At 43.8% G+C, this 72,089-nt stretch overlaps 2 protein-coding genes across 4 annotated transcripts; both read right to left on the bottom strand.

Moving 5' to 3' along the window:
* Positions 1–11,835: 11,835 nt before the first annotated feature.
* On the bottom strand, positions 11,836–38,681 carry tspan17 (tetraspanin 17). The gene is made up of 8 exons (XM_036548016.1): positions 38,118–38,681; positions 22,326–22,376; positions 20,151–20,297; positions 18,844–19,014; positions 16,214–16,339; positions 16,043–16,090; positions 13,469–13,585; positions 11,836–12,051 (listed from the first exon to the last, which is right to left on the bottom strand). The coding sequence occupies exons 1-8, from the start codon at positions 38,202–38,204 to the stop codon at positions 11,986–11,988; spliced, it is 813 nt and encodes a 270-aa protein (XP_036403909.1). The 5' UTR covers positions 38,205–38,681; the 3' UTR covers positions 11,836–11,985.
* Positions 38,682–42,845: 4,164 nt separating this feature from the next.
* On the bottom strand, positions 42,846–70,690 carry LOC118790922 (synaptopodin). Of its 3 annotated transcripts, none has more exons than XM_036548063.1 (4): positions 70,557–70,690; positions 60,818–62,450; positions 47,257–49,388; positions 42,846–43,897 (listed from the first exon to the last, which is right to left on the bottom strand). In XM_036548063.1, exons 2-4 carry the CDS (start codon positions 61,209–61,211, stop codon positions 43,280–43,282), a joined length of 3,144 nt encoding a protein of 1,047 aa, XP_036403956.1. In that variant the 5' UTR covers positions 61,212–62,450; positions 70,557–70,690; the 3' UTR covers positions 42,846–43,279. The 3 variants fall into 3 exon arrangements, 2 of the variants coding, with proteins under 2 accessions (XP_036403956.1, XP_036403957.1); XM_036548064.1 differs by having other exon boundaries at positions 70,561–70,690; XR_005005530.1 differs by lacking the exons at positions 42,846–43,897; positions 60,818–62,450; positions 70,557–70,690 and adding an exon at positions 56,338–56,411 and having other exon boundaries at positions 49,312–49,388.
* Positions 70,691–72,089: the final 1,399 nt, after the last annotated feature.

Here is a 72,089-nt window from a genome sequence, read left to right as displayed (position 1 = left end):
CACATGTGGTGTAAGCTCAGAACCTTGCCTTAAGACTGTAAAAAGAAAAAAACTAAATAAAATATTAAAATCATCATGTTAAAATCATTCATCTCCAGTCACACCTGTCATTAAATGTCATTCATGCTATGGGTATGGAACATAGCTCATTTCAGTGTTGCACACAGTAATAATTGTATGTTGGACTGCATTTTAAGAGAAACAGCAACAACTTGTTTACTGTCTTGTTTACTGTGTCTGAAGGGGAGGGTGCTTATTTGTGGATTTTACGTGTCTATCAATGGCTTGGCTTTTGCATTTGTCTGCCATCAAGTTTTACCCTCACCCCATGAATCTCCTCTTTCTGACTGAAGTGAAGACTGTAACGAAACGAACAAAAAGGAACTAGTCTGAGCCAAGTCGATCACATAAACCAATCTTCCCATTAATTGAATAGCACCCTGATTCAATTTATTAACGCTTCCTGGCATGGGCCTATAGAGCAAACTCAATTAGGCGATCATCTAATCAATCGATTAAGATCAACAAATGCCATGAACTCTGTCTTTCATGGTGCCATTTCTCCCCCACTGTTATTTATACACTAAACCCCATGGGTCAAGGCATGGACGGGACAGCTGGCGGGGTGCAGGGCTGAAACAAAAGCATTGGCTTCAACTCCAGCCCTCTTGCTCGGTATGAACCCTCTCGTCGGCACACAATATATTTCGGGATTGCAGAAAACCAGCAGCAAATTTTGCGGAGTGCCCATGTCGGCCACGTAATCTCAAGATCCGAAATCCGAGGGCTTCATTTCCTCCTGCGAGAGGTCGTGAGCAATCTCCGCAAACAGCCTCAGAGCTGACCTCTTCACAGCTGGGATATAAAGGCAGACTTTTTTATGTTCTGTTGTAGATGATTAGCTGGAGGCCGTCACATGCTCAGAGTCGCTCACGCTGCTCTGGAAAAACCATTTTGCCAGTCAATAGAAGCTTTACATTAGGAAAAAAAAATATGAAAATGACTTTGTATACGGTCTACCCTCCTCCTACACACGCACGCACACACACACACACACACACACACACACACGCACTCCGACCCTGCCCCCTGCACTCCTCATCTGTCATCGCTTGCCTTTGGACGCCCCGAATCAGAATTCTGTTGACTGCCCACATGAAAAAGGCGAAGGGCCAAGCCGCGTCACATGGCGGCTCATCTCCCTCTCCCGCTTGGATGACGTGGGACCGACGCCACATGCCACCCTGAATGGGAGCCTTTGAGAGTCTCCGGCGATGACGGCTGCAGTGGGACAAAAATAAAAATCTATTGTTTTCCCCGCATCCTTTCAAGAGCCGCTGAATCGTTCCCTCTGTCCACGGCAGGAAAACATCCTTTAAGCTCGTGTGCGAGTCCATTAGGTCAGGGGCCTTTCACTCCCATCACACGATGAGCCCCCCCCGAGGTGCACCCTCCTATGATTTCAGGCAGACGGAGAGTAAATGTTTATTTTCATTTAATCGCTGTTGAACCTTTAGGCTCAACTGAGAACTCAGTTACCAATTACAGTGATGGCCTGGAGAAGTGGGTAAGAAGTACCAGGGATTGTACAGCAAATCAGCTGTAGAGGGCATGATTAGGCAGGCAGATTTAGAGGGTTAGTTTGGGGAATTTGACCAGGACTCGTTTAGCCTGCCTGTTGGCCAGAGGGTGGCATTTCTTAGGGATCTGGGTAGGCAGCCAGGTACAATGCTTGAGCCACCAGCTCAGACAGTCTTCCCTGTCCTCCCAGGTAGACAGATAGCAGGAACATGCATTGCCAGGTGGCTCGCTCAGTTGTTGGTCTCTCAACTACTGTGAGAAACAATAAGAAATACCCAAGGGAGGAGACCCCGCATCAGCAACACACAAAAAAAAATAAAAATTCATCCCCAGTCAAGGTGTTATGCTTGCATTTGTTGCCATATGTGGCAGGGTATGACAAAGCTGGCCAATACTTCCCACAAAACAAAACAAAAAATGCTTTTTAATGCAACACAAAGAAACTCAGCCTTGGACACAAGTACCACAAGCTGCTTGCAAAAATGTCTTAGCAGTAGTGATGTTACATTCTCGACCGATTCGAGTCTTTTGAACGGCTCTTTGGTACGAAGGGATCCGAGTCGTACTTGAGAGCCGTTCTTTTTATCGTTGCGCCCAAATTTCACTGCCTACCCTACATTTGCTTGTGTGGCATAGTGATTAAGGAGCAGGAGTAGTAACCAAAGGGTTGCTGGTTTGATCCCGAGAGAGAGGGAGAGAGAGAAATATCCCCCCCCAATTGTTTCACGTTGTTTTACGTCCTAAAGCACAAATTCACAATGACATTAGGTCTGGCAATACGAGTAATTTCTGATCCATACCATATCATTATATGATATGATTATTTCACAGATAAACCTAGTAACCCCCCCCCCCAAAAAAAAAGAAAAAAGAACAATGAGCTGTTCTTTTGAACAGCTCTCAGAAAGGAATGGAGCCATAAGGTCCAGCTCCCTTCAAAGAACCATTATTCCCATCACTACTTAGCAGCACCCACACACGTGTATTTAATATGCCTCTGATTGGGCAGGTGTGGTCCATTAACCAATGGCTGACTTCACATGCACGTCAGATGACTGTAATGACAAACAGGCAAACAATTAACTATTAGCAGGTTTGGATGCAACTTGTGAAATGATCTCCTATTGGCAGGTTTGAATTAGATTGAAGACAAAGGGACCTTGAACATTTCACATTTTGTCAATTAACACAAACTGACATTAACAAACATTCAGGTTCTAGGGGACAGGTGAGTGGCCTCAATGCCAGGTGATGATCAGAGAACACAGCAACAGATGATGGCAATTTCAGATCTGTCTGTCAAATGAAAGATCACTTCAACTGGGTAAGTGAATTCCTCCCTCGCTACCTTAGAGCAGCGTTTCCCAAACCTCTCCTGGAGTACCCCCTGCCCTGCATGTTTTAGATCTCTCCCTGCTCCAACACAGCTGATTTAAATGATCAGTTTGTTATTAAGCAGCTTCAGGAGTTCATAACGAGTTGATCATTTGCATTAGCTGTGCTGGAGCAGGGAGAGATTTAAAACATGCAGAACAAGGGGTCCTCCAGGAGAGGTTTGGGAAACGCTGCCTTAGAGAACATGTGGTTAGAATTCTAATGCAAAATCAGCATCACCCAAGTGGGTGCTATGCATTGGCAAGTCCCATCCCATCCTCCATCTTCACCTTTCATTTGAGACCCCCAAAGGAGTATGTGAATGCCATCCATTATGGTGATGAAGGTTTTACTATTAGTATGAATAGTATTGTTGTTGTCAAGAGCAGTGTAAAAAAAAGCCATTAACTCTCTGCAATTGTAAGGCATCGGAAACTCAGAGATGAATTTTCTCTGTTAATGCCTCCCCTTATTCCCACGCGCACCACATGGCTCTTTGGGAACTCGTACCCTCTCCTTTCTATTGAGAAGGATGTTTGTTATGAAGACCTCTGCATGTATCAAGGTCAAGTCAAGACAAGCTGGAAATTCTATGAGAGTAAAAGGTCTGCGTTATTACTACTGCTTCACTACAAGCAGGGACAGTGAAGAGCTATGCAGAAAGCAATTCTGTCACACTAAAAAACATAGACAAAGAACTCACACACCTTCAATTTCAAATGCCCCGGAATACATGAATTTGAGTTTAAGATTCAAAGCTCCCATCTGTATTTATTTTAGTCTTCTTTAAAAAAATATTTCTCCCCTTTCATGTGGAAAAGCTCATGCTTCTATATATCTGTTCTGGTTTTCTATCCAAACGCTAACTCTTTGAGTGACTCTTTCCATTTTGCTTTACGGTTTAGAGTGCAATATATACCCATTCTGAACTTAACTGAAATGTCAGGTCTCAGCTATGAGCCCAGAGGTAAGTGTATGGAGGATTATCCACACGGTCAGAAGGCAGAGGGTACATCCATTTTGAAAAGTACTGTTCTCTTGGTGCTCCAGGGGTTTGTTACTGCGCAAGAACAGGAGGGTAGCTTTCATTTCCAGACACATTTATCTGATGAACCAGTTCTTGAAATATCGTCATGACTAGCAACAGGAATTACAAGGGGATCGACAACAAATTTAAAAGTTTATTTGTATTGCTTATGTATTGTTTCCTTTTTCCTCATATCCTCCCGCTCCTGCACCCACACCTTGTGTATGTTGGTATGTTGTAATAAGATTAACAATCATGCCAATTTGTTACATTACATCCATTACATACATTATGCTAAATGAATGTAGAAATGAAAATGAATGTAAAAAAAAAAAAAAGAAAAATGAATGTAATGTAATTTTTGTAAGGATCACCCATCAGCAGCTGATACACCTTTAAGTACCTTTGTGTACTTAAGAGCTAGGAGTGGTAATTTTAACAAAGTGATCGAGTCACATCAGATTGTTTCAACCGTAATGATGAGGCCAGTTTTAATAAAGAATGACTTGTTTCTTCAATGTAATTAAAACTATTTTGTGTGAGGCACTCAAAGGGAAGGGTATCACGGACGTAAAAATGAAGTAGTTGCTAATGAGTGAACCTAATTTAAAGTGGGGTATTCGTAAACTGGGAAAAAAGTTACCAAAGAAAGAGTCATTCTCTTCAGCTTCAGTGTGTAGTTCACCAGTCATCACTATCTTCTTGATTATGGCAAACCTATTTAAAGATATAAATTGACTGAATTAATAGTTGCAATTCAGATGTAACATGGAGATTCAATTCTTGATATCTTGATATTGATTCAGTTTTCATTAGTACAAATGATAACGCATGATTTTAAGAATTCAGTTTTCTTATGTTGCATCACAACTTGTTGTTATATTGAGAACTGCTCTGATTCTGTTCTTACTTGTCAATGGTCATTTCTTGATCTTGATCAATATTTAACTATAAGCTCATCAGTAGTTTACATTACATACTCATCAGGAGTACTCATCAGGAGTTTACATACTAATCAGTATTGCATCATCATTGTGTGGTCAACATTTTTACCACCTATGTTAAGTAGCTGTAGCTGAAACTAAGTTGTTGATATCATTAATTCAGTTTTCATTTGTTGGATTTTTTTTTTACTAAAGTAATTACATAAGTTACATTGTGTCCTTCCTTGTTACAACTCCTTGTTACTATTTGATATCAAAACATGTACCCTCTCTGTAGCAGTGTTTCCTTGTGCATCAAGGATCAGCCTCATCAGTCATTTTAGAATACATAAATGTTATTTCCAAAGACAGATAATTTTACAGCAATGAGTGATCACTGATTACACCGCTCTACTTGAAATTTTAATTCTTGACATCAAGAAATTAGCTTTAAAATGTTGAAAATTAAGAATGATGTGGTAATAAGTATCATATTAATATGAAAACTGAATTGTTGATGTCAAGACTGCCAGAAGCCCAGTATTAGATAACTTATGAAAATCCAGACCCGGTACCATAGACCCCCTGAAGGAAATTATGACTGAGCTGTGTTAATATGTAGACATGTGAAGTCCCTCAGCTAAATTCCCTTTCCCAGAACAATTATTATTTCTTCTTCAAAATCAGCTGAATTGTCGTGATATTCAGCACACTATTTATGGAACATATTGTTCTTCCAAAGTCTATTACTTTGCCCTTAAAAATCAAAGGTTCCAGTTAAAATGCATATTTTGATAATGCAGATCATCAGATTTTTTTTTTTTTTTTGCCATTGTGATAAAAATGTCAAATAAAAAGAGCGTAATCAAACAAGCTGACACATTGTTTCAGACCACATGCTTTGAATAAATTTAATCAAGCATGAAGCGTCCAGTCAGCTGGTAATGGACATCTTTCTGAATAGGTTGTTTTGATAGATTCGGTGCTGCAAGGTTTAGTTTACAATGTATTTGATATAAGAATGGGAGCTACTGAATGGTATGCTGTCCCTTGACATTTCTCTAACCATCTGGGCTGCAAAGGCAACACAACAGGGAAAGCTAATATGAAAACTTTGAAAATAGCTCAATTCAAAGTTAAATGGTAAATTCTAATGACTTCAGAGGAGAAGAAATTGTTGTGAATTGGGAACCATGTGCTCAAAAACAAAAAGCTAACAACAACTTCAGCATAAATTATCTTAACTCCCAAATAAAAAATATTATCATATTTTTTGAAATAATCCATTCATTCATTTCAAATTTAAAATGAAATGAATGAATGAAAAATAAATCAGTTCACAGATGTCAGAGCTTTGTTTTCTGCAACAATTTTAAGTAATTAAGATTTTACATAGAATTTAAAACATCATAAAGGTGTGGTTGCGTGATAAATGTATTTGCAAGTGTTGTGTATCTGAAAAGAAAAGAAATTGGGCACATGATCTGAAACTGTTACCTTACAGTTTTTCATTTTTTGTCTGCAATACTCCTCATTTATCACAGGCTCTTGTGACTTCTTTAGAATTAGATGCTTATGCCAGTCAAATTGATTTGCCAGAGATCAAAAAAGGAGTTTTTGGCCTTGATTGAAATGTCAACTAGCCTAGCTGAAATCCTACTAACCCAGAGTTCTTCTCCAGTGCCATGGTAAAAGTTGGTCACTTCACAAAAACTTCAACAAATATTAATTATAGAAATAATTATAGATAATTATAGAAAACTTAGTATCTGTGCAAACAAGTACCGTGCTCATGCTTGCACACAGAACATATCTGTCTGGTCGTGCTGCTTCGTGATGCCTCCGAGTAAACCACGCCTACTAATGCGACACTGCGATACTGAGCAACTATTTAGAATATTTACCTCAGCTTGGTTATTCTATCACCTTCAAAAAGCTCTACAGGTCTGCGCCATCAGCTCCCTCTATCCATTGACACTACTAGTTTTGAGTACACCTTGAACATGGTCATTTGATGGTCTTTCTGCCCACACTACCCTTATTTAACATTTTATTTATATATTTGTTTATTTAACCTCCCCACAGGATGAAGTAATGAGAGATTTTGAATGTGGACATCCTCCATTTCTTTTGTTTCTCGTTACTTTGTCTGTGAATTTTCAAAAAGCAAGAAATATTTGACAGGACCTATGCACATGCACCGAGGGGTTGGGAGGCGTCTAGGGGGGCTCTAACCCCTGCCCTTTTGATCCTTAAGTCTAAAGTCGATAGTGTTCTTTCCTGCTAGATCAACAGATTGACCATTGCTAAGCCATGCCCTATTATTTTTTTCTTTTTAATAATTTCAACCCATATCCTCTGGAAAGTCTGTTCAGGGACCTGGACAGCACCATATCTTTGGTCGTTGAATTTCATTTAATGATATACAGGTGTATTGGTGTGTGTAAACACACACACACAAACTTCAATCGATATTCACATGACAGCAGCAGGATGTTGGGAGTCTCAGTCAAACCTGGGTATTTGTCGTCACCATGTGCTCCATTTTAGGCATTACATGGCGAGGGCTAAAGTTTGCTTGATAATAGCGCCCTCTTGTGCTCAGACTCAAACGTAAACAAACACAAGCAGTAAAAGAGCAGTGTCTAAAATGTTCTGTGAAGAAAAATTTTTGAGAGGATTTAGCCCATTCATATACTGTTTTAAGATAAGTCTTTGCCGCAAATTGCAATGTTCAGAAACAGTCAAGTGTATTTTTAATGCACCAAATTCTATTATGGCTGTAGAACTTTTAGCTAAGGGGGAACCGATGGATTTGACTGATGCTTGTCTCCAGCTATGGATGGTAAGGAGAGGGATATGGAGAAAGGAGAGCTGCCACATATTTCTCATAAATCAATTTAATCAATATGAAAAAAGAAGTATATTTATAAGACATTGTACAGTGTAACAGACCATGTCCAACAATTAAAGTCATGTTTCTCTCTTTTCTCCACAAAGCAACTCAATTCAAACACGTTTTAGGAATTCCACATTTTATGGAAAGGACACAAATTACTTGGAGGGCGATTTATTTTCTAAACCAGTTCTCATTCCTTTCTTATCACAATGTGTCAAAGAATAAGCCCATCATGTTGGCTGTTTGAAAAGGGTTTAAAAATAAGACACAAAAAAGAAAAGAAGTCAACTGAAAAAAGAACAATTTAAAACACAATATGCAACTCAGAACATACTTCAGTAATGTATGATAACTCGGACTCAGTCACCCTAAAATGAGAGAATTTTTCATGCAGGAATGGTATGGCTGAGGAAACAGCATCCTATCAATCCAGACAAATACATGTGACGCTCATCGCATAGTAAAACAATGCTGTGCTGTTCGGAACATTTAGTGGTTATCCGGGACTTATGTAATGCATGGCATTTAAGGAGAAACCCATCTGTGAGTGAAATAGAGGACAGGCTCAGGTTCCATAGGAGATCAAATAAACATGCAAATGCAAATGAAACCCAGATCATACACCATGAGCCTGACTTTAACCACATTAAAATGTGTAGCTGCATGGGCTTACCTTTTTTAAGTACCCGTACAAACAGGGTCTAACCAGGACAAGCGAACTGGAATAGTTTTAATGACTAACAAAATTCAAACCAAACAGAACTGGCACTACCATCCTGGAGCCCAAAGCTACTATAGCTACTCTCCATACCATCACCTGACTGATGCATTGAATTGCAGCGTTGGGGGGTTGAGGCACCATTACTGATCTGCAGAAGAAATTTATTTCTGTGATTGAAATCATAGAATTACCTCGGGCACGTTTGCCATGTAGACTCTGTAACAGAAAGCTTGGCGTGCTTTCACATTATCTGAACACATCAATCTGCATACATTTAAGTCTTGGGAAATTTCGGCTTGGGTTTTTTTTTTTTTTTTGCTTGTTTGTTTCACAGTAACTTTGATGCTTTCCCACTACAAACTGTGAATAAAAGCGATGTAGATTATGCGGGTGGACGCCTCTGCGGTGTTTAACAGCGTAACAGACCGTAGACTGAGTTGAGGAAGCCATCCTACTGCAATACATTCATGTACAGAGACCATAATCTAATCCAACAGGTGCCTTTAAAACTGATTTCCGAACGGAACATTAAGTAAAGTCAATGACAGAAACAGATGGTAGAGGAAACATACATGTATATGACTATTCAGGTCCCACTGCATGACACTTAAACGGATGAGGTAGTTATTTTGCTTGTTTTTTCCCCCATGGGCGAGGGCATAGAGCTTGTGATGAAGAGTGTCAACAGGCTGTTCGCAGGTTTCTGTGTAACAGTTTGGTTTATTGGTTTGTTTCTCTCATCTATCACCTAGAACTAAACATTCTTAAACATCTGACGAAGGCTTTTTCTTCCCAACGTAGTGAAGTATAGGTAGCGCTGTTAAGACACATGTTTTACATTATGCATCTGTATTGCTGTAATCCTCACCCCAGACTCACATTCAACATTTTAAGGAGCTGGACGTTTTCAGAGGCTGTTCAGATTAGGTACCTCAAGCGTACAATGGCTTTGACACCCAGGACTTGAGCCTGCGACCTCCCAGAACCACGAAGTGGAAACAGCGTTCCATCTGTCACGTGAACCTTAACCTGGGCCTCCTTTGTGTGGCCTGTAAATGTGGTCTTTACTGGTGTAAGCTGCCAAGCACGTCTGTGTGCAGATCTGAATGCTGACAGATTGATTTCGATTAAAAAATGACAATGGAATGATTCAAAATGCAGAATTTGAAAAGGAGTATCTTTTAAAAAAATAATAAATTGTCAACATTTTAGTCACAGCTATACTGATAGGGGTTGCACATCCACAATACGAGGGCCTGCGTTTCTAAGGAATGTTACCATGTCTTGCAGGATGAAACAGAAACCCCACAAGTCAGTGTGTCACAAACCAGTGGCGATCAAGAGTAGACAATCCATTCACCAGCCAAAGGACAACACATCTGAGCAACAATTACTCAGATTCAGACGCCTGCAGTTTGAGTGAATCTGGGCCCAGGAGTCTGAAGGGGAAAACACTGACATAAATTTGTCTTTTTTAATTTTAACAACTTAATTTTATTTGCTACATTTTAAGGTTAACTTTTGACCATCTTTCTTTCCTGTGGATAACAACAGCTTTGCCACGTGCTTAAATATACAGCCTTTAGGTTGCATGGAGTTGAGCGCTGAGGAAATCACAGAGCAGGTTACTACAGATGAGGCTACACTTCGCAGCACAGTGAAAGATTCAAGAGGACCGATCCAACCCGCTAACAGGCAGCTACATACAATCTTAATGAGGCCGTGTGCTTTTCGCTTCATCGGGTCCGACACAGATGAGGCTAACATGCAAAGCGCTCGGCCAAGTCACGGCAGGCTCCCGCTCGCCAGCAATTCCACAACGCTTTTAACATGTTCTACACGAACCGCGCTGTCAAACAGAGGGGGCATGTATTTGCCTATCTGAAGTGACATAAGGCCTAAACTATGTATATAAAGGGAGACGTCTACAGGAGGCACAGAGGCCCTAATGGGGATATGTTCAAAGAGCGTTCATGTTTCGCATGCATGTTGGTCCTACAGCATGCGCGCTGCCCTGAATCGCCCTCGGCCCGTTTCCTCTCGAACCCGTGCGGCGACGGGCAGAGCAGAAAGAGGATTCACCCGTCAGCAGAGGGAGCCGCTCCGCCAGCTCACCTGGTGATATGCAGAATCCCGAAACCGTTTAAAAAACATAGACCATCACAAATCCGCAGTCCAGCGAGCCGACACCACAGAGCAGACATGACCGATATTGATCGTTTAAGGTTTCATACATTGCACTTTTACAGAAATACAATCTGAGAAGGCATGACAGAGCGATACTAACTGAGCACATCAGTCTCCAATCAAGTGGTTCTATACAAAAGTGCCTGGACATTGAATTCGTCTCCCGGTTTCCAAGGAGAGAGAGTCTGGTTCCTATGGCAATGTGAGATCACCACACGAGGAGCATCAATAATCCGAGTTTATCGTTCGTTGCAGCATATTCTTTTGTTTTCTCCAAGGACGCGTTTTAAATGCAGGGACTTCCCACACGCGTCAAGAAAACATTCCAACACCAGTTCTCCGATCGGCTTTATCCATTAAACAAAAAAAGAATAAAAGGGACAAATAAAAACACGAGACACAATTTAATTCCAATCCTAACAATTGCAGCATCCTTCTGACTTTTGTGTTACCAAACGTTAGTGTTAAAAAAAAAAAAAAAAATTAAAAACGCATTAAAAACCTCTGTCCGTAAACAAGTCTAAGGTCTCTGGCTCACAGTCCCTGTGCGACTGAGGGGGTCCTTTTGGGAGGAGGGAGCGGTTCACACCCCTGCCCATGGGGGCATGCCTCACAGGGGGTTGCAGGGGAGGGGTACAATATGTTTAGATACAGCTGAAGATCTAGGCAGCCCGGCCTAGGGTTGACTGTATTTTAATGATGAACACAAGCAAGGCTTCAAAAAAAAAAAAAAAAAAAAACACAGTCCCGCACCGGCCAATCCTGTGAGAGAGGAGGGATTTCATTGGTTTCACGGAGTCAGTGGGGCCTGCAGGCCTGCAGTGATTCCTGCCGCTGCGTGACTGTAATCAAGATCTCTTTACAAGACAACAACAGAGGGGACATTTCACATGACCCCCCAGGAACCACAGTGACCCCCCCCCCCCCACAAACACACACAGACACACACAGACACACACGCACACACACAGGCACATACTCTCAGCTGTGAATCTCTTCACCTTCCCCTGACAGAGCGCTGTGGTGATGGACTAACAGGACCTCCCCCATACTGCAGGGACAGAGGAAGAGAGACATCTATAGAAACTTCTAGAGGCAGCTAACAGAGCAATCCACAGGAGTCCACATGTAAGCACCCCCCCCTCCTTAAATCCAGCGTCAAAAACACGGCGCTCCATGCATCAGTCCGGCGTTCAGTCACTGAGGAGACGGAGGGGGCGGGTGGGGGGTGGGGTGTGGAGCCGGACTTTGGGTGGCCCTCGGCAGCTGGACGTCACCAGTTGGCTTTCACCGCTTTGATGTCACTGACCAGGTTCTGAGCCAGACAGATCCCAAATATCTGCAGAGGGAGATGGCACTTATCAATGCGGAGAGAGGACAGTCCCTAAAATATGCACCGTATTAACAACTAGGCATGAGACAATACATTCAGCTCACTGCATGATACATTTCAAGAAGTGGAGTTCACTAGACAAAATTATTTTGAAACAATATTCTCCCAAGAAATAATTCAGAGAAAGAAAATATATAATGATTGGACAAGTTCTCTTCTCTTTTTCTTTTCTTTTTTTAAAATATCAAACCCCTAGCCATGCCAACATGACAGTTGTTCCACTGGTTTAGTGTTACATCGCTTTTATAGAATAACCATAATTGGCTGATCTCTACTTAGCAACAGTCTAAATAAAGGAAGAATAAAGTCTGAAATGAACATGTTTGTATTGACTATATGAAACCACCAATGAAAGCAGTACCTAGCTTGTTACAATACTTACAGTAGCTTTCCTAACATTATCTAAATGGAGCTGCTGGATTTGCTAACTAGCCAGTGAATGAGCAAGCCAATAAGTTTTTTCAGCCATCTTTGTTTCTTTCATACACTATAGCAGACTTAACTGTAGACAGTAGAGTCTAGTTACTGGCTTACTAGAAGGATTACTTACTTCTCGAAAGAATGTTTCCATCTTTGGTAATTTGGCTCTTAGTGAACAGTTACAATATTTATGTCTGTCAATGAGCAACTGTATTAAAACGATGCAGGAACATTCCATTTACTCATACTATATCAGTGAATACTGTCACAACTGGAATGCAGACTGACCAATAAGAATAAAGGATTGGAACTAATCCTTTAATAAAGGACTTCTTCATAGAACAGCTGAGGTCTAATGTACAGAATGAGTAAAGCACGTAAAAATTCCACTGACACGATATTTTAGGGGCAAAAAATAAAATTACATTTTAACCTGTTTCAATCTAAGTCATTTGGTAATTTTATTTTACTCTATGTTCACAGAGCCATGAATCATTTCATCACTTTCTGATTTCACAAAAATTCAAAATTACGATATTTCATCTCATGCCTATTACCATGACACGTAGAGTAAGTCATTTATCATTACTACTGTCATTCGACAAGAGACTCAAGGCCGAAGTTCAATCATTGATCTTTTTCATGGAATCAAGAACAGGGATATGTTGCAATGTTTGTAGGCTCTGCTGGCTTATTTTGGCAGCTAAAGATAACAGCAAATAAAACTGATGCACTGATTCACCGATTATAAAAATAAAGTCTAGGATGGACAGTGCCCTTTCTCACCAGCAGATGGCAGACCTATTTGAGGAATTCCATCTATAGGCAAGAGGGCGGCCTTCCAGGATCACTCTGAAAGCATGTGCCCGCCGCATAATGTACACCGCCTCAATGACATAACAGACTGCATCAGTGGGAAGCACACAAGATAGACTCTCTGTACCTGTAATAGTGCAATGCCCACAAATATCCCAGCGACCACGATTAAATTGTCCTGAAGCCACTTCTCAAACTGTCCCACACAGCCCTTGGTGTAAATGTACTTCTGCTGGTCCAGTTCCTATAGGGAGGCACATTCAATGAACAGATATTAAAGCCATTAAATCACATTATCATGTGCTTTGCACACATTGCTTCCCTCTGTGAAACGAGAGAGCACCTTCACCCGAGGCAGAGGAACAGATACCCACATCCCCACATTTGGGAACCCTGGCGCTAAGCTTCACTGGGCCTGTCATTACAGCAGTCAGTTCTGAACCGTGAACACAACAGCAGCTGAACACTGAAGGACTGGCTGAACACAGGGCCTGAGCACAGGGACAGGAACACGCACTCACACACACTCTTTAAAGACACATGAATGCACCAGTGCGTACACACACTCAGGCATACAGACACAAGTACACACGTACAGACGCAGGAGCTCTCGGGCCGCACACGCACAGACAGACAGGGAGACGCAGTCACGCGCATGTACGCGCGCGCGCACGCAGGAGCTCTCGGGCCGCACACACACAGACAGACAGGGAGACGCAGTCACGCGCATGTACGCGCGCGCGCACGCAGGAGCTCTCGGGCCGCACACACACAGGCAGACAGGGAGACGCACTCACGCGCATGTACGCGCGCGCGCACGCAGGAGCTCTGGGGCCGCACACACACAGACAGACAGGGAGACGCAGTCACGCGCATGTACGCGCGCGCGCACGCAGGAGCTCTCGGGCCGCACACACACAGGCAGACAGGGAGACGCAGTCACGCGCATGTACGCGCGCGCGCACGCAGGAGCTCTCGGGCCGCACACACACAGGCAGACAGGGAGACGCACTCACGCGCATGTACGCGCGCGCGCACGCAGGAGCTCTCGGGCCGCACACACACAGGCAGACAGGGAGACGCAGTCACGCGCATGTACGCGCGCGCGCACGCAGGAGCTCTCGGGCCGCACACACACAGGCAGACAGGGAGACGCAGTCACGCGCATGTACGCGCGCGCGCACGCAGGAGCTCTCGGGCCGCACACACACAGGCAGACAGGGAGACGCAGTCACGCGCATGTACGCGCGCGCGCACGCAGGAGCTCTCGGGCCGCACACACACAGGCACGCACACGCCCCTCCCCCCGTGGGACCCTCTTTGTTTGCGCAGACACAGACTGAAGGAGTCTTTTGTTTCCTTGGATAAGCAACAACAAAAACGGACCTGCAGACTGAAACCCCAGCCACTTGGCAGCCGGGGGGGTGGGGGGGTGGTGGAGGCGGGGTGGGGGCGGGGGTGGGCTCAGGGAATGGGGGGTGGGGGCAGGATCGTGTTTCCAGAGGCCGCTGGGACGCAAGGGCAGAACAGTGACACCGGTGTTTAATGGTGACTCTCTCTCGCTCCAGCTCATATTGCCTCATGCTCGGTCGTCCTCCATTTTTTCCCTCTACACCTTCTCCCTTTTCAAGAGGGTAGCCCAATAAACATGTCAAAAATAACTGCCCATCTCCTAAAGCACACATAACTCTTCACACACATAAAGATAAGCCTTTTATGTCTGAAACCTATGAAAGCGATGTAACGGGAAGATACAGCCGGTCTAAGAGGGCGACCAATTATTATAGGGGGTTATGATTCCTGCTAGGTGCTTTGCTTTACTATGCTCAGCTATCAGCACTGTATCACTTTGATGTGCATACAAAGAGCAAATGAGCCTTTGACATTGATCTGTACGGGATGGGAATCTATTGCTGTGGACAAGTGCTTCTGGGAGTGGAAGGAGATGAGGTGGGTACAGTCGGGCATGGGAGGAAATGTTGCAGGAACGGGATGGGAAAAAAAAAAACAGGCTGGTGCAGTGAATGAGACATATCGGTGCTCTGATTGGCTCCAAGTGCAAGTGAGACAAGTTGCATGTGTACTGTTTTGTGGAACACATGCGTAAAATAGAAGTCTGATCTTTACTGCTAGGAGGAGCGAGTGTGTCCTGTTGCGTCACAAAAGGAACTGGAGGAGACAAAATGCACCGCTCACATTTCTCTCAACCCTGAGGGGATTCTCAGGAGGCTGGTACTGTGCTGGAGCTGAGGAACACCAAAAGACAGCACAGGACAGCAGCTGATCTTTTAGGAGTCTATGCATCTGTTTCAGCCTCTTCTCAACGGATGTGCTCAAGCCCGTTCCCTCAATCCCTCAACTCTGGGATGGCGGTGTAGCATAGTGTTAAGGAGCAGGGCTCATAAGGGAAAGGTTGCTGGTTTGATTCCCTGCTGGGGCACCGCTGTTGTACCTAACCCAGAATTGCCTCAGTAAATATCCAGCTGTAACAGCATGGGTAACATGTAAAGAAAGCTGCCTATGTAAGTTGCTCTGGATAAGTGCCTGCTAAATGCCAATAATGTAACGTAACGTCATCAGCTGGTAATCAAATAATAAAAAATGGTAAATTGGTTATTTCATGAGCATTTTCACAACGTCCCGCAAACCTCCATACACGCAGAAACATGACGAGAGACAGATGTCGTTAAGACGCACTCACCCCTTGCAGGCGTACGTCGTAGCCACACTGTGTGTTGAGCACATCTTCCTGCAAAACATCAACATTCGCAACAATTTGACCACAACTCACATAACTTTGGACAGATGAGCTATACGATAGGAATTTAACTGGGCAATGACCCTTGTGTCTCAGACGTGACGTGTTGCTTACCGCCGGGTCTTTGACACAGCATGAGAAAGGGACTCCACAGCGCTCCCTGCTGGGGTTGAGCTCGGTGCAGTTGAAGTAGATGTTCAGATTCCAATCATTTGGCCCGTGTGCACCGCAACATAACCACTGGACAAAAAGACAGGACAAGTGAGCCGTGCATAGCTGGTACTAGTGTAAACGGAGCGGTGTAATTGGTCGAAACCAGTAAACTCCCAGAACGCAGGTCCAATGGGAAACCTCAACTCATTTATCACGCCTGAACATTTCAAAGTGGTCACCACCAGTCATCCTGTGGTAGGTTTGAGACAGGTTTGAACAAAAGGAATCATGTGTTTCACCCCCCCCCCCCCCCCAATTAAGGCTATTCTGACAAATCTGACATATATTACATGTAATAACAGTACATTTAAGCCCTTTCCTGACAAAAGAAGAATTATACTTCAGAGGACTTGGCAGCAGTGCCAGACTAAGAAGTTGCAATAACAAGAAAGTAATTTAGTTAAGTTCAACAATACATAGTATTGACAGGGTTGCAGTTCCTGACTAGCTCACAAGCTAAACTAGCTGTGAAACCCGTTACCATTTTTGCTAGTAGTAACTAATCACAGTTTCTGTGTCTAGTTTTCATTCAACTCCGACTAGATCAGATTATAAATATTCTCACATTTACACATGGCGACAAGAACTAGTTCCTTAGAATCATCAAAGCATCCAAGTGACAGCTTGCTAGTTAGCTACATTTTGACAGCTGAAGCTGACACTAACTAACCAGCTATAATTAACTCTTTTGTTAATTTTTATTTTAAGCACCAGGATTTAAATGTGGCATATTTTTCTTGTGATATAGCAAGAGTGGAAGTGAGCAAGTCACCTACAAATGGGCTTTTGGAAACATCCATGTTGTTTTTTTTTAACATTCTTATCTACACTTTCTCTGTTTAGTGTTCACCGATTTATTTGCTTACAGATTACATGATTACAACTCCCTGGAGTTATCTTTAGAAGCCGTATCATGAGCATCAACAAAACCAGACCTTTTCAAATCGCTGAATTGTGAAAAAAGCACAAGACACTGTCACAGAGCAAACATACAGTATATGATATTTAATATGTCATGAAGCATGCTAACAAAGAGGAAGTCACCTATGGAATGCTGTACAATTACATATAGAAGGAGATCATAGGGAAGATTACAACACACAAAAACTCATACTTTATTGATGGTAAAAGTGGGAAAATATCCCCTCAATCTGCTAACGGCCGCTAAAGATAAAGTTTAAGAGCTAATCCGCTCTTTCTGTAAACTATGAATCCTGAGAGGGGAGTAACCGTGTAAGGGTAAAAATTAATTGATTCCTTCCTTCCTGGCCAGCCACATTTGGAGGGCACTTGTGAAGTTCAACACATGGAGGAGCTTCTCCCAGTGGAAGAGTCAGAAAAACACTACTCAACAGAGCTACAGGATGCAGGAAATGAATCACACTGCTACCTGGCCGGCTGGTGCTCACTGACCTCACAATCAAAGAGGACAGAGGAAATGGAGATAATAAACCACGACTGTCATTTCCTGCCTGCAACCACGACTTTAGAGGAAATGAAGTCGGTGAGAGAATCTTTTAGTCGGGTGCTCCAGGAAATCGCTGGACCGGTTTTTACCGGCAAGCATCAACATTTGTGTCTGTGCAGAGAACTGTAAATTGGATGTGTGTGGAGCACAGTGATGCGGCAGGGCGCAGAGAGCTGCACACAAGCACGTCCGATAAAACAACATTTTCTGAAGGAACGGCCACCGATCAATAAACAAAGCAGCCAGGAGCACTTTCTGCACATCCCCCGTGGAAGTAACAGGAAAATAACATCCGGCACTGGCCATTGTGTGATTATCCACCATGCCGGTCCTGGGCAAGCTGAAAATATCTCAGTTTAGAACTTTAATTTTCACACAAATGATATCACGCTTTACAGGAAGTGGGAGAAACTTCAACTTCCATGTGTCAACAGTTGCGGAGCAGCGTGACCAGAAATGAGCTGCGGTTTACCTAGGTGGAAACGCTTCGCAGTCAGGATGACGAGCACTCTCTCCTCTCTCCCTCAGGGCAGAAGTAGTCAAAATAACAGACAGTCAAAACCGAGATCAAATAAGGATGGGGGTGGCGGGAGTAAAAATGTTGAGTTTGAGTGGATAAGCAGCAGGGCATTGGGGGGGAAGAATCAGACTGCAACGCGATCATTCAGGGACTTTTTACGGGAATTTTCCAGTGTGATGGAAAGAACACAGCGATCTTTTCCTCTGCTAGCAGCCAAGCTCGGCGCTCCATCTGGACCCATCCCTCGGGTTCCACACGGAACCACCTACAGACGAGCTGCCTCAATTACACAGCCCCTCTACACAGGCATCAATGCACCGCTGAACTCTCCACTGGGCACACTGGGTTTCTTTGCCCCCAAAGTGTGTGTCTAGAGATGTTAACACTAGGAGCGCATCCATCCGAGGCTGTAAACTACTAAGAGCTGAAACAGAACTTAACAATGAAAACAAATTTCTTCAACATAGTCGACCAAATTCTGAACACCATTTGGCATCTTTCTGTGAGACACCTGAAGTCACGAAAATCAAAGCGGCCACTCACGTATTCTTGGGCAAAGTCTATGAGGTTCTGCAGGTCGATGTCGTCTCGATATGCCTTGACGTTGTTATTAATGAAGAAGTTGAGCTGGTCCTTGATCCAGTCTTTGAAGGCAAATGCCAGGATTCCGGCTGTCAGCTCCAGGAAAAAAATCAGACCTAAAAATACAGAAAACTGGAAACAGACCAAGTTCGTGTTACACATGGACAACAGCATGAAGTCATCGGCACGCAAAAGCCGGAGTCACACAATCATGCGTTTCACATGCAATTCCATGCAATTACCATGCAATATTCAGTATATGTGTAGAAAAGCTGTAATGCCTGAAAAATGAGTCAGGTAATGTTCACTCCTCATTAAACATCAATGTGTTTCTCTGGTTGGAGTACTGTGTGCAATTCCACTGAGCTGCACTTGTACGATATAAGAAAACTCTAAGCACAGGTTCACTGGCTGCAAGCAGCAAAGCCCCCGATCAGGCTCAGGTAGTGGTGAAGTGCTTCCCATGTGTGTGAGCTGTAATGCAATCTACTGTAAATGCGTCATACAGTGAGGGGAATGTCTAATGCACTAGTCATCAATCATTTAATAACTCAAAAAGCCCCAGGCAGAAGCTGAGTTCAGACTGGCTATGAAACATTTGCGGTTCCCAATGTCTATTTGCTGACTGGAAAACTAAAGATTCAACGTAAGGCTGAACATGATTGCCTGTCCTTGGGGCTACAAATGGCTTCAGTTCGACTCTGTCAATCAAGCTGCCATTAAGAGCTTGCACCAACCATTAATACTTTTGGTCAAATTTAGACAATTATTTCCATTTACAACAACTATACTAGATTGTAAGCTTGAACACACCTGATTAAGATAATGGAAAACATGCATTTAAAAACATTTTGATCTAAAGACTTGATAAATGCTTGAAATTTGTTTGTTGGACATATGTAAATAGTGAAGTTTATGCCTGTGTATGAATTTCTGTCCAAAAACATGTAATTTTAAAAAATATTTTTTGGCTACTTTGAAGACTCTAAAATATAAGATAGTTTTGATTTCCTTATAACACTTTTTTGGTCACTGCATACTTCCATTTTTGTTATTTCACAGTTTCACATGTCTTTCCTATTATTTTAAAATGTGGGAAATCCCACTGAAATGCATTTCTGATTCAGTTTTTGCATGAAATATAATGAAAACAAAAGCATGAAAACAAAAAATATGTCGCATTTTCAAAATAAAAAAAATCTGAGACCATAACTAGCAGGTTCAATTCTAGATTCCAGAAAGAAAGGGTTAAAGACGTCTGAGCTTACGAATTTGAGCAGAACGGTGTTTTCCCGGAGAGCGCCGATGCAGCCGGCGAACCCCAGGATGAACATGACCCCGCCCACCACGATGAACAGCCAGACGGGGTCGAACCCGCCCAGGTCTGTGATCGACGAGATGTTCGACAGCACTCCCTGCAAACGGCAGACAGGAAAAAAAAAATGCTCAGGGACGGGTCTGGAAATGCCATGTACAATGGTGCCGGTCAAAGAAGCCCCATCCCTCAGACTGTACTGTAACAGTGAGAATATGAAGGACAGGAGAGTGAGCCTGTAAATGTGTGTGAGTCAGACAAATGTGTGTGAGACTTTTCTAACAAATTTACTCAGGTATGGTCGGAGGTCAAGCTCAATGTTGCTCATTGTTTCCAGAAACTAAGACCGCCTTGAATTTAATCACTGAATTGGAATTGGAGTCAAGAGGATCCACTTGGAGATTTTCATTAGCTCATTCAAATAAAAATTGCAGATCTCTGAGAACGCGAATGTAGAATTACACTACTTTTCGTTTTTTTCAGATCCAAGTTTTATAAATGAAATTGTTTTGATGGAAGGACAGGTTTGTCAGATGTGCTTCATACCAAAACATGCAGGTGGAGCATAACCTGCAAGTGAACTGGTGAGTTTTCCTTTGTGCTGCTGCACAGTAATGTAAAATTAGCAAATTAGTTCTCAGATTTTGTGACATCAGTATGAGCAGAACCACATATTTAGGCATATTTAGGCAGCTTTTATTTCTGAAATATGCCTACCAAATATAAAGTGACTTGGTTAGATTGCTACCTGTTGACAAGTTGTATCTTGTATCGACTGGTTGAATGAATGCAGTAAGATCTATCCTTGCAAACAGCAATATTCTGTCATCTATGATTCATTGGCAGTGAAATGACAGCTTATTCATTTTCTTGATTGAGTAAAGGAAAAAAAATATCAATATTCAATATGCATGATTTTCTAAAAACATAGTACATGCAAACTGTGTGTCACGAAAGTAAAGGCACAGCTGTGATTAGGTCGTCACAATCAAATAAACTGACTGATTAATTAAATTACCTTTTTGCTAAGAAGTGATACTGTAGAAGCTACATTTACAGGATACATGCAAACAAAAGCAAGTATCAAGTTAAAGCCTTGTTGGCCAAAAACAACAGTTGTTCTCTATTGAGGAGGTGTCAGAGATATGGTTGCAAGGAACTGTTAAGAACATTAACTGTGTGCCGTGGACTCATCTGACACTGCAACAAACATGAATCACAGCTGCCACAGTGGAATATTTCACACGGGAATATTTTAGCAAACTGCCAAAGGACATAGCAGTCCATTGGTCTACAATTTTGAAATCTGCCATGAACTCAACCTGCTTGCTTTTCTGCTAATTTTGTAAATGAATGACTGTTCATAAAAAAGTGGAAACGGTTCCTCTGAGCTTCTGTTTCAGAGTATTACCATGACACAGTTGACCTTCTGTGTACAAAGTAATACCATAACAAGCTTAAGTGTGAAACTGCAGCTGGGCTTTCCAAAGTGAAAAAACATAAAAGAGGATGCAGAAACTGTTACTGATACTAAACTGAACTGCAGTCAGCATAAATCTGGTATATAATGTCTTTTTCAAAAAGTACATTATTCACCTTACATGACTCAAAAATGTTTTGGAATGTATTGTGATATTCTGAACGTGTCCTGTATACTCTGTGATGCACTTGGTACACGTCTGCTCATATATTAGAACAGACGGCACTTAAAATGCCATGAGAGCTACAAGACATATCCAGTCCTAGCTGACTTTGTCTAGTTGATGGACATGCTCTGCACATCCACAGGGAACTGTCATTAGATAAGACATGTTTAACAATGGGCCATGTGTTAGTGCCATCTTTAAAAGGGAATCCACTGCCTTCACTGAACTACTCTAGTGACTCTTAGTCTCCGAGGATTACGCAGTGTTTACCAATGAGTCCACATGACAGCAAGTTCCTTGTACCAGAGAGTGCTGTTGGTGGCAGCTCTCTCCAAGATCTCCCGTCCGTCTTACCTCCTGTATTGCTTCCTTGTTGCCATGGTTGCAAACATACGTAACAAGCTAAGGAATGCGAGACATTCGGGCAGTGTTGTTTGTTGTTGTTTTTATTTCCGTCTAGTTTCCCTCCGCCGCATACTTGCCTTTTCTGCCCATGCCCAGAGTCCAATGCCAAGGAACGCTGCCCCGAGCAACTGAAAAAACAAAGACACAGCAGATCAGCAAAACAGGCCAGAGAGAGAAGCTTCTGGAATATGAAGTGCATTAAATGAGCTGGGCACCTCTGTTACACTCACACAGGTGTTCAGAAAGTACCCTAGCACCTTTCAGTCTTGGGATGCCCTGATGCTATGTGCTGTCTGCTTAAAACATAAAGCCGTAGGGGTGCCTTCTGCTGTGAACAGCCACAGCTGTTCTCCAACCTGAACACAGTCAAAACCCACGCAGGGCTCACATATGTGCATGTTTTGTTAAGCAACAGGTGTCCAGGTGTGAGCCTCTTCTGAGGGTCAGTTTCTGACCCCACACCAGCGACTCTGGCACAGCGTCAAAGACGCTCCAATTCCGCTATTTTCCCAGGCACACTTTCTCAATCAGAGCCGCTTACGTAATACATACTTTACATAACCTCCATTTATAAAGCTGGGTATTTACTGCATGCATTCAGGTTAAGAGCTCAGGGCTACAGCAGCAGCAGCTTGCAGTCTGCAACCTTCTGGTAACAAGTTCCACGGGCACTTATCCACACTGCCACCCACTGAAATTCTGTGCAAGCTAAATGACGGGCCAGTGAAAGTCATTCTAAGCTGTGCGGTATCAGCAATAGGTTTAATTTAGAGCGGGAGGCATTTAGAGAACAAAGAAAGGGATGGATCCTCCCATGTGGGTAGGCCAATGATGCTTTAGCCTATAATCTTTACATCAAACCTTCAATCACACTTCATTTGATATGCTGCTCTAAACAAAAGCAACGCCGCCACACCTCAGACAGTGGATTTCACAGGAAGGATGCACAGAAAATGACTGCAGACTCGGGAAAGGAAGAATGACGATGCTTTGGCAACAGGAAATAAAATCACAGCGCTGATCTAAGACAGATGATGAGCCAAGAGAGATCCCCTGACGGGATACCTCACACGCAGGATATTCACAGGGGAGATCTCCAGCAGGGCAGCCCATGAGAGAGGCCTACAGCCTCTGATTACACCAGATCCAAAAAATGCGGTAATTTTTTACCGCATGGCGGTAATTTCACAGACCTCTCACAGACCAGAAATAAAAGGATGTGTTACTGACGTAACTGTAAACCCAGGACCTGGGGTTAAATCAATGCTCTGGAGCAGGTCTTTCACTGGCCATCACTGCAGTGGGTCTTTGATTACATCCTCATATTTACCATTATGACTGCATAATACGAGCACTCAGGAGACAGCTTCCTCTCCGAGATGGGCGTAGACCTCACACACCCGCAGCTTGGAAATAATGACACTGGCTCTTTATTTGCTTTCATTGTGGGTAACTGGTTCCCGTCTCCTTGACGCCCAAATCCACCCTCTGAGGTTTCCCATAATGGCGGAGCTACAACAGAGGCCTTTCTCACCAGGCGTTGCATAAGAGCACGTCTGCCTGCAGCTACCTGTCAAAGACAATTCCAAGGAAAACAAACACTTGATTTCCGTCAACAAGTTTTCCTCCTCTTTTTTTAGCCTAAAAGTTATCAAACTAACAGACCGATGCTTAAGAAACCTAGAGATAATGGAAGTAGTTTATCCAATAGTTTCTCGTGACATAATGAAGTTTACAGATGAGGCATCCACGTCATATTAAAAGACAAAATGGTACATACAACGGTGCATAGAATGGGAAGTAAAATGCTGACAAGCTTGTTGGACAAATTTTCACGGAACCAGTTCCAACCAGTTCCAACAGAATATCTGCTTTTGCAGATCTACTTTCATTTTCATTAGAAAAACCATACTTTCGGTGCTTTCTTTACTATTATGGTCAACTTGGTATCACCTGCATCAACTGCATAACCAGTGCACCTGGCTTTACATTCTGTCCATAGTCCAGGCGGCCAGTACAAACTTTATGGTACAGGAACCACTCACAAACCAGGGGTACAAAAGCACATATAATACGGCACATGAGGGACATCACTACAGACGAATGCGTTAATCTTACTCACTGCTATAACAACTAGTTCCGCTACGTAGTGAAGGGCAAGAGCAGTCACCCCACCCGGCCTTGAACCCGGGTCTACAGGGCACCAATCCTGCAACTTGACCACAACGCCAAAGAGCCAGGCTCACTGATATGGCAGTCAGAGTGCATACTCAACCATAGTGACATAGTGTCACATGCTGTATACAGGGTAGGTGTTCAAATAAAAGATTTAAACAGGTAGCAAGTGAAATAAAACCTGCAGTAGTATAAAGGACAATGTGATTGAGGTGTTACCCAGACGTACAGCAGGGGAGAAAAACGAGGTGGGTATCCGATCTGCACCCACATAACCTGAGTCTACAACCTAATTACCAACCACAGCTTCAGTAATGGGCTTCATTTTTTTAATGATCATTTAATGATTGCCTTGGAACAAGTGCTTGTGATCAAGCACCCATAAGCAGTCTGCTACACTGTGGGGTGCTCTGGAGCCACCGAACTCCAAGTAAACACCTTGGATCAAGAGTCTCAACATCCAAGCACTCTGAAGCCATGCTACAAGTGGACTGTTATTTCTGTGTTGCTTCACCCACTCACTCTTTTAATTCATTTAATAGCTGCTCTCGTTATGATGACAGCACATCTCACCTACTTGTCATTTCTGCTTATGACTGTCCAGGCAAACACGTCCTTCCTCTGTTCAGATGTGTTCTGCCTGATTGCAGTGAGCAGCGAGAGATGGATTGCATTTAATCAAAAATCCCAGGGCTGGGAGCACTCTTACATTTGTGTGTGTGTGTGTGTCTTTCACATGCTCCTCAACTGTTTTAGTGTTAAATGCTCATGCTTCTAGTCACAGGCAAAATGAGAGGGGGTCCATGTCTTCATCAGTGCATCAGTGTGTGACAGGACAGTCCGTGCACATTAATATCAATACATGGAACATGGAATAGGTTGCCAGGTCATGTAGTTGAGGCAGAGACCCTTGCTGCAGTTTTGGATACTCTTTAATTAAGAAATGGCGAGCTTAGTTGGGCCGAATGGCCTGTTCTCGTCATCATATGTTCTTATATTTTTATGTTCTTATATGACAATTACAATGTTAGTGGGGTTTACAATCAGGGTGCACTGAACCCCCGCCCCCCCCCCCCTCCTCTGGATCCTGGTCCGCATCTTGAGAGATTGTCCATGTGTCTGCAGGCTGCGCAGAGTTCTGCTGCATCAGTGCGCCACATTAGCACAGCAGTAAGGAGAAGGACTCGTAACTGAAAGGTTGCCAGTTCGATTCCCCATAGGAGCACTGCTGCTATTCCCCTGGGAAAGTCACCCTAGAACTGCTTTAGTACACATCCAGCTGTATAAATGGATAATATGTAAAGACTGTAACCAATGGAAGTCGCTGGATTAGCGTCTGCCAAAATGCCAATAACGTAATGTAACGCCACATCTGTAATGACCTTCTGGATCAATTACTGTATCTGTACTGGCCCCCTGGGTGGGGTCATTCCATCAGCAGTGACACACTGGATCAGGTTACTGCAGCAGCAGTGATCGGCCGGGTAAGTTTACTGGATCTACAGTGATCAATTGTGTAAGTTACTCTATCTGCGGCGATCCAGTGAGTCAGTTTACTATAGTGGCAGTGACCCAATGGCTCAGTTTAAAACCAGTTCAAAAACGTACACGAGACTCATGACAGTGCGGACCTGCTTGGATTTCCACAATCCAACGTAGCAGAGCTTCAGAGTAGGAGCTGAACAGCTCGATATTACCCTGCAGGCCGATGAGGTGTTTTCAGCCGGGGATGCTGGGACCTGCTAGATGCCAGACGAAATTACGTGTTTTCCACTCACACCAAATCATCTTCCCCTGGAGGATGAAGCATCCTTTCGACTGCATAGAGGGCTGGATACACGAAAGCAGATCAGACATAATCTTTAACGTAGCAAAGGAAAGTGGAAAAGAAAAAGGAGAAACGTCCTTTTTCCCCAAACCAGTTGCTGCGCTGTGTTGTTGATCACTGTGTGTTAGACGTTGGGCTCTGTGCTAAAGGAAACAGCCTTTTTAGCTCTAGTCATATGCAGGCTAAATTCCCCTCTTTCACTACACCGCAGGTGTGCTGCACCTTAGTCATTTAAAGCGATGTTGCTCACGCTGTAGAGCTCTAACAGCCTTCACTTCGCTCTCATCAAGGCAAGAATGGAGAAAGACAATGCGCACGCCGGCACGAGCTGTACCAGGTTAAAGTCACAATCAGGCTCACTGTCTTGAGATCACACAATAGTACACGGCTCATGAAAATACCTAGGCAGACAGCTGAATCTTTCTTTTTTTTTTTCAAGGCGGCGCTGCCAGCCCTGAAAAATTGCTATTATTTTTCCGCCTAGAACAAAATGTACAAAACATAACTGCAATCGCAGCACTTTGGAACGGCGTCAGCCCTGTATTGGTGCATAACACACCTGCCTGCCGATTGTTGTTGTAAATTCAAAGGAGTTCATTTACTGGATGATGCCCGTTCTAATTAGTTTTTCGTGTGGGACATCATTGGCTGCCAGAGTGACAGGAGGGAATTAGTTCTCATTAGTTCTGTTAAACCAATATTTTCCTGGCATGTCAAACATTCCTAAAACAGGGAGTGAGTCCAACAACAGTGTTTCATCTTTTTTTCCCCAAATATATTGTTGGCTTAAGGCTGGTTTCCAATGGGACAGGACATGGACCGCATACTGTGCTAAAAGCTGTCTGCACGGTAAATAACACATTTCTCTCACTAGCTAACAGCACTGACAGAGAGCATATGCAGTGTAAATAAGTTAATAAACAAAAAGTACTATTCCATTTCACTGCTGTGTTCATTGAAGCCATCTCCATTATCTACATTTACAGTTACACCAGACAAACCTTGTTACTGCCACGGCAGTCTCAGGCACCCTTGTAATTACATGTTAACGTAACTGGCTAAATACATGGTTAACTAAATGGAATCTTGTTTTTTCCTCTTCATGTGGGACTACATTGCTGGAAAGTTGACAATGCGGCTAGTTAAAACTTCCTGTTACTAAAGTATGTTATCATACCACATAGTTCAGTCACCTGAAAAACACACATTACCTCAGCGAAATCACGTTGTGACATTTTAGCATATTAGCTACCCCGCAAATGTAATGCATACTCAAAACAAAACGACACAGCAGCTCAAAGTCAGTCTTCTCTGATGCCTTTTTAAGTGCTGTTGTTACAAAAGCGCTAAAATTCAGTGTTGTGATCCAGCAGGCCAAATCCGCTAACATTTTATTAGTTGCATTAATGTGTCTTTAGGCCAATTAGAGAAATTAAATAGCTGCATGTCTTGTCTTTTACAGTGCCAAATGGAATGTTTATTTGGCAGTTTACTGGCTATAACTGTGGCTGAGTAGGTGTCCAAATAAACAGAGCTACTCCCCTCATCAGGTTGTCTGACACAAAACCAAGAGGGAAACCTGCTCTGTGTGTGTGTGTGTGTGTGTGTGTGTGTGCCAGTATGTGTGTCTATGTACTAATTACATTACATTCATTTAGCTTTTATCCCAGTGACTCCCAGTAATAGAACAAAAGTTTATCCATTAAAGTTAAATGAGAAACAGTGTCAGACCAGGCTAACAACACTCCCAGTATGTGTGAGCATAACACTATTCAAGCCCTACCACAAATTAACTTGTGCAACCTTGTGCAAGCCAAATATACCACCACATATCAGTCACTAGATCACAGAATCCAAAGCACATCACGATACCGCACATAAAATAAACAGCCAATACTAGAATGTAATGCAAGTGCCTATGTCACAGTCGACATGATACAGAACAAGAGGCCATTACTTGGAAAATGGTGCCCCACGTCCGCGTGGAAGTGAGGAAATGAGCGAAGTGGAGATGGAGTGTCGTTTCTGATACACCTGATGTACTTCCACGGCAGTTAAATCGCTCCAGCCTGTAATGGAGCGATGAAGCCCTGCTCGGCGTGTGAATAATGGAGCGGCTCCCCGCTGTGCCCCTGCTGTACATTACACAGCGGCCCTCTGGGGATCTCGCTGATGGAAGCGTACAGTATATCAGCGCTGCAACGCATCACCGCCCACAGGAGAAAGACGCGGGCGGCGAGACGTGGCCGGGGACGTCCTAAATTTCGCCACGCGCCGGGATTCAAAGAGCGGCCCGGCGAAACAAGCAGCGAGGCACGGACGGACAGGAGAGGGAAACAGAACGGCTTAAGCGTCTATCGCTTTAGCTTTGTTTCAGTTCTGCAGCCAAACTTAGAGGCAGCCTTACACGCTGCCAGCAGGCCTTCTACATAATTTTCGGTAAATTAAAGGCCGTTCCCTGGGAAGCGCTTCAAACCACAGACGACATGATTTCACAGAGAACCCCCCCCTCCCCCCCGGTTGGAGGCAGCTCTAACGACGGCTTAACGCGCAGAACTCATCGGCTCAAATCCCCTCCAGAGCCATGAAGTGAAGGAATAACATAACTCATTTATGGATATAAATGCTTATTTTTGTTTGGCCTATTTAAGGAGTTGCAGCAGAAGGCTTTTCTAAACCGGGTAACAGAGGCACAGTGCCCCCCCCCCCTTTCAAAATTCCAACACAGGATTTTGGCTGTTGTATTTTTGCCAATCAGCTGCTTGTTTCCCTGTTTAAAAAAAGCTCCATCTCTCAAAATACACCATATAAACAGCTATTATTTTCTTTCAACTGCCCTACATGAATTCCATTAAATGTCAAAACCAATAGCTGTTGATATTTAATGAGCAATTACTGTGAACTTATCTACAAAAAAAAAATCCTCTCTGCTTCACAGCTGTAAGCAGGTGGTACGCTCATCTCTGCTAACACGCTCATTAGACTTCTCCAACGGGGCTACAGCCAACACCAAATGTGACTTAACCACGTGCTTTAACACCGTGAGTAGTTGCTTGCATTGTCCTGTCCCACACCCCCATTCCCACGCATCTTGCCCCATGATGACAGACTAAGCCTAAACCTGAACCCTCTATTTCGGAAGGGACAATTTAAGCACAAACACACCACAGAAACACAGTATACAAAGATGTAGACTGCGCATTATATTTAGGGGTGCAGATCCTCTTAGGTTAACCGAAACTATGCCTAGAAATGCAAGGTTAGGCATTTGGCTAATTAAGCTATCAGTACTTTCTCCGGCCTTGTGTTTGCGTACGGACTCCTAATTGTTTTCAATGTGATAGCACTGAGTGTAAACAAAGGACGTTGTTCTAAGACCAGGCGGTCACAGCAGTCGAGTCTTTAAACTAATGACAATCAGAGAACGGCTACAATTCTGCTTTTGTTATATAATTAGCATTTTATATCTACTTATAAAGCATACTTCTGCTCATTCTCGTCAAATCTTTTTCCTTACAAGCAGTAACAAGCTGTTTGATTAGTTCACAGTTCTCCATGGCTCTTCAGCTATTATTGTTCAGCAGAAATTTCTAACACTGTTAGATCAAGGCTTGGTCTTTCCCTATCCTAGTATGTTAATTTAACTTAGTAATGCCCTACATGTACAGTCACTAACATGCATTTATTGATACACAGATGCATCTGTTGAAGTGTTTTTTCTTTTACACTTATTCACAAAAACTAAAGGTCAACATAAACAAATACATGGTCGGGAGCAAGGGAGAGGTTGCCAGGGAGACAACCTTCCGTTCCACTTAAGACGCCCACCCATTACCGCTGTTGCCAACACCTCGCAAAGTGGCACAGAAGGGACAGATCCCGCTTCCTACAGCTCGTTACCATGGGGACGTGCCTGGCCACCCCGTCACCCTGCTGCTAGTCGTAAATGTCACGTCAACTGAGACCCCCCCCCGCCCCCCCCCCCCATTCCTCTGGGATGGTGGGTGCCCTATTCAGCAACAGGTCAGGGGTTCAAGCTTGGCAGGGATTCTGCCTCCTCCATCAAGGACGGTGTGTATCTCCTATTGCTCCCTGGTCTGAAGGCTCTAGTTATGGGGAAAAGACCCCGTGTGCAAAGCCCTCAAGAGAAGCCACTGCCTTCCTCTTCTAAACTCATACCAATTCATGTCTATGAGTATTTGTATGAATATGCTTTCATAGCCCAGCCAGGTACGAATTATGGCAGATCAAGCACATATAACGAAATCTTATTTTCAGCAAATGCAAGAAGCACCTTGTGACCTACCTAGAGTACAATGTGTCAAGGCTCTACTTCTGAGCATGTGTTTGCTTGACTCTCCACCTACACCTCCAATAGACTGCAGTGGAGCACATCACCCTATGTACACCAAAGACAGAAATAAATCCAGAAGGTCATTTTTACTTTCAAACGGCCCTTTGCAGGGTGACACTCCAGGCACAAGCCCGAGGCGTACGCCTTGCCCCAAAGGGACGCACGTAAACAACAGGCAGAGAGCAATAACAACACGAGGAGTGTCTGTGTGCATCAAGATAATCACCAGAGGTCAGGTAGTGAGGGGTCAGAAAGCCAGCAATCCCATTTTGCCTCAGCTCAGACTAATCCAATAGGATTAGACGGACAAGGCAGTGAAAGCGATGTTCGCTCTGATCGCCGAGCGCCGTAGCATGCCGCGCACACGTGCGAGTCTGAGTGTGCGTGTGTGTCAGAGAGCGTCTGCATTGGTGCGACAGCGCACGTGTCCTTGCGCCTTTATGTTAGCATGCAAGTGTGCTGTTGATTGTTTGCTTGTGTATATTAGCATGTGCATTCATCACTGTGTCTTGTTTATGTTAGCCCACTCATGTATTACTGTGTATGTTAATTTGCATGAGCGTTGCGGTGTGTTGGTTTGTGTGCGTTAATATGCGTGTGTGTCACCCTGCGTTGGTTTATGTATGGTAGTACGCATGTGGTTTACCGTGTGCTGGTTTATGTATGGTAGTACGCATGTGGTTTACCGTGTGCTGGTTTGTGTATGTTAGTATCCGTGTGTGTTACTGTGTTGGTTTGTGTATGTTAGTATCCGTGTGTGTTACTGTGTTGGTTTGTGTATGTTAGTATCCGTGTGTGTTACTGTGTTGGTTTGTGTATGTTAGTATCCGTGTGTGTTACCGTGTTGGTTTGTGTATGTTAGTATCCGTGTGTGTTACTGTGTTGGTTTGTGTATGTTAGTATCCGTGTGTGTTACTGTGTTGGTTTGTGTATGTTAGTATCCGTGTGAGTCACCGTGTGTTGAGGCGTGTGTGTTCAGGTTGGGGGGCTGGGAGGGCAGTCTCCACGTGGACCGAGGGATCAGACAGCCTGCAGGATCGCTTCTGTTTTGCTCATTAGAGTTGTCAGGCTGAGCTGACGGAAAGACCCCGTGTGCAAAGCCAGCAAGAGAAGCCACTGCCTTCCTCGTCTAAACTCATATCAATTCATGTCTATGAATATTTGTATAAGTATACTTTTTAGCCCAGCCAGGGCACAAAAGTATACTTATGAATTTTGGCACATCACGCACGTATGACAAAATCTTATTTTAAGCACTTTTTGAGCACTTTCTGACCTACCTAGAGTAAAATGTGTCAAGGCTCTGCTCTTGGGTCTGTGCTTTCTTGACTCTCCACCTACACTGCTAAAGACTGCAACAGAGCACATCTCCCTATCTACACAAAACACAGAAATGAATCCTGCAGATTTTTTTATTATTATTTTCAAACGGTCAATCTTATGAAAATCAGCCAGTAAATCTTCCCAAAAAAGGTAAGTTTGCACCAAAAATCAATTACTGTACCACTGATTTCATACAAAAAATGAATTACAGTATCAAAAAAATATATTACTACTTAATTTTCTGCATATACTGTACCAAAGCTGTCACTGACTTTGCAATGAAATACATCTTTTTTATTTTCTATTTGAGACAGCAAGTTAGAGAGAAATTAATTAAATCGAACCAACAACACACAAAGAGCTTCCTGCCGCTGCAGTAGATAAAATGCACTAAACCATTGCGGATCGCAATGTAAAGAAACACAGTTACCACAGAGGCCCCCGCATCTGAGAGAGCATCTCCTCCAACCCTGTATCACACAATGGGGAAACTGACCTTCTTGTACGCAATGACGCAAGAGCAAACTGTGAAAACACTGCCTGAAAGAAGTGCTTCAACCAATTAGTCCATTTAAGATGAGCTTATCCTTATATAAAAACGATGGATGTGACAGAAAAAAAAAAAAAATCAGCACCCAACGTATAAATGCACTAATGTATTTGAGAGGTGTTCTTAAGAACTTGAGGATTACAGCCTCCAGAGGTGTGTTATGTACATTATTTTCCTCTTTTTGTGGTCCTTCTTAATGACAAAAAGGTGACAGGCAGAAGCCCACTGGGGGACACACTCTGTAAGCGCCCATTTGCTCTTACGGAGTGTGAGGGTTAAAACCACACGCCATAAGGCGCTGTGTATCCTGCAGGGGGGGGGGGGGGGGGGGGCACACAGGGACACTGTGTGACGCTGGAACGGAAGCAGAGAGAGCAGAGGACAAACCCCCCCTCCACTCCCCTCCACCCCACCCCACCCCCAGATGACGGATCATTCCGGGTTGCCTGGGAGGGGTGCAGCAGCAGCAGCAGCAGCAGCGGGGGCTTTGTTCGCTCCGCGGCAATGTGTGGGGACAATACCGCCAGGGCCGCTCCCGCCACAATGGCCAAAGACGTGCTCAAAGGCCCCCCCAGAGGAGGTGGGGGAGGGGGTCGTGTGGGGCTCCTTATTCATGCCTCGCGACTCCTCGTTCTCACACATGTCGTGGGAAGACGGTCCTCGACGCAAACACACGCTCTCTGTTACCTCTCCCCGTTTCATCATTTGAATACGAGCGAGGGGGGGGGGGGTGGAGGGATTGTCGTGGGTGTTGAAAATTGTGTGTGAGTGAAATTTTTCAGATCTACTACTGGGGCCTAATCAAATTCATTTTAAATTCAGGTGAGAGACACTTTTCTCCCCACTGGAACAAGCTCTGCAATGTTCCCAGAGGTCTGCAAAGCTGAAGAAAAGAAAGGGAGAGTAATTACAGTATGAACCATTAAATCTGCAGTAGCTACTTTTTAACATACAGTACAGTATACTGAAGAAAAACAAAACCAACAATGGAGATAATTGAAAACCAGAGGATATCCAGCTTGAACAGAAATCCAAGCGGGGGAAAGAGCTTTCTTTAACAGATTTTTCCAGGCACAGTAGCTCGTCACCTGAAACAAAATACTTATCCAATTACAGCCTGCTCAGTTACAGCCAGAGGACAACTTGGTCCCCCACAATACACCTTATCAGTCATGGGAATGAAATGAAGTCATCTGATTCAAAACCAGCTCTTTAATTATTGTGCGCGCACACATATACTCACTCACACACACACACACACACACACACACACACACACACACTCACTCTCTCTCCCTCTCTCTCTCTCTCTGGAATCTGAAGATTTGACTGTTTTGATTGGTGGTGCAGCAGGCCTGTGACACAGGCTGGGACACTAGGCCTCGGCCCAGCTCTTCGACGGGGACATGTGTACATCCATGCGCCGCACACGCGGGCGTGGGGCGGGGCACGAGCGGACGCGAGGGCAGACGGGAGGATTTGACGTGGCGGATAAAACGTTCACGGGGGACAGAGCGTGCGGGCGGGCCACGCCTGGCCAGAACGCCTCTGTCTCTGCCCGGCTCTCGGGGCCATCCGACTAATGAGACCTGACACCGCAGACGAGGGCTCCATTCACACTAATCGCCCGTGCTATGCAGAGCCCTGGGCTAGCCCGGGCCGGAGAAGAGGACACCATGCGCGTAACGCTGACGCACTGACCAGAGGTCATTACGGGTGAGTTCACGCTTGATAGAAAATGACAACAAAGAAAAAAAAATTACACTTCAGGAAAGCTGCACTTGCTCAGTAGAAGAACTCAATGAACTTTTACACGTCGAAAATTTACGCCAGATAATGTGTTTGCAAGCCCCTCTGCTTCTGACGTCAAAACCACAGAGCGTGCTCAGTGGGACGTCCTGTGTGACGGCAAAGAACCAGCCAACGCGTCGAATCACCTGACCTCCAGACAACAGGTCACCTTTTCTCCCTGTTTTCCCTGTATCTACTCCAAAACTCACTGTCGGCCCCGCAGACAAAGATGGGGGGGCTTGGCAGACGGGGGGGGGGGGGGGGCCTTCACAGCGGCAGATGTGCGCACACGTGCACTGCGGCTCCCCTGAAAAGGGGGAGGGGTTCAAGGCCAGCAGCACACATGATGAGATCAGCGTGGAAAAAACAGAGAGGATGCTACAGAGTGATAAGGAAGTTCGGTGGAAGGAAACATTCCACTGCGATTTCAGCCGAAGAGATATGGTTTTTCCAATGCTGCGCTTCCTTCTTTTTATCTGGGCTCACTGGGATCGATGATTTGGTGGGGGGGGGGGGGGGGGGGGGGTTTGAGCTGCAGAGTGTCTGCACTTGAGGATGTAAGTGTGTTTTAATGGGAGCCACATGCGCAAGCCCCTGCGAGAGGCTGTTTTAAAAACAAGAAAGAAAGGTACCCGCACGGAATTATCTTTCCGGAACAAGAAACCGTCAGTGGGAACGCTCAGTTTTCCCTATGCGCCACCTCTGCTGTGGAAAGGGCTTTACAGATGTCTTCATGTCAGGAGAAATCACTGACAGACACTGTGACGGGAGTCTTTTTATACATCGGCGACAATAAGATTTTTTTTTTTTTCCCTCTACACGTCAATCAAGCTAACACTGAAATAAAAGAAGAGCTTGAAAGAACTAAAGAAGATTAAAGAATTGGAATTGAACCATGTTGAGGAAAATAACTCCTGGCATTGAGCGCTCTCTTAGCTGTGCAAAAGGGGTTTTGGGGCTTCCCCTCTGTCTATGAATATTGGGGCTTCAGGGAGTATGGAAAACTGTTCAGAATGAAACAAAATAGAACAAATCCTTGCTCTTCTTTAGGTTCAACAAAAAACAACTGCAAAAGAATATCTCAAAATGGGAGGTGGGGGGGGGGGGGGGGGGAACGGCCACCCCCCTTGCTCCTGGGAACACCTTCCACAGTTCTTTGTCCCCTCATCATTCTGCAGAATGAAGTCTTTGTGTTCAGAACCAAGGATATGAAAACTGGCCTGATAAGAAAGACATAATGAAAAAGGATACGAGGCAAACACTGATTCCCATCAATAACCACCCCCACCCTCCCTCATCTCTCCTATCCAAGCCGTAATGAATTACAATAGATTTTCCTCTGAAGTTAGCCTTGTGAAGCTAGCCAAGGACTGAACGGGAGGGGGAAAAAAAACTGAGCTCCAAAATGACTGAACACAGCTTCTAGCATGAGTAGCAAAATCCCTACGACCTTTCCCACCGATTTAAACTGAGCCACCTCTGTACCGAGAATATTTCATTACAAAGATTACAGATGAACAGAAGAGGCTGAAGGACTTCTGAGTGATCAGTATTCGCAAAGGAATACAAAACAAGGCAGTGTAAACACCCTCACACACACACTTCACCCCCTCTGACTCTACATTCTTTCACAGTATGCAAAGCAGCCATCTCGTGCATAAACACAAAGGCCTCCCTTTCTTGGATTTGAAATACTGTAACCAAGACAATAGGTCACTGTAAGGAAACAGTGCTTGTTAGATGGGCCTCCACCTTGAATGTGACATTCAGCAACACCACTGAGCTGATTACAAAACCATTACTGCACAATGGTGTATTTACTGATTGTGCAAAACCATCTTTCATTTGCTGAGCCCAACAGTAAGTGCTGTACGCTACCTCTTGAAACCAGAACGGAAATGAAGATCTCACGAATCAACCGGCAAATTGAAAAGCATCAGGCCCAACGCTTCAAAGAGATGTCTCGTCGCGCCTAAGAGGATTGATGCAGTTTAGTTGTTGACCAATTTAAGCATTTCACTTTCATCAAGTAAGGGACTTTCAGTGCTACAGAGAAGAAGCCAGGCAGGATTTGTGCCGGTTAATCTCAATGCAACGTAGCCAGGGGAGGCACTACAAAAACCAAGCAAAGAACCAGAAGGCAGTACCAGCATTACAAAAACTTAACCAGTGCTCCTAACAAAAGTCCAAAGCTCCTACAGTCTCAGTCTGTTGAGCTGAGGCGACATTTCACATTGTCTTGGGGAATCAATATTTACAGAAACATCAATCAAAATTTCAAAGAACAAATGAAGAGTGGTTTTTGGAGACCACTCACGTACAGTGGGCATGCAGCCATAAGACTAGTGTAGTTATTCCTTAAACTGCAATTACTGCTTGCTGTATGTGGGGGGAAACAGTGCATTTTGAGGATACTGAAACAGAGGGTGGGAACAGGAGGTGAAACTGAGAGGAGCTCTGCTGGCTTTTAACAAGAAACTGGCATATGAAACGTAAATACGCAATTTTGCTGAGGACCTTCAAATGGGGCTACCCAGTCATCACTGTCCAAACACCTTGTTCAGTCACTAGCCTCAAAGCAGACACTTTCACCACACACTTTCACCTGGACTACACTTCAAAGCAAACAGTCAAAAGGGCAAAAGATGAGTCTTCAAATGGTGGATCTGTAGCTGCATTAATTCAGATCTGACCTATAGATTTAGTTTGAAATATGTAATAACTATATAACCATATGTAATACACACCCCTTGGGGTGAGGTGGATTACATATAGTTATATCTTAATTGGAGTAATACAGTAATTTGTATTGAACTCCATAAGATTTTTAACCTACAAGAATTTCAACGTACATGATGTATTTACCCAAATGTTCAAACATTTTATACACCTCATGGTAAATCCTTTGAAACTGACTGCAGTTATAAACAACACATTGCCTTCCCCTGTCCACTTATATTTTACTGAAACACTATGCAATAACACTATTAATTACATGCTCCCAATGTTATGTCATACTGCTAGTTATGTGTTTTTCATAACACTAATATATGCATCAAGATTTTTGATCATTTCTGTGTGTGAACGTGTTGTTAAATGGTTTGACCACGACAATTTAGGCTAGGCAAGAGTATACAAGGTGCATGCGGTACTCTGAATGAATAATGTTGACTGGAACGAATTAAAGCAAGGACATTCCACATCTAGGCTATATAAATGCACCTGCAAACACCTGAATACTTTTTAGCAGGGTCTATGTACTTAGCCAAAATTAAGAACTGAACAATGCTGTGTGTTGCTCACACGAAGACTATTAAATTTACCACCAGAGTTCAATGTTTGCACTTTGTCAAATATTGACTAAAGTTAAGAATTCAAGTTTATGTCTCCAAACTCAACTGCACTGAAAATTAAGCTAGTTGGCTAGTTATAGCGTACACCGTTATGCTAGTTGGTTCGCTGCAGAATTAGCAAGCCAATCAGTTAACTAGGAGAACTGTAACGAGCTAACAAAACACAGATACAGAGCTAGCTAGGTCTAACTTCACAAGTTAGCCAGGTATCTCAGAATCCTGTATTTCACTGCGTCTTTACACAATGTTCTCTCTGTAATTTCCTGTCATTGTCCTCACAACAGGGACAGCCACTTCAGCTCTCTGCCTGAAATGGAATCGATTTTTAACTAGCCACCCAGCTAGACAGAAGCATAGCCAACTCACAAAATTTCTTATGGCTGCACTGCAGTGAAACAGTTTGTCCTTCTGAATTAAATACCTAGCTAGGCAGTAAGTATTCATGGAAGCTATGAAAAGTCACTAAAAACCCAGACATAAAAGTAGCTTACTTACCCAAAATATAATGTTGAATCCAAACAAAAAATATTTTACGCAGCAGCTAACTTCTGCTCCTTTAAAATGATGGTGTTTTCTACTCATTCTTCTCTAGCAAGCAGCTAGCCAGCTAGCTAGCTGCGGGTATTTGGCTGGCTAGCAGTATATCTATATTAAAAACAGTAGAAATATGTATCTACCTTGCTAGCAGGCTAGCTACAGCAGCTAGCTATCTACTAGCTAAGCTAAATGAAAAAATAAACACCAACGAAAGGTAGTCTAACATGAAAACAATTGCCTGGCTAGCTAACAATAACCCATCAGCTCTTTGCGTGAATAGTCATCACAAGATTCATCTTTCACAGCTAATTAGCTAGTTAGTTAGCTAGCTAGCTATCTAGCCCGTTTGTTATAGAGATCAAGACGAAGGCGATGTTTGACTTGATCTCGAAATCAATACGTCGATCCCCGAGATTTGTACAGGGTTGCATTTGTTTGTTTTGATGGACTTCGATCTTGCAAATGTTGAAGAAACAATTACTGGTTTGCAGATCTGCTGTTACAAAGAGAAGAAACGCTAGAGTAAACCACTCGAATCTAACCCTGTTTTTTTCACAGGGACCTCCAATGGAACCTACCGACATTGCAGGAATATGGAAAAGGGTCGGAATTGCTGGAGAAAGACCTCAGCCTAGCGGACAAGTTGTGCTATGGGCGTCACAGACCCCTATTCCCCTCTATGTGAACAAGTCATGTATGTCCTACGAAGTCAATATGCTACCAGAATAACTGTTACTAATGAAAGAAATGTAAATCGAATAGATTTCAAAAACGTATATATTCTTGGTTATATAAAGACCTGGATTAATTATGGGCACATTCATCAAAAGTTAATCAGGGAGATAATGTGGCCTGACAAAAAGTCTGCATATCAGCGAACTACAAACAATCGAGGGTGAGTCACGGTGCACAATCAGTAGAGACAAGCATTTGGTTTGTTAATGAAAGTACATCAACAATCCATGATTTATCAATGTTCAGTACTGTACGCTACTTACTGTAACATCAGCTCTTACTCTTTCTAATATTGTTTACTCATTTGTGGCTTTTTGCTTGTGTTTTACTCTGCCTCACTTGTAAGTTGCTTTGGATAAAAGCGTCTGCCAAATGAATAAATGTAATGTAAATGTGTTGTCGAGCGATGATGCGAGAACGGTGTAGTTGATGCGTTCTCTACGGCCTGGGCAGGGTAATGGTCTGACAGTCCCGTGTGAAGTGGGTTCCACTAAAAATGGTAGAATACTTGGTCTTTAGTATGAGAGTCCATATATTGAAGCTGTTATATTGGGAGAAAAGGCATTTGAAAAATATTGCAATAATGCACACACACAGATCCTTGGGAGCTGATTATTAAAATAACTAAAATCGCCCCGAATGAGACTTAATACGTAGCCAAAATATGGCTAATACTGGCAATTGAATTACGAATGTGTCAGCCTTCGCAATATTCTCACCCAGTGGCCTTATAATGTATGAATAACCTGACCAAATGTCACATCAACTAAAAATTTTGGAAGTAAAACCTAATCACCGCAGGTAGGACAGACACAGGCAAAGTCAGATTATCTTTCCACCTGTAGTATATTTGTCTCTTCAACGATTCAGAAGTACTAATATTACAACGGCGTGTAAATGTTTTGTAATTAGACTGGACGCAAAGCCTCGGCGTTGAGATTTTTGTCCGATGCAATGATTAATACTATTTGCGCCAACATAAGGTATGCACCACCAGTGTTGACCTGCAGGTGGCAGTGTATGAATGCCTTTGGCTTCAGTCTCGTCGCAGTGTCAGACAGAATACCTCCATCGAATTATTACATAACTTATTTACCTAGCAAGACACCCTTATTTACAGAAACGTATAAAGGAAATATTATATATTATATGATTGTGTCTGGCTATCGCGTAAAGAACCTCTGTACATCCTCATCATGTCGAGGCTGAAGGTAACATATCTGTATATTAGAGACAATCCTGAAATACTCCAGACAGAAACAAGCATTGGAAATCTAGCAATGGAATGTTTCTCTGGATCAATACTTGAATTCAGTCACGATCCAGCAGAAAAAGAGCCTGATAATCATATTGGGCTCAAATGTAGGCTAATATTAGAATTAAAATTCAAACTTGAAAATATTAATGCCGCAACTAAATGCAGACTTTTTAGTATCACAGTGATGAGCCTCAGGTTGTGGTCTGGTTTTACTTGCCATTCTTGAGGAATCAGAGCAACGCTTTATGATCATATCTCATGATCACAAATTCGCTTAGCATAAAGAATAACTACTCCAAGTTCAAGTATCTGCCAACTGCTTTCTTTTAACAACATAAAATCTCATCTGATGGACAGAGCTGGAATTCGATTCACCTGGATATGATGGCAGAGGGGATTAAATTCAAAGAGCTTCTATTCTGGGATAGAGCAACTCAGTCTGACAGCACCTCCTGGAAGTAAACAGACTCAGTGCCTGTCGTCTCTGAGAGCAGAGTTACCCAGCACCACAGCTGTTGAGAGTGCATGTCCAAGTTAATAATGAGGTTCACTCCTACAATACCTGCCCAGCTCCTGGGCTGTGAGATGTGTTGACAAGTTCTGTGAGCCTTGAACAGCCAGGAGTAGGCCACTTTCTCCCTTGAGATAAAATGAATTCTTTGGGTGGCATTGATTTAAAATATTTGTTGCCTTGAAGTTTAGTAGGGTTTGCTGAAATGCTCAAGCATGTCATCTTGGAAAACTTACTGAATTTCTGTGTAATAAAAATAAAATTGGCTCATCATCAGTGATGTTGGTATCTGCTTTGTTGACTGTTCCTACGGAAAACACTGTCTGACAACATGCCCATATTTCCAAAGTCTTCCATCCATGCAAGAAAACCACACCAACGAGACTGACACAATATGTGAAACTTGTGAAAATTTGAAATTAAAACAATGAAGACGAAACAATAACAAACTCAACACATTATTTGTATGTTTGATTGATGTACTTTATTTCTTTAAAACTGGACAGCAGTAATGAAGGAAAATGTGACATGACTTTGGCTTGACTTTTTTCAGTCACGTGCTGAGAGATACACGCAAGGGACGTTAACAGTTCAGCTTTTTTTTTTTTTTTTCAGTGGGAGCGTGGAGTTCGGGGGGTGGGATGGGGGTGGGGGGGCGAAGGCCGCCCGTGACAATGCCAAGGTTACCCTTTCCGCACTAGAGGTGCCACGTCAACATGCAGCTGGTGCATGCATCAATCAGAGAGTCTGTAAATACTCCAGAATTTGCTGATGAGCCGGCCTGCCGTGTCAGGGTGGCAGAGAAGAATTGCCTTCTTGTGTGTGTGTGTGTGTGTGTGTGTGTGTGTATGTGTGTGTGCTGGGGGACTCAACGCTTCGCGAAACGCAGATGGTACACGCAGTCCCCATGACCCACTGCATGAAACGGAATGCTCGCTGAAGGTTAGAGTGCACAGATCGTGTTCACCATCTCTATACAGTGTCTAAGGTTTAAGTGAGGTCACCTATTCAGTGTCCAGTATTTGGTGAGGTCCAGATCTTTAAACTCCAGGTATATACAGTGTGCTCATTGTTGGAATTACACCTGTTTTATGCAATCCAGGTCGTTTTCAAGCAGTGATGTAAAAAAAAAATGCTAAATGCAAAAAAGTGAAACATTTTAATTAGCAAAAGTGACCATTAGTATGCTGCACGATGGAATACATGAAGGGCCTTGATATATCGTTCCAAATTTATCTCTTCGTTTGTCCCTTTAAAACTATGAACAAGTCAACATATCGGTGACTTATCTTAACAAGCTTTCACAACAAGCTGTCTCACATACTGTACCTCAAAAGCATCCCCATCTAACCTTTGAACCATTAGCGACCATCATGGTACATTAAAAAACAGGAAACATTGACAGTTATTCTTACCGTTATCATTTCTATTCCAAACTTGCATTTATAAAACAGGCTTTGCATTTATAAAACAAGCCCTTTTAGTCACTTCTAATTTTGGAGTGTGTGTATCACTCCAGTGTCTCACTCATACACAATGCATTTTCTGTATTTAATGTACCATCAGTAAACACACAGATTACACGTCATCAACCTTCAAGCCTTTCTCTCTCGTTTTCTCTACATTTCAGACACTCATGTCACACATTCAGTTAGCATTTAAACATTGAAATCATATAAAATATATACAAGGAAGTGAATACAGGTTATTGCACTGCAATTAGAATTCATTGCCAGCTTTCTCTTAGATACAGGAGTTGCCATGGCTATTTTCATGTTTTTAACATGACATTGGCCATTACAGACTTAAATTTAAAGATGAAGCTTTTGTTCTACAAAGCAAATGCAATGGTAAAAAAAAAAAATGTAAAAGCACCTATTCGCAGTCTCAAAGTCATTCTCCCTGACTGTGGGCAAGAGAAGGGGAAAATATGGAATTCTCTGTTGTCCATTCTAAAAGTGCTTTAATGATACAAATCAGCATTCTCATCTCAGGGTGCTTGCACAGTTCTCATTTCTGCACCCCGAAGCACCCAGGAGCATTGTCTTCTTGGGCATCTTTTCTCTTATTCTTGACCTGTGCCAGATTTCCACATCAAGGTACTGCCGTGCTAAATCCATAACCTCATGAAGTCATATTTACACTCAAAAACATAAGGACAAAGACAGAAGAAGCGGAAGTGACTGTAGTGCGTCTGAGACAAAAAAAGATCCAGTATAATGAAATTAACACAAGCATGAGTTACTTCTTGCCCACATACCAGTCTATTCTTTGGTTGCTGGAATGCCTATGAAGTTACTTTGGTACAATGCTGTCCACTTTATATTTGCTCTTTTTTCAATTAAGAGAACCAGAATGGAAGGAAGTCTCTGTGAACCATTTCATACAGATTCAGACTGAGGCTGAGATCCAATCTAACTGCAAAGTCCTTTAACTCTGAATAATGAATTTAAGCATGTGAATTTATTTTTAGTTATTTTGTGTTAATGGTGTTAATGGCTGCCATACTCATAATATTGTGAAATTAAGAACAAAAAAAATCTGGACAAAACCCACTGCAGTCGTATTGAATTTGTTCCAAAGTCTGAGAATCTTCTTTCGGGATCCTCCTCGCTCCTACAGGTCAGCGGCGATGCCCCCCCTCTTGATGCGGAGACTGCCGCCCCACCCGCGGGGGCAGGTGTTGTAGCTGCGGATCCCGGGCGAGCGCAGGCCCGAGTCCTCCGACTCCACCGAGGCGTCAGAGTCGGTGAGCGAGCGGGTGGCGTAGAGGCGCACGGGCGAGCGGACCGCCCGGGTGGGCGTGGGCGGCGGGCTGGCAAAGGTGGGCGACTGGCTGGACAGGGGGCGGGGCTGGAAGGGGCTGAGGGGGTGGAGCGCGCCCCCGGCTGCGACGGGGGACGCGCACGCCCCACGCCCGCTCTGTCCCCCCGGCGAGGGGCTGTTCTTGCGCTTGGCGGCATTGATGATGTTCTGCGCCAGCAGCCGGCGGTTGGCCTTGGCGTCCTGGCCGACGACGGGGGACAGGCATCGGGGCTCCAGGGAAGGGGACTGGGGGGAGGACAGGGAGGAGGGGTGGGGGGAGCGCGAGGAGGACGGCTGCCCCGAAGAAGCAAGGTGGAACTTCAGACCACTGGCCGGCCCTTCCGGGCTACTGAATCTCCTGGTCTGTTGTGGAGTCAAGGCGGAGGGGGAGGGGGTAACAGGGGTACTGGGGAGTGACTCCATTCTGGTCTGCATGAGAGAACAGAGGAAAAAATCTTTACTTAACATTATTGTCATTTAGTTTATCCAGAGCAACATACAGTAGGTTACAATTTTATCCATTTATACAGCTGGATATTTACTGAGGCAATTCTGGGTTAAGTACCTTGCCCAAGGCTACAGCAGTAGTGCCCCAGCTATCCTTGAAATTGATCACTGTCCTTGAAATTGATCACTGTGCATTTTGCCAAATTTGCAAAATATACCAAGGCTTTGAATTTACAGTCTTTCCAAAGAAGAGTTCCAGAAACTGGGTGTTTTAAAACAGCCAAACAAATCTCTCCCTTCCAGCAGCCATAGCTCATTACATGCTCATTACATACACCCCCCCAGCATGGGGGTCGACTGGTCAAAGCAAATCCCACAAGTTCTCTGCTGAGGGTGCTTTTAGAAGGCAGAACAACTGAAAATAGTTTCTTTCAGTGCTTCTTAGATGTTTAAACTGAAATGCCCCCTTGCGCTGTGTCAGCTCGGGGGAAGTGGGAAGTGTAATGGAATAATTATAGAGTAGCCTTTTCTTCTTTATAAAAAATCCATATATAATGAATCCACCACTTAAACCACATTTTATTTTTCTAATTTGCACGGACTGACCATATCCTATTTTTTGTGCAATTAAATGGCCAAGAGGCCTGTGGTGTGGTTTCCTCCAGTATGAGGGTCATTTGAGGACCCTTTAATGTACAAGGTTTAGAATAAAATTCTCCTTTTAGTAAGCTTTCAGCCCTTTCATTACAATCACCTCTGTCATATAGTTACAGTTTGCATTTATTTAACATCTATGTATCAGGGACATATGCAGTGCTATTAAATAAATACTAAAATGATGATCTCTATCAGCCCCTCTTGTTTTTGTCAACCCTCTAGCCCAAAAACACAATCTTATTCTTAATAATATTTTTTTACACTGCTCATCCCCTCAGCATTCATTCTATAATAACTCAATAATCCACGATTTTCACCATGGTCTTCCTCTCCACTCCTACTTCCTATTACTGACTATTAATGGTTCATGTCCCTTAGCTATATTTACTTCTGAATAGCCCTTTCCAAAAACTGAATGTACAGAGAAAGTGTCAGCCTAATTACTGAGATAATGGGAGACTAAACAATTATCTGTCGTATGTAAAACCTTTACATTTGGTGTTTGCCATGACACAAGCTAACAAACAGCAGCACCTCCCTGTCTTCATTCCAATGTAACTGTCCTTTAAGACACGGGCAGCTGCAGGGTCTTGCCGATCCTGCATAAGGGCTCAGGTAAGAGGTTGTTGAGGTGCCAGGTAAAGTCGCTTTGAGCAACCCTGTTTTTCATTATCTAATTTCCCCTAAAAAAAAAAAAAGCAAACCAAAAAAACAAGGAATCCTTTGAGCAAGTCAGTGACATTAGCCACTCCCTTTCATGTTCCAAAAGTTCAGATACTATCAGACTGGACTGGGTTATTAGTGCTTTCTCTGAGGGGCCAGTCCAGTTCTGCTCCACACAGTCCAAACACACCCCTCAGGGTAAAAGGAGCACCATTACTCACACCACGCTAACTCTGTCCATTTTACACCAATCGTGTTCACTGCCAGGACTGCCAACGCAGGACTGAATACACACTGACTCAATGTGGACCTTTACAGTCTGGGCTGGAGGAGAACTTCGATGATTCAATCAGGAAGCAGAGGAATGAGAAACCAGAGCATGTGAGCCACATTAAACCCGTATGATTTGTGACGCAGACATTATTCTGGTGTATTTCAGCAGATAAGGATAATTCTCCGCCATTATTTTGAGATGAATCACCTTTTATCCATTTCCTTTCTTGATAAAAAAAACCTTTGATTTTTACTAATGGGATACATCTCCAGAATGCTTTGATCCACGCATTTCTGAATGCACACTGGAGAGTTTTCTTTTGATTTTCAAGCACAAAGGGCTTGTGCTCTTGAGGCAGAGAAAAGTGGGAGAATGGTAGAGCTCAAGGAAAAAAGGTGTGAAAGAAAGACAGCCAAGTCAAGAAGGTTATTAACATGAAGCTTTAATAAAGAAAAAGTGTAACAGTATTAATGAATAGAATGGAAGTTTAACAGAAAGAAAGCAAACATAGTCAGGTGAGCACATCGCACTGGAAATAAAGCAAACAGAAAAAGAGTATATCAGTAAGTAAAATGTGTATGTGTGTGTGTTAGTATGCATGTTCTTTGAGGGTGACATCTGAAATATTTATTCCCACATTTAAGTTGCATTAACTACCAGAATATTACCAATAAATGTGGTTAGACCTATCTGGCAGGTGTTTCAATTTTTTTTTACCTAAATACAGGCACTTCATGGTTCACATTCTCATTCCTTGCAAATGTATTGTATGTAAATTATTAGCTATGCTTTGGTCAGAATAATAAAAATACTGCATGTGTAAATGTCAAAGAAAAGAAACAGCATGCCCAATCATATTAACACTTATATGTAAAATCCAATAAATGAATAGCATAAATCAATCAGTCATGCATATAGTGTATTTGGACTGAATGCACAAATATGATGTAGGCAGGGGGCCATTTTTTTTTTTTGAACGGGTACATTTCTACTGCTTCAGACCAGAATCTGGAAGACAGAGGGGAGTTCCCTTCTTCTGTGTTCTTAGGTCTGTTTGCCCAAACTCCATTTTAAACTGTACACCAGAAACCAAAGAGGCCACACCATCTGCTCGAGTACTTTACAGCACAAGTCCTCTTACTCCACAACTGGAAAACAAATCTATGGGAAAGCGGCAGCTTATTTATCAAACTAAAACTGTTTCACTCCGGGACTGACAGATAGAAGAGCCAAAATAATGTATAACTGGACACTGTATAGCATTAAATCTTGGCCATAGGCTGCATTCTGTTTGATAACTAGTGTGGGAGTTAATGTTGAGCAGCCATTAACACATGAATTCTACTGCTGTATCAACACAATGTGTTTTTCCAAGCTAAAGTGCTTAACGTTGCTCTACCTCGATTGATAAAGTCAGCCTTCCATCACAAAAAGCGGCAGTGACCTCAGGCTAATGCAATTTCAGCAGCTAAAAGTTCCCAAAACCATATTAGAAGTATATATTTTCTTTGGAGCAAAGAGAAATTATCTGCTTTTTCTTTACTGGAACTCACACATCGGCTCACATATTTCGCCGCCAGCATTATCGTGCCAATCACTGGACAATTAATTGCACAGTCAAATAAAGTGACAATGCTGAGTGCAAGGAGATATGGGACCTTAGGGCTTTGGCAACACATATAGACCTCACAGCACTGACTGTGCTTTAATTGAATGTCGGTTAAAAGAAGAATGAAGGCCTCCACACCTGGGGTTCAATCCCTGCCCTCTTGGCAGAGAAGGTGGGTCTGGGTACTTGGATGGCAGACCGTTGTGGTGCCATGCGCTCAGGAGACAATGGTGAGACAGGAGAGGTCACCTGGGCTGCCCCAGACCCTGGAGGAACCCTACAGTTTGATCTGAAATCCATGACTCCCACTCCGTTGACCGGGCTGGGGGGTACCTGTGGGGAAAAGGGCCTTGCGGACCTGAATGGAGCTGGGGAGTTGAAGTGAGGGGACAGGGGAGGGGTGCTTGTGGGCAGGGAGGTCTGCCTGGAGTAGGCCCTGTCTGAGACCACGGGTCTGGGAGGCGGTGGTGCCGCTTTCGGCAGAGAGCTCATTGGGTCTCTGGTGGGATTCAGGATGAAGAGGGAGGAGTTCAGCTGGTAGGGCTGGTGTCTAGAAATGTCCATCTCTAACTTGGTACAGCCGTTCTCCAGGACCGTGTTCTCCGGCACCTGCCTCTCTGGAACCGGAGCCTTGCTTGGGGATGGTCTGGTCTTGACAGTCCTGGGAGGCTGCACTCTGATGTTGGAGGCATCTGCCATGGCTTTGACTCGGCCTGGCATGTTAGAGGGAAAGGTCCAGGAAGGAGGCAAAGACATAGTCGGAGACGGTGATCTCACTTGCACCCCTGATGGACTTTCCCTGACAAACTTGTCCATTCTAGACTGTCTTTTCGCAAAGAGCTCAGCCCCCTTCCCAGAGGCGTTGGTCAGGCCTTGCTCTGGCTTTGGTTCAGACCTCACCCGCGGCCCTGAGCTCTTCAGGCACGAAGACCACTCAGGCACCAAGGCCTCCTCTGCACTGGGTCCATCTTTGGGGACAAAGTTAGAAGCTTCAGCCCCGAGATCTAACAGCTCCTCCTCTTGCATATGCTCAGGTAAGGACTTGATCTTCTTCCTCTCGTCCGCAACCTGCACCATGGATAGGAGCTCTGGGTTTGGGGCGACCTTGGGCTTCTCTTGAAAGGTGAACATTGATTTCCGAGCCGCTCGGCGCACCCTGCCCTCGTCCAGGATGCCTGTTCTGATGGGTGTGGTCGGCCTCCTGTCACCCAGAAGTTCTGGTATGTATGTGGGTCTCGGGGCAACGAGGGGCACGTACTGTGGTGAACATGGGGTGGGCGAGATAACACGGGACAGTGGAGGAGGGCTGGAGTAGGCCGGTGGACTTGGGTTGTAGTAGGCTGGTGGAGTAGGGTTGGAGTAAGCTTGTGGAGTAGGGCTGGAGTAAGCAGGTGGAGGTGGATTGGAGTAAGCTGAAGGTGGTGGGGCTGAGTAAGAGAGAGGTGGAGGAGGGGAAAAAGCTGGTGGGGGAGGGCTGTAGATACGAGGAAGTGGTGGAGTAGGACATGAAGGAGGTGGAGGAATGTCCTCCGTGGAGCGCACGGTGGCTGGAGAGCCGAAGGGACGAGCTGTCCTGTTCATAATGGTGGGGGCCTGCTTAGCCAAAGACAGAGTTATGTTTGCAGTGTTCTGGCTGCTCTGACATCCATTGGTGATTTCACCTGGTGCTATGAGTGAGTCAGTCACCTGCCCGTTTGGCTTCGCCTCCCCCTCGCCTGGACCAGACGGGACTGCTCTGTCACCGCAGTCCTCGTGGGGCATGTCATCTTTGGGTGTGTTCTCGAGCGTGTCACCTCCAGTCACATCCTCTCTGACCTCATGCTCTGTTGAGAGGTTCTGATCGCCCTTCTTCACCGGAACACAGTGCTCCTCCTCCAGATTGTTGCCCGGATTTTCCTCTTGGAGAGCAGGCTCCCATTGCTCCTCCATCCTCTCACTTCCTGTGTACCTCACTGCACTCGAAGACCAGGAAGGCTTAGGTTTACTGTCTCTACAGTTTAGTTCTGTGTCCTTTCTCTCAGTTTGCGTCTCCTCCCATGTTACCGTGTTGCGGAGATGTCCGTCTCTCTCATTCCCAGCAGCCTCCTGGCCGACTCCCTGCCCAAAGCTCACCCGGGTGAAAGCGTTCACTCTTTGCTTGCGTCTGTTGAAAAGCTGAACCCCTCTGGAGTTGGCATTGGATGGGAAGGTCAGCTGGGCAGCAATGATCTGACTCTTGTCCCGAGCCTCTTTCAGCTCCTTTTCGGATAAACTGACACTTCTGGTGAGGTCTGAAACAAGAAAGAGAGAGAGAGACACACACAGAAGGGATAGAGAGAAAGATTAATGAATGACAGGGAGCAACTGACACTGGGCAACACTAACAGGCAATGTATGGCTCTACCAAATGGCTTGCTTTCTGAAATTCAGCAAACAACATTACATGGTCAAATTTTAACCTTTCAAAGCTCACATATCCAACATACACTACCCATAACCCTGTTACACATCTTAGGAAAAACTACACATCCACTCAAAACCTTTTTTTATCTGACATTTTGTTTCATTTAAATTTACATTTACATTTAGGTCATTTGGCAGACGCTTTTATCCAAAGCCAAATCCAAGTTTCACTTGTATTGAAATGAGGCTGAATGACATATTGCAAAATTACTGTAAACGACCTGACCTTTAGAATTGGGCTGGTTCAGCTGTACACCTATTCAATCATATCTTTCTATCTTCTCTGTTATTCTAACATTAGAACCAGTCATGTTTTGGATTTTGCCGTGTGCTTCCAAACACAATGACAGCCAACTGTTTTTTTTTTCTTTGACATACATGGAAGTTGTTCACATTTATAGTGAGAGACGCAGCATAAACAGAACAGACTCCAGCTATTTTCAGCAACTATATATAAAGTAAATCAAGGAACTTTCATCAGCCTCCCTGGGCCAAAATGTGCCACTTAAAACATGTATAACTACTTAAATTACAGCTTCATCCGCTCTGGCTGCATTCTGTTCCAATGTGTAATTGCATTCTGCGTGACCGTCCGTAATCGCAATCATTACGCTTAAAGACGCCGTCTCCAAGAACAGCGGGATGGAGAAATTCCCAGGAAGTCGGGCCACGGCTGCTCACTATTTTCTTTGTGACTCTGGAATTAGTCATTCATTTTCGACTGCGCCGAGCGTGTAGGGACAGGACACCAGGAACGAGGGCCCGCAGTCTGGCTGAGCCAGTGACTGAGGATCAGGATCGGAGTCTAAAACTGGAGGCGGCTCCTGAAATGGAGACGCGCTGCTGACTGCACTGTAACAAGGCCTCCATGGTAAACACCTTGTCTGCCAAACCAAAGCAGATCACAGGCTAAAGCTCCGAACACGCTCTGTCCTCACTGATTTAGACACAATTATCTGGGACAACAAACTCGTACAAGTATGGTTACAGCAGGCAACATGTGTCACTTTACTTTCTTTAAATTTTTTACATAAGGGAATTGTGGGGGGGGGGGAAACACATCAGTGGAAGAACTGAGCTGAGTTTTGGATGAACAGCAAGAACATATAAAAAAACTGACACAAGACATGCCTTACATATTTGAACACACCTGAGTATTTTGGCCATGCAGGGCTTAGAGCTGTCATCAAGATTTTAATAAGGCGTTTCAGGAAAGTTTTGCTACATAAATCAATTATATGGCAAATTTGCCATAAAGTGTAAGGAGATAAGAAGCTCTTCAGAAACTAAGGTCTTTTGAAACTGTATTTTTATCCCTTTTACAGAAGGTGGTAAGTAAAACTGGCATAACCGTCTTTTCTTGGCGAAAGGCCTCAACGTCTGTCAGCACAGCTATTTCCTTCACTCTCAGCAGGAGAACCTCCCTAAGCATTCCTCAACTGCCGAGAAAATCCCAGCGTGCCTGCACGACTGAACTCCTCTGACAGGCACAACACAGCCTCACATGAAAACCTGTGATCTTTTAAATGCGACAGACTGTCCCATGTTTCACAGCCAAGATGCATTCATTTCAAGGGAGGAGGGAAAAGCATTATTTACTTATATTTATCCAAGCTATTTTACCCTCCTTCCTGAACTTTGCTTCCTCGAGAATAAACTTGATTAAGTGGTTTTTTTTCTTCTGTTTGTCTGTTTGTGCTGAACCTCAACAAATATTAGTAATTTGGAGTTTCTTCTTACAGCGTCTTGACATATTTCTGGATGTGGTATATTTTCCTTTCTGAAACACAGTTGGTTATTGGTATACATTATTCTACAGCAGTGGAGTTCATTGGGGTAAACTGTTTATATGGCAAGGAATTAAGTACCCATAAAGTAAGTAAAGTACCCTAGCAATCCAAGGATGAGAGAATATTTCCACACCTTCATATTCTGTTAGTTATTTACATATCAGATGATTTTATCCAAGTTTAATTCAACCACTGACATTTTCCATGTTATCCATTAACACAGCTGAATATTAACTGAAGGAATGCAAGCTAAGTCCCTTGCTCAAGGGTACAATAACACTGTTCACTGTTTTTGAACCTGCAACCTTCTAGTCCCAAGCCCATGTCCTGACACACTATGCCACATAAATGGCCCATAGATACTGTACCATTAATGTGGTACAATATACATTATCTTGTGTTACTTACACAGTTCTCAGTTTTTACATTAAGTACATGGCTAAAGTTGGCCGCAGCAGCACCCCACCTATGACTGTAATTTGCAGTCCTCTACTTATGCTAAGTCCAATTCCCAACCACAATGACAAAGTCTTCCTTGACTCCTCTCTTCCCTGAGCTTTGGAGCTCTCGCCCTGTTTGTATGTTTGTTTGCTTGCTTGCTTTTCAAAATGCACCTGTCGTACGCTACGTGACCCTCGACATTAACACCTCCGGGCCCAGGCTGAGGGGAAACCTGCACCCTCTTGTTGACGCGAAGTCTGTGATTCAGCAGAGAGGTTTCCCCACTGGGACTCTGGCAGTGCAACTGAACGGCTGAGCTGAGCCATTGGTGGCATGTGGCCCTGGCATGTGCTCCTTCTGCCCACGTGCAATGCCAAGGCGTCAATCAGAGCAATCAGCACACTTTGATTCCCCGGTTTAAATAAATATCCCAGTCCTTGGTCCCTGGCTGTTCTGTAAATATTTACCATTCACTCAAACTATGGTAAAAAAAAAAAAAATCTAAGTCATAAGTTTTGGATATGGAGTCAATTCAATATGTAAAGTTGACGATATTATGTGAAAATTGTACCAAGGACCGGTGCTTGACTGGATGGACCAGAATGATAAGGTGAAACAGTGCTACTGCTTTGTAAATACTCTATCTCCAAACAAACACTAAACATAATTTTCCAAGATTTGATATGTACAACTATGTACAAAAGATAGAGTTTGTTCACATTACTCTTATGCCTCATATATATACATGCTATAAGGAAATTAAATCAAAATCTGCTTTCTGGATCAGACCAAAGCATACTTCACTTACTGCACAAAAGTGTATTGCTGGAAATATGGAAATAGACAGTTGTACTATGGAGTCATGATTATTTCAAAGCTCCATGAAATGACTTCCCGAATTTTTATAAAAGTATTTATTATCTGATCTGTAAAAATGAAAGTGATCTGCACTCAAAAAAGTTGTCTTCTTTTTGTTTTTAATTTTAAGATTCATGTTTGTACTTTTTTCATTAATTGGACATGGTGACAACATTAACTCCCTAAACTCCACAACTGAGATACATACATAAATGCAAGCACACACACATTTATACGAGGCAAATATCTTTTTTAGTTGAGTGCTAATAATTTCATTTATATACTTCAACTTGTGCTATGAAATGCTGAAATGCTGTGCATTTAATGTCTGGTACATGAAATGTGGGGTTTAACTTTAAGACCTCAGCACATTCAATATCAGCTGAATCACAACTTCACAAAAAAACAGTCAAACAATGAAGAAAGTTCACAGTGGTCCATATGAGGCCTATATCATGTCCTGGCTGTAGAAACCACAACTAGAGATAGTTCATCAGGGCTGTGATTGCTTTGCAAGGCAACAACAAAAGGAACATTCTTTGCACGATGGCTAATGTTATGTCTTCCCTTTGTAATCAACAAAGAAAACAAGGTGCATAACTCAGAGAAGCAGTGCTGTTGGGCACATAGCACCTCTCTCACTTGAAATTATAGGGAGGTGTCCCAAGAGAGAACCGAGGAAAAAAAGACAGATTATCAGTCATAAAAGGAGAAGAAAACATGAAACATGCCGTTAACTCTACTGGAACCTTGCCAAAATTACATCATTTCTTAGTCATTAATGCTAAACCACTTCTAGCGGAACTCTGTACAATGGCTTTATCGCAGATTAGTTACACAAAGCACTTGTAAAGTGTATCTAAGATCATCTTACCCAGCCCAGACCATAAACCTCCCAAACCACTGCATGAAAAAAAAAACTGAAACTGACCCAAGGTCAGAGCCCTCATACACACTGCTAAACATATTCAAGAGTGGTTTTATGAACACCAGGATGTGAAATCAAACACCTTCCATGGCCCTCCACTCACCAGAGGCGTGTGTGTCTGAGTGTGTGGGTGTGTGTGTTTGTGACAAGTTTAATACTGTTGTTATAATGATGTCTGCGTAATATTGACAGTTTAACAGTCTTCTTTAAATGTAACACATTAGTGCTGGGCTTGGTGGCCCCAGCAGCAGTGCTGAAAGGCTTGTATATTAGGCCATGTATGAGACACACAACTCCCCCAGGTCCTCTCCTCCAGGCTCCACTTGTTTCGACCATCTTGTTCTTTGAACAAGAAAAAACAAACCGCGGTGCCATATCGGATTCCAAACATATAATCCAAATTTGGAGTCTTTTTCTGCAAATAAATATGTCAGAATGAAAGTTTCATTTCTTTGTATAAAGCAGTTAGAGTTATGATTAGGGTATACTGTAGTTACTATTACTGATCCTGGTGGTGGCTTGGGACCAGTATCTGCACACAATAACCGATAAATGATTGGAATGTGATCTGAGTTTGTTTTTTCACCAAACAAATATGACTGCCTTTCCAAAGAATTATGGAACAGAGACACATTTAGTATGCATTACATTAACAAATAAAATGAGAGTATAAGAATCTTGTTCGCTTATACAATTAAATTCCAAACCTCCACAGGAAAAAACTCTGGGATTTCACAAGAATCCTCTTGATATGACTATGGCAAGAACAAAATATTCCTGTCCAGACAATGTTGCCTTGTATCTAAAGCTCTCCAATGAAATGCGTGTTAAAGGGGGATTTCCTTCACTCTGACCTACTATAGTAAGTATCAGATGGCATGGCAAGCGTAGCAGAGTGAATAATGTGTAGATTTCTGTTTCATTGGCACGAGAATCCCCTTGGTTAAATGGAACCTCAGAAAGATTCCCCAAGCCAGTTGTGCAAAAACTCTCTACACCCCAGTCCGTGTGAGATACTACTAGACAATGCCCAACCACCTGTTCTAAACGTTGTTTATTCACGATAGCTGTGTTGAAGTTTGACTGTGGATGTTTCAACAAATATCCGTCTGCAGTGGACCGCTGACTTTCTGCTGTCCCGTGGCTCGCTGTCCGCTGACGGTTTCAGCAGCTCGACCCGTGTGTGTTTGTCACCCCCGTGGTAAGCAGCGTGCACAGCTGCGTCATATGCTGTCTCAAGATGACATCTGCATGTCCCGTAAAGACCTTCCTGTTCCTTTCAGCCCCCTGATCTCTGCTTGGCGTGTTATCAAACACAGGTTTGCCAGCCCCTTAAAAAGCCCAGAGTTATGTAAATATTGCCCACATTTGTATGAATTCTTCATGGCTAGTCGGTTCTGATTTACAAGCACTACACTATTAAGAACAGGGTTTCATACATGTTCCGTCTGACACAAAGTTCCATAAAACTTTAGCACAAACAAAACCATTGCGATCTCTGGAGATTATAAATATATACTGTAATATATACACGCATATACTGCGAGTGTACGTAATACTTGTAAATGCAGTAAAATAATAATTAAAATCTGTAAATGGTATTGCGCAATACCTAATAAGACACAGCTGTAATTTACATGCATATAGATTTCACTACTGATACAAGAATCATGAAACACAGTTAAATACATTTTGTCCCAAAAATGTCGGGATAATATAAACGTGAAGTTTATATTTTCACATTCCTGAGAATAATTCTTAGATTTCATAAAAGCTGGAGGCAGATGAAATAACACAGCCCTTCAACACAGTCATTACTTTTTGGGCACTTCATATATTTACATTTGTCGAGACATGCATGGTCATCACACTACATGGACAAGCGTTTAAGAGCAAAAATCGTATTTCCTGCTGATGTCATCATCGCCCCCACAGGATATGTAATATGACAGAATTGCATAACATTGGCATTTTAGGAATCAAAGCTCTATTGGGCTTAGTCTAAAACTGGACAAGGAGGAGACATGTGCCACTGGCACGGATTGGTTGGTCAGGTGCGCCCTCGCTCGAGAGAAACGTTTAAGATGTCAGCTACAATGTGACACACTTCTTTATTAATAATGTATCGGACTTTGTATTAATGAGAAAGTTCCAAAGGAAACAAAACATCGCTGAAATAATCTTCAGATAATCATAGTTTTAATAGTATGGCATTGCATAAAACTCATCTTTTCTGTTATGTTCTCATCACCGATTGTCTCTGTTTGACACATCTGATAAGTTATAGAGTGAGGTCCTGGCATGCAGACACTCAACAAACATTAAAATTAAAGACATCATGGATAAATTGTCCATTTTTCTTCATCTAGAATTAACTACTTCCTGTTGCTACAGGCAAATCCAACTTCGAAACGACAATCGTCAATTACAACGTAAAGAATATATATATATAACATATAACTGTATATAGCCTACAACCCATATAGCACTATGCTAAAGTACACTTGAAATCATAACCAACAGCATAAGCGATAATTCAAAGTATGTCAAGACAAGTGTACATAGTTTACATTGACTTATTTCAAACCATCACAGAAAAGTAAACTACTGTATGTAAGCATACAGAATAGAAAGTGGGAATGCTATTTTGAGGAGTTTGCTGAATCTGTTCAATCGGCGAAGATGTCTAAAATGTGTAAAATAAGTACAGCTAAACCTGTTGCGAATATAGGTAGTTAAGATTACCCTGCCTTTTCTTACCTTCTATTCAGAACTCGGATCTCCCTGTTGCAGCTTCCCCAGCTTTTTCAATATAACTGTAGCTGTTCCTCCACACCCCCTTTTCAGTGGGAGCTGGGATCGTATTTCGTTTTCATAGCGAATTGCAGCGTCCATCAAAACGTCTCCTGTCTGCGCCCCTGCCCGTTGATATTACTGACTTTTGGGACGGGGGAGCTGCCAGTGACACTAGAATGACGATGCTAACACCTCAGAACCGAAGTATGGGAAATTCCTGTGGTCGGTAAAGCAGCGCGTTACAGTTAACAGCTAACCACCTTTCCCAGAGGCATGCTAGCTATCTGAAACATAACGGAATAACCAACATGCGTTATGTTTTAACCTTTCCTTCCAACTTGTTTTTACTCGGTTAAAACGAGTACAACGTTTATATCACCAGTTATTTAAAACTTACTAAATTATCTAATAAAACTGGTTATATTGGCGTGCATTCCAGATAAACGTCAGCGATAAAGGTTTAATTTGCATATACTATAATTCTTCGGCTCGTTGTAATAAACAGGTCAAACGCGAGCGTTTGTTTGACCAGTACACAGCCCAGACTGAGCGTCTGCAGTCAGAAAGCAGATGTGAGGCAAATCAAGCGGCAAGACACAGGATGACATCATTGTACCTCCATCCTGCGCTTTCAAACTAAACTACGAACGCAAAACAAAGCGATTATCTTCAGACAGCCAAAGGACATGGGATTATTTATAGTGCCAGGGAAAAGCATCAACTGATAAAATATGTAGACATGAAAACCATGCATAACTTTTCACAACTAAGATTAATGCTTAGTTTGTCCCTCTGCTTTCTCTCTCTGCTCTCCCCTGGGAGGGAAGTTTCATCAAATGCAGGAATCCTTGAGTATGACTGAGATGACTTTAGAAGTTGCCCTTAGAGTCATGTTAAACTGACAATAGCACAGACAGCAAGTCATTACCGTGGGTCCTTTCAATTTGTCACCCCATTAATAGCAACTCAGCAGTGACAAAAGCACATGGCATGCCTGCCGGAACACAAAGATTGTACCACCAACGGTGAAGATCACTGTGTCTACACTAACACTCTGATAGAGTTAACGGAACGCGGAGCACAGGCCCTCATTGTGCAGCTCTCGCTATCCCAACGGTTAATTTTTCACTGCGGTCAGCGTGCTCACAGTGTTTAATAGCTGCTGTTCCAGTCAGTTTTGCCTCGAAGAAGGAGAAGGAGAAGAGAGTGCCAATATTTCCAATCAGGAAATTCCACAGCAGGGGAAAAAAAAGTTAATTACCCCGCAGGGATATCTGCAGCTCTGGGGCTACACTCTTTTCTCTGATAATTTCCCTGCACTGACACACGAGTTTCTGAGAAAATGTGCCACCCATAGCTGATAACTGCACGCGAATGAAATGAGTATATGCTGTGTGACTTACAGACTGTTGGCAGGTGGAATCTTTTCTGTTACAGACACTGAGAGATTTTTGTTCCCAAACCCTCATGCCTCGTAATAAAATTAACATCCTGTGATTTTAGGCCCCGTGCAGCAATACCAGCTTTGACTGCCAAACGGAGCTACATGGGCGTGAAAAAATGAAACAAATCCAAAGAAATCCACTCTTGCTTCAGTTTCTACCTCGAATGAGGAATGCTGTGGTTGGAGCTATGAGCAGGATAGTGGTTAGCATACCCTATTATGGACTGAAGATCTGGGAGTTAACAGCCCAAGGGAGTAAATACAGTATGCTGTGCTTGCACCTTTAAGCAAGCGAATTCAAAATCAAGCATAGGAAATAAATGCAGTCTCAAGCACAGGAAACAAACAAATGGATTCTGTGATCTAGTGACTGATATATGACAGTATACTTGGCTTCCCTTGTCTAGTCAGGTTGCACAAGTTAACTTATGGTAGGGCTTGAATAGTGTTTTTCTCACGCTCACTGGTCTGGGAGTGTTATTAGCTTGGTCTTACGCAGTTGCTCATTCAACTTGAATGGATAGACTTGTTGTGTTGTGCTGGAAGACACAAGTTTTCACACAGGTTTTTGATTAATAGTGTAACATCAGTCTGCATTGAAAACTCTTCTGTCATTGAGCCCCATAGTCTGTAACTATATGTTTACATTTATTTTGTAGTGAATTCTGCAATGACTTTTTTAGAGGTTATTAAAAAAAGTGTCATTAAAACACTAGCTAATACACGGGAATTGAAAACATCAGACAACCTTGTACTCAGATAAAAAAACAGTGTGAATATCTGTGATTTGTGGTGTGACAGGGTGAAAGTGTAATGCGTGTGGCGCTATGTGGAGGCGTCGGGGCAGTCTTGTCTGTTGTTCCATCTTCAGAGAGTCAGCTCTGTCCCCACTGCTCTCTACCTATCACCCAGCATGGCCTGAGCGGTTAGGCCTGGAACAGGGGAGGATGAGGTGGAGCTGGGCGGGGGGGAATGGCTCAGACACCTGACCTTATGTGTTCCACCAGATACGCAGAGGAGGCAGCCCCCATTGACCTGCTTTAAGACCTGCCCTTTCTGGGTCCAGAACACCAGCCTGCTGGGAGTGGAGAGGAATTTCCTTCCTTTCACAGGGCAGAGCTTGAACACCCCCCCACCCTCCGCCACCCCCCGCCACCCCCCGCCATCCGATGATGCAATGCTGACCCTGACTGCAGTCTCTGTGCTGAGGGGAAACTCTTCCCCATGGCCCAGGATATGGGGTGGAGCAGGAGGGGGTGGAAGGGGTGTATATGTACACTCAGCTCTTGCGCTGTCTGTCAAAGGGAAGATTCCCTAGACGGATATCGTCTTTCGCCTGGAGTGGGGTTGTGGGTGGTGGGGGGGTAACACTGGCATTCCACAGGGCAATGTGCGAATCAGGCAGGAATCTGCTGCTGAAGGCTTTACTGACATTTAGCATCTCTTAACCTCTCACTGAGGAATAACCACACAGTGGAGGAGGAAGAATTATATACCACTGCCACTCTGATAAGGAAGGCCATTAAAAGAACTGCGGGCAAAGAGACACAGATTTGGCTTACATCAGACAATACTGAAGCACAACTTCTACCACAGCATCAGGTAAAGCTCAGTCCGCCACAGATAGTACAAAACAAAGGGCCTTAAATCTACTAATTTGATTAGAATGGAATTTTATATCCAAAGCTATGAACACATCATGGAGCTATTCACTCCCCCCCAAAATATGTGGCTGTCTGGAAAAGGTTGACTGTCTGAAGTGTCCTTTAAAAAGACTGCTTGAAGGCTTTGGAGAACAGTCAAAGAAAAGCAGTGAAATATTTGACGAAGAAGAAGCAAATCTTTTTCGTCCCGGTTGCCTCCCATCATCGGGCTTCCCGTGCGGAATGCAATGATGATGGGTTGCTTTTTCAAATGCCAGCAGATCTACTTCTATCTTTGTTTACCACGTGGAGTTACCAGGAGGTGCTGTGTATGTGATCTCTATTGTGAACTAAAAAAGGCAGAGATTATGTTACCAGTGACACTGTCATTAAACTGCCAGTCTACCGTCATTCATTTCCACTCGTGCAGGAAAAGTTACCAAGGTCAGCCAACCTTATCAAAACATGCCGTTTTCCGTCTTGGGGGGGCGGGGGCGGGGATGCGGGGGCTGGGGGGCTCACTAAACTGCCATGAAGGGAATAGAAAATAGATGATCTTTCCAGCCAATCCCTCAAGATCCTGATGTGATCATTAAGAGCACACTGAAGAGCACCCCCCTCCCCAAATTAAGCCTTTTCCTCAACTCCACTCTGCTTAATTAACATTCTTTTGTTATTAAGCATGTTTTTCATAATTCTTCCTCAAAAACTTTTCTCCATCAGTGTAGAATAATTTGTATTGTCTGTGAGAACAGTGATCCGCAAATATGGTCCTGTTATTAACCTTTTGCTTTTTATTTCAGAGGTTTCCCAGTCTACAGAAACATGGGGTTGGGAAAGACCTACACATTCTGGAGACGATTGCATTCCCATTTCAGACCATGGTTTTTTGACCATGAGGAAACAAACATCTGTTTGAGCATTTAAACTATCCGTGCAAGTTTTGCGGTGAGGGTGTGTCAGTTGAAAGGCCTGTTTTCTCAATCTGTCTGCCCCTTCGGTCCTTCCAAAATAATTATAATTCCTAACGCATGATGAAATGACACATTAATATACACTTGACCCTTGTGAATCTTCTAAAGGTGTGGAATTAAAAACTGTTTTTGTTGAGTGACTGTTGTCAACAGCAACTGTGACATAATACTGTTTGTCTTTTCTTTCACTCATACTATATTAGGGAACAGGAGCTGTTGTTATCCCTGCAGATCTTTATGGATACTGTACATTTAGCTGGTTTGATTGAAACAAACTGTTTATACCAAGCTATGCATGGATTGATCATATGTTACAGAACTCACAAAAGTTTCATTATCAGATAGAAGAGATGAGATGAGTGTGGAAATGAAGGCATATTTACTGGTTTTTCGGCCTGGTTGGCTGGTGTTGGAGATCACCGCTGGCTTCATCTTGACCGCCCTCCAGTCCTGCTTGTCCTCAGCTGTGCTCCCAGTGCTTGGTCCCTTCACTCTCTGTTTCCAAGGAGGATCGGTCACTAGCGGGGGGCCCTGCCTTCCCTGAAGGCTAAGGGAACGTCCCAGGCTGGTGGAGCCGGGCCCGGTCCGGCTCACTCCCGGTCCGGCTAGCTGACGCCCCTGGTCGACCTCAGCCCCAGCACCGGCTCTGCCCTGGGACCGGTCCTGCTGGTTCGGGTCAGCCCTCTCCCCACTCGGGACAGCGGCAACTCTGCCCACATCCTCCAAGAGCTCCCCGTTCAGGGAGGAGCTTCCTGCTGCGACCGTGCTGGACTCCATCACTCACAAAAACGAGCAGATCAGCTCTCTGCATTGCCAGGCATTTTCCCCTCAAAAGACGCCTTGGCGCAGATCTACTCCGTGTGTATCTAGGGTCTGCCCTCCGGCGTCACGATTTATTCATGAGATGCAGTAACCAAGGAGATGACTCTGAAGTGAGCTTTTACTTTCTTCTTGTATGCGATATTTTTCAAAATCCAGCAGGACCTCCCAGAAGATTTCCCCCAACAAAGCTAGCTGGACGCTTTCCCACGGAAAGCTGCCAGGAGTGTTGCTCAACGGCGATTTGCTCTGTCGCGACCCCAGTAACGCGGATCCCCCATCCACATCTTCTGTTTGCCTGAAAGTGTCTGCCCACTCAAACGCACATATTTATCTTCCTGTCCTCTCAAACCAGTAGCCAAAACACATCCCTGGTCCGCACTGAAGTGTCTCGAGGGCAGATTATCTGTCTCTGTAAGCACACCTCCGCTCCGTACGGCTCCTTCTTTGTGCGGTATCCCGAAAACTTCACAGCACATTAGAAGCAGGACAATGTCCTAAAGCTTCCTGTGTTTTTTTCTGGTGTGAGAGCGTGCACTGTGCTTTTTAGAAGGTCATGCAAAAGAATTTCAGAATGTTTGTTGCTTTTTCCAGGAACTGGGGGCCGCAACTTGAGCCTTAGTGTGTGCTTCCAAGTGTTTGAGCAGCTATTTTGTGCCAAAGTCAAAATAGGGAATGTTGTTTTATTGCTTTAAATATTTTTTTTTAATCTGGATGCTTGCTTGTGTGTTTATTTGCGTAGAAAGTTCACAGGAGCGCCTCAGATGAAGACAGTAATGGATATTATCTTTTGCGGCAGATTTTAGATTACAAAGGACTGCTCAACAAAATTCCTTTTTTAATACCCTGACTTGTCTGACAAGCATTAAAAACATGCTACCATTTTTAAAAAAAGGGACTCTTTTCTCTCCCTGGAATGGCCGGGCAGTGCCTGGAGTGGTATTGCTAGGCTCAGTAGTCTTCTGGTCAGGACAGTTATTAGATTCAAGTTAGCTGGTGAACCGGTCCTCCGCAGAGGGTGAATCCTCATGTGTTGTGTCTCACACGCCTTCTCACATGGCAGGTCTCACTGACAGGTCCTCAGCACCGACTCAGGGCAGTGGGTAATTGAGACACGCTTGGAAGCGTGGTGAGTTGCGCTGGTCGTGTGGCGTTCTTTCCTTATCCACAAGGTTTTCTTGTCCATACCACGGTCACCTGATGAACAAAAAGAGACAGTATTGTCACTTCCGATGTTTTCAGTGCTGTGGCAGGACTTTGCATGAACACCTCACACCTCTCTGAGAATGGGTCTGAGACAGTTCTGCAGGAATTCATAATGAATACATGATAAGCACTGTTTGATAATGCTGGTAAATGTTTCCCATTGTATTAATAACCCATACAAAGAAAATATATTGTGGAAAAGCTGGCCAACACTTCTCAACAAATATGAACATGAAGAGCACATATTCAAAAAACCAATAACTTATTTTAAAATCAAACAAGCAAAAGGAGCCAACCTCAGCACAAAGTGGGCCCTTCTGTTCTCCAGCCACACCTGTATTTAATATGCCTTTAATTAAGCCAGTGTGTCTTGCTAACCACAAACAAAGAAAATTAACAATGGAACAATGAAACAATTAATCTGTTTGGAATGAAACTCGTGGTATGAGATCTGTCTATTGCAAATGAAACACTGAAAAACAAAGGACCCTTAATATTCAAACTTTTAACAATAAGAAAACATGATCTTCCTTCACATATATATGCATAACAAATATATATTTCTGAGCTCAATAAATATATTTAAAATGTGAAAACTATTGCTGTTTTGGTATATTGTAATATAATCTCAGTCACATTAATATATTTTAATTATACTTCCAATATATTCTTGGGCTGAACATATTTCTCAGCATATTTCAATATATTTCATTTCCACAGGGGAAAGATTACATGACAAAACGTAATAAAACAAATAAAAGTCATTTTTCTAGGAGGGTGTGAGCTGGAACTGATATTTTACAAGTCTGTGCTGCAGCCCTGTGAGAGGTTACTCCCACCTGCAACAGCAGATTCATGCAGAAGTGGTGGTCAGAGTCCAGAATAATACACAGAAATAAGGTACAGGCTGATACATACAAAGCTCTACACTACAAAATGACACATGGTAAAAAAAATCATAGAATGATGCATAGACTGATACATAGGAAATAACAGACTACTGCATCAGAAATTGCCATCTGTTTTGTCTTTTTCTGGAAGTACAATAAAACTACAGGGAGGGACAATTCGTTTTTAGTCTGTGATTGTTGCATTTTTAATAGGGTTTAATGACTTTTTAATCAACTCCTCTTTTCTTCAGAAACACGCGGTCTTCTTCCTGCACAGATGTGCAGGGCAGGAACACTGTAAAATCCCAGTTCTGCAGAACAGGGACACACCAGTCTCCCAATGTGCCCAAAAGCAGCACAGGTTTCATTCTCAGGCCCAGGCTGACAAGAAAAGGGCAGGGCGGTAAAAAGAGAGAGTGCGGCCTTTTATTGGATTAAACCAGATGAACCCCAGTGCCCTCTGTAATAGGGAAGAGAGAGAGAGTCTGGCTTTTTAACAGTAAATTGGATGAGCTCAGTTGCATCCTTAAAGGGGAACAGACAGGGTGTGTCCTTTTATCACAGCAAACCCGGTGAACTTAGGTACGTGCTTCAAGGCAATGGGAGCGGTGGTTTATCACAGTGGAGCCGAAATATGTCCTGAGAGGGGAAGGGACAGGGCACTTAGGTACACTCATGAACTCAGATGTCTCCATAAAAGGTAAAAGAAAGGATACGGCATTGCACTATAGTGATGCAGCCACAAAAGTTGAAAAGATATAGCGACTGGATGCGCTCAGACACCTCCTTAAAGGAGAGGGGTGCTTAGGAGAACTGATGGGGTTAAAGCACAGCTCAGTCAACTAACGAAAAAACAATTACAGCCGTACAGTAAATGCCCTCAGGCGGATAACAGTATCATGTTTCTTCATCAAATTTCCGCTTTTCCCCCTCAATTACTGCTGTAAACAAGCTGTTGCGTAATCACATTTCCAGAAGACCCTGCATCAGTGTCACTATACACAGACACAAGGCATTCTGTAGCAGTGCATTTATTTTCTGTAAAGAAAATTGAGCAATATATTGTATCTTTTTACTAACTAAAAACAGATGTGCGTAATATTTCACAAAGTCATTTGAGGATTATGAGAGTCTGTTGTATGCTTCATTGGTTCACTACTTTTTTTTTGCTTTGAATATTTTTTGCTATTTACTTATTAAAGCAAACTATCATGAGAAGGCCGGATTTAACAGCTTTTGCACAACTGGATTCTGCATATGAAATTTTTATTGATTCCACGAGGAGTGTATTATTATTGTCATTATTATTATTTGACATGCATATCACCGGACGGGTGTATTTATTCTCGCTATGTGGGGAGTCATTAGTCTTTTACAGTATCCATCCTGCCTTTACCTTTCCTTTCCGTTTGCCAGGACACAGATGCTTCTCTCCGTCTTGGCGGAGGCTTGTAATGCATTTACTATAGCATACTATATGTCAGGCCCTGATGTGACATATGCACATACACGCAGGCAAGCACACACACAGACACACGCACACACACACACAGACACCCACAGACATACACACTGTCACATGCATACACACATACATACACACACACACACACACAGAGTCACGCATACACACATATATACACATACACACAGACAAGCACACACACAGACACACGCACACACACAGACACCCACAGACATACACACTGTCACACGCATACACACATACATACACATACACAGTCACATATAGACACATGCACACATATACACACAAATACACACACACACACTTCCATGCATACACACATGTACACATACAGACACATGCACACACACACACACACACACACACACACACACACACACACACACACACGCACACACACTGCTTGTTTTATGAGCAAACATGTCAGTCTTGCAGGACAGTAAATTATTCAGAGCGTTTGCTTTGCCTTCCCACGGCGGGGGAGATCCTGTGTCATCGGTCGTGTTTGAACCTGCGGGAGGACAGGCGGTGACTGACTGGACTCTCGCCCCGGCGCTCGCCCACTGCCGCCTCCCAGCAGCTGCTGCGTGCGATGCCACGCCGCCTCCGCCTGGACACACACACACACACACACACACTGCATTATTTATTTCCTCAGCAGTTGCTCTGCTCCTGAGTGACTTGCACACAGTAGCCTGGCCCCATACGTGATCTCCATCCATACAGCTGGATATTTACTGAGGCAAGGCAGGCCAAGTACTGGCTCAAGGGTACGACAGCAGCGTCATGCTAGTAATTCAAGTAAGAAACGTTGGTTTAAGGGCCATTCAGAAGAACACTATGTACACAGACGCACATGCACAGACACACACACAGAAACACACACACACTGTCCCACTTCTAAACGTTACTAATTAGCAATTTTGAGGGGTGTATGACAGTGTTGTCGTTTTCAGCATTTTGGCAATATACTTCTTCTCTTATCTAATGTTGAAAACCTCACACAAATGCCACTGTGTGTCTATTTGAATTAATTTGCTGTGCTTCAACATGGTGTTAAAGTTCTCGGGTTTTATTCCTCTCAGTTGGTTATGTATTTATGTTGTGGTTATAAAATGTCATCTCCAGTACTAAGAAATCGTTTCTTCACAGGAAATTCCCATTTACTATTTTTCTTGGCGCTTCACTCCAACACTGGAAGTCCAACAAATTGAGTAGATTGGCCTTGACTATTTGCAAAGTCTTAATTTAGTCTTCCGGTGGAAAAAGTGATGGGATCACTGTGGCTTTCACACAATCATATGAGCCGTGCTTTTTCAGCCACGACCAAGGGGGAGACATCCTCTCAATGAGGCATGACAGAGCTCATCTGGTTCCCTCCTCATAGAGGAGTCGCAGACAAATTCCCCATGTCCTGCTCACAATCACATTAAAATCAGCCAGACGGTACTCCAACACATTCCCCTTGTATCTTCCCTTTCCCCTTTGTCCTTAAAGCCCGGTTTCCACAGAAGAGGCTGCACACTTGGATGGCAATTGAATTAAAATTACACTGTAAATACCAGAAATTCAAACAAACGTTTCTTGTGGCATGCTATTGTAAGTCTGTATCCTAATTAGTGAAGAATAGCCTGACTGTGCCTGGAATGATGACATTATTTTTTGAGAATGATTTCCATGTCTGTAAGTAAAGAATGCATTTTAATGCAGACCCTGTTGCGGGTAAATATGGCACTGCAGTTGGTGCTAATGGTGTCACAATAATGCATGTGCATCTTGTGGAGTCTGAGACTGGCATTGCAGCACCCTAGCCAGCAGCCCAAAGCACCGCCTCCATGTGCCACTCCCCTTCTATGCCTATTGTGTGTTTGATAGTGGCAATTATAATACATATGGAATCACTCACATCATTAAGCAATTTCAGCAGCCCGCAGTCAGGCCTTCCAACACAGCCTCTGGTCTTTAAACGCGCCCTGAGATGCATTAAAGCCATCCAAACAAAAAATATTTGCAAATTGGGAAGCGAATTCTCTTACTTGCTAATTGCATGGAAGTATTGGGCTTCTGCAAAGCAGCGCCTGCCAAAGTCACTTTCCCTTGCTCACCCTAGCCTGGGCAACATGGCACAGGGGGTGGAGACAGCTGAGCACTTGATTCCTTTTCTCCTCCTTTTCTCCTTGTAGCATCACAGAGTGACAGCTGCATGTGGCAGGCGAGGCCCTGCACACCCTCCAACCAGAGCGCCTGTCCTCGTCTGAGCCGCTAACCTGCTTATTAGGACCGAGGAGGAGGGCGGGGGGCAGAGCCAAGAGGGCGCTGGCGTGCCCCTGCCTGTTGAATACCTCAGGATCAAAGCGGGTGGACGGGAATACCCCGCCCATCAGGGCCCCGCCACGCTCACCGGCACCAGCCCTTTCTGCAGCAGCCCTCAGCTCCCGCCGCCGAGGCTGACTCACCGCACAACAAACAAGAAGAGGGAACTGCCCGTGCAGCTCAGAAATGCGCTCACACGGACACGCTCCTCCACAGCGGATTTCGCGTGTGGGTGTAAAAGTCACGGCTCTTGCAAGTCGAGCGAGAGCAAAAAGCAGCTGCATTGTTTGGACGAGTTGTCAGGTGAAGGAGCTTTTGATTTTCCGAGACCTCTCTCTCACTCACTGTGAAAAAAAAGTGTGATTTCTATCAATCCATCCATCACTCCCCTGGTTCGCATTCCTTTCTTCCCAGTACAGACAGGATCCCCCCTTCCTCTCCGAAGCCCCCCCACCTTGCCGCACAGGCCAAGAGAGGAGAGAACATACACACAGTGCTCAGTGAGTAGACAGATAGCACAGACATGCAGGTGTAAACTATAACTGGCAGCTGCTGGCTTATCAGGGGGGATCTGTGTAGCAAGAACCACTGACTCACCCCCCTGTATTTTAGAGCTGGTCAGAGTCCGACTTCTTCATGTGTGGTTTTGTCTTCTTGGTTTGGGGTAAAACCAGACATCTCCATGGCAACAGTGTTCTGAAGACAAGCCCTGAGAATGTGCATGTCAACATCAGGAGGCACGGAAGGACAAGCCAACGAAGGATGAGGCCTCCAGGTATTCTTAGGGAGACCTCCCAAGTGCTCAAGTTTGGAGAGCAATTACTGAGCTATTTAGCTGCTTTTTTTTTTTTTACAGCTGTGCAATGTCCCGCTTTTGACCCCAACTCTTGTTGTCTTCCTGGAGGCGAATGTTGCCAGTAAAGGCAAGGATCAGTAACGCTTCCCCTAATCGCCGCGATCTTGAAATTTGACATCCGATTTACCGGGGAGATCAAACATTTGCAGATCACAGCTCTGCGGTTTTTATCTCTGGTAACATCTTTTTGCATCGACCTCTTTGGGCCACGCAAGGGGCGCAGACAGAATTCCCCAGAGTCTGTGCCGTGGGGAAGAGTGACAGCATCCTATGGGAACACACCGCTGTGATCGGCTTCAAAAGGTGCACACAGACATTCAGACACACACGAGATACGGGGAGAATCTTTACTTGGACAACGCATTTATCCAGGTATTTCAAGAGGATCTGTTACGCATAGTGTCACAGCAGCCTCATCGGGCACTGACGGACATGTCTTCACGGAGGCCCGGGGGGAGAGGGGAATGCTTCTCTTGGACAGCTTAACACAGGTCTGATATCTATTACAGCTTGGCAGCCACAAAGGATTGGGAAATGAGAAAGAAAGAAAGGGAAAAAAAAAAACACTAACGGTTTTTTAAAGGCAGGACCCGCGCTCGTTGAAAACAAAGCCCCATTCACGACCTATGAGCGATTCAAAATAATTTGGGGTTCGACTCCAAACTTGACATTCCTGGTGCTTAATTCCTTACAGGCCGCGGTAAGCAGGCATGCTTCGGCCTGCGGAAGGCGATGACATGCTGTCAGTCACGGGCTCAGACGGTCCTCAGAGGCGGCGCTTTTTTTTTCCCCATTCAGGAAGCGCACGGTGGCTTCACAGCCGTGACTGAAGGAAAGGAGGGTAATTGAAAATGTGTGAGCTTTGAAGCTTCCCATTAGTCTTGGTGACTGTCCCGCTGGTAGAAGCTCGAAATTCCTCAGGTTTGAGGCGAAAGTGAGTTACACCCCTCCCCATCTGAGAGGACAGGAGTTTACCCTCTCAAAAGCATCTTTCAAGAGTAATTCCTACATATTGCAGTATAATTTTTTAGTTTTTGATAGATATTAATATATAAAGTCCGAATATATAAATATTTTGTCTCGTGCTAACGATGCATGGCTTCCACTATGTTTATTGTTTAGTCATGGCTTCAACAGAAATAGTTAAAGGTTTAATTGGGCTTAGTAGTCCTCTAAACAGCTGAGCAGCTTTTGCTAGAAGCAGGGCTTGGAAATCTGGGCTATATGACTGCCAAAAAATAAATAGTTCGGACCACACTAACCATGGCAACACTGGAGTTTTTGTCCACCATTTTGATACAAAAGTTGTTTAAATTGACCAAAAGTTGACATTGTTAAATTTGAATCAGTGGATGCCTTTGCCGTATGCAATCATTTGCAGCCTAGTGCCTAATTTAGCAAATTTTTATGTTTTCTTTAATTACTGTATATGTTGGACAGCAACTGGCCTAACATTCAGCAAAGTGTTCCTCTGCAGTCTGAAAGAGTAATGATTAATGTATAAGTCATTACCATCCAACATGGCCCCTCCATCAGATATGCCCTCTACTGTTTCACCACGGTGTTCAGTTACAAAAGCAATAAAGAACCACAGTCGGTCAGGGCCAGACGGTCAATTGGCGATCCCGTGGTCAGAGCAAAAAGCGAATGTGACCCAGACTTTTACTGGCGCTCCAGCCCCAAGAAAAGAAAACAAACTTAGCATTTCACACAGGAAACTGTCGTCTGACCTTTCCGTGACTGCAGATATTTTTCCATTTAAGATTTACTTTCTCAAAAACAAAATAAAGCACCGAAATAGGTTTCCTTCACCACCCCCCACCCCCCCCCCCCCCCCCCCCCACCACCACCACCAACACCACCACCACCACCTTCTCCCAGCACAAAGTAAGACAGATCATCATGCAGATTTTGGTTCCCATTTCAAATCACCTCCGCTTCCTTTCATTTCATCCAAATGTTATTACAGCGTCTGGCGGGATGGGCTATTAATTTGTCAAAAGGAGGTACAGCCTCCTGAACCCTGTGCCTTTTGCCCACTCCCGCATTTGCCTTTTCGGGGGCGGGTGAGGGGCTGTCAGAGGCTGCTCCCTTTGTTTTCACAAAGGCCTCCTGACCAAGGTCTGCAATGAATTACAGGCAATCACAAACGCTGGAGTGTGTCCGCCTCGTTTTGACATGACAGCGCTCTGATCCCATGCGCAGATGGAGACTGCAAAGCCCAAAGTTACACCAGTCCCCAGTGACGCATGCATTGTGTGCAGGCACGCATTGGTAAAACATTCAGAGCAACTACTGTTTCTGGAGCAGCGTGCAAAAGGTCAAGCAATACCTCCAAAACAGTCTCTCAAAGTGCCTGGGCTGCTGAAGTAACACGTGTCAGAATCGTGGAGACATCTTGCTTTAGCGACTAGGATCCTCAAGCCATATCAGTCTCCCACAGCATGCAGTTTTTTTCAGCTTTACTCCCACACACGTCCCCTTTCCCTATCATAAAAAAATGCCCCCAAAAGGCAGTTATTCTTCGAGTTCACAGAAAAAGCACCCACCTACATGTGTGTGGCCAGGGCAAACATCCCTCTCTCTCCGTGCTGTGGCAGGCAGCTGTCCTCTGATCTCTCGGGCAGGGTTTACACGAAGGTGCGGCTCACCTGCACTCCGGTGTGCTGCTGTGCTGTGAGCAAAGGAGCTGGGCTGAGCTGCTCCTTTTCTGTTTTGTCTCCACACCTCTCTCTCTCTCTCTCTCTCTCTCTCTCTCTCTCTCTCTCTCTCTCTCTCTCAGCAGACAGAGGGAAAAGGGGGTGTGGAACAGCAGCACTTGGAACACAGAAGGCCCTTTGTCTGCTGTCTTCAAGCACACTGAACACATTATGTCGTTATAGATTTTCATATTTAAAGTATGGGTGTTTGATGCCCCCCCACGCAACCCCCAGGACCATCCATCTTCTCAACATCTGGGTTGAAAAGCAGGAAAGTTTTGCTTTTTAAACCAAAAGGGTCCAATAAAGTAAATATACTCAAAAGTGGCCATGAATGGCAAGTACTAGGTTTTGCTTGTTTTGTGTGTGTAACCAGTTATGAATATGATCAGCAGGAATAGAGCATGCTACATTACCTCTCGAGATTTGGAAATTGGAACAATGGGATGCACAAATGACTTTTGCAGGAATATGTGTGTGGGTGTGTGTGTGTGTGTGTGTGTGTGTGTGTGTGTGTGTGTGTGTGTGTGTGTGTGCGTGCGTGTGTGTGTGTGTGTGTGTGTGTGCGTGCGTGCATGCATGGGTCTCTACATAAAACGTGACAAAGCTGCTGGATCCTCAATGGAACAGAAATGTGGATCCTCTGCTCCTTCATATTTTGGCAGGTCCATTCATGTATTCTGTTCCCACTGCCACAGAAGAAGCGAGCATGCGATCTGGGCTCAACGAAACTGCCCAAATCCCATAAGTGTAACCTCTTCAACTAATGTGATAGATTACCTTGCAGTTTCCTGGCTTCCCGCCCCACAGTGTGTCTTCCAGAACATCCGCCAATGAGACGACTGGGTTCACCGACCAGGGGAATCACCCCGGTTCACAGCTCTCCATTTCACAGTGTTCAGGAAGAGAAAAGAGCTTTGGACAGTCTGCCTGAAAACGTTTTCCAGTGGCTGTACTTGCAATGCCTTTGACATCTGATGTCACCTGTCACTTGCAGGACAGGAGAAGGCAGAGAGGGCAAAGACTTCACCATGTCTCAGCATCTCTTTTCATCAAAATATCATGGGAGTCCTCTGCTCAGAGTGTCGGACTTTTCTGATGTTTGTCTGTAAGGCTTCAGTGAGTGAGTTACGGCAGATTAAGGCAACACAGAGGCCATTAGTGGTGGCAGGGGAGTGTCTTATACTCAGGAGCAATGTCTCGTGTGACTGATTTTCCCCCTGCAGTTTGTGTTTTGTGATTAGGTCAAGCCTTGCTGCAGAAGCAGAAATCTCTTCACTTTGCATAATTACATGTTGCAGCCTATGTGGCACGCCGCTGTTTTAACATGATTTATTGAAGCCACATGCAATGCCAAAAGTTGCCATGCATTGCCTCGGCTGC

This window comes from Megalops cyprinoides, chromosome 16 (genome assembly GCF_013368585.1).
Source record: "Megalops cyprinoides isolate fMegCyp1 chromosome 16, fMegCyp1.pri, whole genome shotgun sequence".
Lineage (NCBI taxonomy): Eukaryota > Metazoa > Chordata > Actinopteri > Elopiformes > Megalopidae > Megalops > Megalops cyprinoides.
Note: the sequence above shows the minus strand (reverse complement) of the source record. Positions and strands in the feature narration are given on the sequence as shown.

Bases quoted from the DNA above. Each gene is read 5' to 3' on its own strand.
- tspan17 (XM_036548016.1), bottom strand. From the start codon at position 38,204: ATGAGTAGAAAACACCATCATTTTAAAGGAGCAGAAGTTAGCTGCTGC. The intron at 19,015-20,150 runs GTAAGCTCAGAC...GTCTGTTTCCAG, and splicing joins ACACCGTTCTGCTCAAATTC to TTTTCTGTATTTTTAGGTCT. The intron at 12,052-13,468 runs GTACAGAGAGTC...CTCCCTCTGCAG, and splicing joins TGGGCATTGCACTATTACAG to ATATTTGGGATCTGTCTGGC.
- LOC118790922 (XM_036548063.1), bottom strand. From the start codon at position 61,211: ATGGAGTCCAGCACGGTCGCAGCAGGAAGCTCCTCCCTGAACGGGGAG. The intron at 49,389-60,817 runs GTAAATATGCCT...TTCTTGTTTCAG, and splicing joins CCAACCAGGCCGAAAAACCA to ACCTCACCAGAAGTGTCAGT. The intron at 43,898-47,256 runs GTGTGGAGGCCT...TCTCTCATGCAG, and splicing joins GGGCAGGGATTGAACCCCAG to ACCAGAATGGAGTCACTCCC.